The sequence below is a fragment of the Vigna unguiculata genome, chromosome 7, assembly GCF_004118075.2.
Source record: "Vigna unguiculata cultivar IT97K-499-35 chromosome 7, ASM411807v1, whole genome shotgun sequence".
Taxonomy (NCBI): domain Eukaryota; kingdom Viridiplantae; phylum Streptophyta; class Magnoliopsida; order Fabales; family Fabaceae; genus Vigna; species Vigna unguiculata.
In genome coordinates this window covers 36,153,708-36,224,841 of record NC_040285.1, presented here as the reverse complement: position 1 = coordinate 36,224,841, position 71,134 = coordinate 36,153,708, and the positions used below count along the sequence as shown (strand labels likewise).

At 29.1% G+C, this 71,134-nt stretch overlaps 7 protein-coding genes across 7 annotated transcripts; 4 read left to right on the top strand and 3 right to left on the bottom strand.

Moving 5' to 3' along the window:
- Nucleotides 1–2,273: 2,273 nt before the first annotated feature.
- LOC114190212 (thermospermine synthase ACAULIS5-like) lies at nt 2,274–5,277 on the bottom strand. Its single transcript, XM_028079010.1, has 10 exons — nt 4,902–5,277; nt 4,163–4,229; nt 3,969–4,063; nt 3,769–3,871; nt 3,582–3,670; nt 3,319–3,475; nt 3,149–3,224; nt 2,982–3,040; nt 2,698–2,834; nt 2,274–2,613 (listed from the first exon to the last, which is right to left on the bottom strand). The coding sequence occupies exons 1-10, from the start codon at nt 5,048–5,050 to the stop codon at nt 2,541–2,543; spliced, it is 1,005 nt and encodes a 334-aa protein (XP_027934811.1). The 5' UTR covers nt 5,051–5,277; the 3' UTR covers nt 2,274–2,540.
- An 8,076-nt stretch (nt 5,278–13,353) lies between these two features.
- On the top strand, nt 13,354–18,925 carry LOC114191415 (primary amine oxidase-like; the record flags this gene model as incomplete). Its single annotated transcript, XM_028080587.1, is given in 6 exon segments — nt 13,354–14,138; nt 17,289–17,586; nt 17,588–17,674; nt 17,755–17,868; nt 18,072–18,610; nt 18,721–18,925. Coding segments are annotated over 6 exon segments (2,028 nt in total), but the record flags the coding sequence as incomplete, so codon positions are not given.
- A 15,193-nt stretch (nt 18,926–34,118) lies between these two features.
- Nucleotides 34,119–40,039, top strand: LOC114192035 (primary amine oxidase-like). The gene is made up of 5 exons (XM_028081584.1): nt 34,119–34,961; nt 38,193–38,577; nt 38,655–38,768; nt 38,974–39,512; nt 39,617–40,039. Exons 1-5 carry the CDS (start codon nt 34,150–34,152, stop codon nt 39,819–39,821), a joined length of 2,055 nt encoding a protein of 684 aa, XP_027937385.1. The 5' UTR covers nt 34,119–34,149; the 3' UTR covers nt 39,822–40,039.
- Nucleotides 40,040–46,082: 6,043 nt separating this feature from the next.
- Nucleotides 46,083–47,600, top strand: LOC114191414 (primary amine oxidase 2-like). The gene is made up of 4 exons (XM_028080586.1): nt 46,083–46,087; nt 46,553–46,937; nt 47,018–47,130; nt 47,330–47,600. Exons 1-4 carry the CDS (start codon nt 46,083–46,085, stop codon nt 47,598–47,600), a joined length of 774 nt encoding a protein of 257 aa, XP_027936387.1.
- A 5,729-nt stretch (nt 47,601–53,329) lies between these two features.
- LOC114190870 (primary amine oxidase-like) lies at nt 53,330–55,953 on the top strand. Its single transcript, XM_028079934.1, has 5 exons — nt 53,330–54,169; nt 54,290–54,674; nt 54,762–54,875; nt 55,003–55,541; nt 55,627–55,953. Exons 1-5 carry the CDS (start codon nt 53,397–53,399, stop codon nt 55,787–55,789), a joined length of 1,974 nt encoding a protein of 657 aa, XP_027935735.1. The 5' UTR covers nt 53,330–53,396; the 3' UTR covers nt 55,790–55,953.
- A 1,057-nt stretch (nt 55,954–57,010) lies between these two features.
- Nucleotides 57,011–59,499, bottom strand: LOC114192143 (primary amine oxidase 1). The gene is made up of 4 exons (XM_028081759.1): nt 58,291–59,499; nt 58,107–58,220; nt 57,455–57,993; nt 57,011–57,310 (listed from the first exon to the last, which is right to left on the bottom strand). Exons 1-4 carry the CDS (start codon nt 59,461–59,463, stop codon nt 57,157–57,159), a joined length of 1,980 nt encoding a protein of 659 aa, XP_027937560.1. The 5' UTR covers nt 59,464–59,499; the 3' UTR covers nt 57,011–57,156.
- Nucleotides 59,500–67,004: 7,505 nt separating this feature from the next.
- Nucleotides 67,005–70,477, bottom strand: LOC114190205. The gene is made up of 7 exons (XM_028079002.1): nt 70,158–70,477; nt 69,923–70,040; nt 69,453–69,541; nt 69,289–69,335; nt 69,064–69,152; nt 68,435–68,568; nt 67,005–67,808 (listed from the first exon to the last, which is right to left on the bottom strand). Exons 1-7 carry the CDS (start codon nt 70,254–70,256, stop codon nt 67,170–67,172), a joined length of 1,215 nt encoding a protein of 404 aa, XP_027934803.1. The 5' UTR covers nt 70,257–70,477; the 3' UTR covers nt 67,005–67,169.
- Nucleotides 70,478–71,134: the final 657 nt, after the last annotated feature.

Below are 71,134 nucleotides of genomic sequence, written 5' to 3'. Positions count from 1 at the left end.
TCAATATAAGCACCCATATTTTATATTTAATATATTAAATATTTCTTTAACTATTAAGGTAAATTAACCGGTTGAGTAGTATGTATGAATCGTTGTAAACAACTTCTCATATTTATGCGCTGGAACTACCATATTAGTTAAAAATGTGTTGATTGATAATATATAAATACAACGACATATAATTTTTTTTTGTTTTAAAGTGAAGTTAAATAAAAGAAAATCAACTTAAGAGACAGTGTGATTAAACTTCAAATTTTTTTATCTTAAAAAAAATTCAAAATAAAATACTGACATTATACTTAACAACTTATATGCTTTTGGAAATAATTGAGGGGAATAATTTTATATTAAAATCAAATATGAAGAAGTTAATCTATTTCTAAATTGTTACTGGCCCATAAAGTTAAATTCAAACAACTTATGAATATACTTATAAGAAACCAGTTAATAAGCAATCATGCCAAGTAATGTGATGAGTAGTGTAGAAAATACATGTATTCGCCGACCTATTGCTACGTTAAAGTATTTCATAGACTACATTTTAACTTCACATTTTCAATAATAAATTAAATTCCATAAATTATACAGCCAGGTACTCATTTAAAAAAAAAAAAAACAACCATAACCATGAGACTAAAAGTAAATTTTAATTAATTTTAGCTTGAAAAAAACACTACCCCACATAAATAAAAAAGTAATATCAAGATTATAACACCCATTCTTAATTAATTCGACAATAAAAATATGAGTTAAATATGTTTTTGTCCTTTATTGAAATTTAAAATTAGTTTCTTATTAAAAATTTTGACTAATATAGTCCTTCATCTTTAGAAATACGTGAATTTAATCATTTTAATCAATTTGTTTTGAAGTTTCAAACGCGTTTTATGATAATATTTGAGTTAACATTTAAATGAAAATGGGTCAAACAATGTAAACAATTCAAATATTATCATTAAATGCGCTTGAAATAAACTTAACAAAATTTGGTTAAAAAGACTAAATCCATACATTTCTAAAAATGAAAGACTAAATTGGTCAAAAATTTCAAAAAGAGACCAATTCCAAATTTCACTTAAACTTGAGGGACCAAAAACATATTTAATCTTAAAAATATCTCAAGTTCTAATCGAAGAGATAATACAAACAAAAGATATCTAAACTTTATAAAAGAAAAAATATGAAAATTTGAAATTATAATTTTCTTAAGTAAAATACTCTAATTCTAAATATTAAATTACTCTCATAAATGAGTAAGTTTTCAATATTTTTTTAAATTTTTCAAACAAAATATTATCATAAAGTATTTTAATTTTCGTATAAAAATGAATTATCTTCTAGAAATTCTCCTTACATTATACTTGTTTAGAGATTAGCTTTAAAGAAGGTTCAAGGGTTTGAGGGCATGTGGTATAGGAATTAAAATAAAAGGAGGCGAGTTAGCAAAAATGCAAGTGTGAAAAATAAAAAGCGTGCCAGGACTTAATATCTTTAATCATAATCTATTTTTGGGCCCATTTTCCTTTTCATATTTCATGCTTGTGGTATTACAAAATTAACCTTTTTTTAGGATACAAAATGCCATACTGGAATAAGCCCAAGTGGGCTTGGGCTACATTATGAAAGGTTGATGTAGCTTCATGGATCAAGAAACGAATAAAGAAAGGCGTGTTAAATTTTGCAATAATCTATTATATATCAACTGTTTGGTAGACATGCATGTAAAATCGAATATCTACTTTATCGGTGGAATAGAAAAACGTAACAGAGAAATTATTATGAAAAGGAATAACTTTATGCCAAAGCCACACTTTTGCAATCATATATGCTTCAGGCTGCCTTATACTTGGGAAACAGAACAAGCAACCTGGTTTTAATCCTCAAATGTCTCTCTTAATGTTAATTCAATCATCATTTTTTAGTTCACTTCAGCCTTTTCTTCTAAAAATACTTTTTTTTTCTTTTGAAATTACTGGTTCCATAATAAAAGCCACTACCATAAAAAAACTAACTAAATGAGTAATAAAGGAGGCTGAATATTCAATTTTTGTAACAGGCTGAATAAATACTAACATATTAATTTTTAATATTTTCAATTTTTTTTACAAATATTTGACAAAATTTGGTAGCTTCATTTTAATCCATCATCCTTTTCTTTAATACAGCATGGCGAGAGATTAATTTTTATTGAATGTCAGTGTATTAAACAAAGAGAGCTAGAACAGTTGACATGAGGAGAAAGGTGAAAAGTAGTAGTAACTTAAGAAGTGATGTTTTTTGGTTTAAGCACTTAAGCACTTGACTAAGAAAGTAATCAGATTCAGAATATTGGCAGACTCATAAAGAAGCACAAAATAGGACCCCCTTGTAGCCCATTCATATATCATGTAAGCCTTTTCAGGTGAACTACACACCAAAAGTAATAAAAGCAAAAACAAAGGGAAATGCATAAAAGATGAAATAAAGTCTTCAAAGCCTTTTTCACTTGCGTTGTGTTGTCTCTTTTTGCGTTACTATTTCATGTTACTTCTCAAGCTTCGTTATGCTTGCTTGCCATGCCCATATATGAACCTAGCATTTTCCTCTGTGTATACGTGAGTTTCATTGTCCAGCCTGTCAATAATGTCATGTCAACAACACTTCACAGGGAAACAATTGCAATTGCAAGAGAGTTATTGAACTAAATGTTCCACTTACGACTTGCGAACAGTTTTGCTCAAAGTTGAAGCGGATGTGAATGTTTTCCCATCAAGATATCTATTTTCCCCCTTAATCCTTTGTCTCATTCTCAGGTCTAGCTCTTCTGCATTCAGGTCTAATGGAGAATCTGAAGCCTGTTACATTCCAAACACAAAACATCTTATGATGTTCTATCCAATATTTGAACAACCTCTTACACTGTGAACCTTTTCTTTGTACACTCTTAACATAGATAACAAAGAGCTAAAAACAACTTGAAATGAATTATCTGCAATATTTACCATGACCCATCCCCAAATATCAGCATAGGATGGAATGTGAGCTGAGTAAGGTACAACATCTGCAGATAAGAGGAAATAACTTTAATTTGATGCAACTGATGATAAAAGAGCATCATATAAAACTGGGAAAACATGTTTAGAAAAATAAATCTATTCTTGTCACTTACACTTGAAAACTTTCCTCAAGGTGTTGTAGATACACGAGAACACTTCTGTGTGACTAAATATTCCAGCAGGTCCTGCCTGAACAAGTAAAAGATTTTAACACTCAAAAGGTTAATGAATTATGCTTCTTTTGTTTATAGGTATTGACACATATATAGTGTCTCATTTGTACCTGTGTCACAAATATGCCACCTTGATTCAGTCTGGGCTTGACAATTAACTCGTAAAAGGATTTGGTATACAGTTTATAACAAGGACCTCCATCGATTGGGTCTGCCAAGTCGCCAATTATCACATCATAGCTCTCATTTCTAGCTTCTAACTCAGCTCTGTAACATGACACACACAATAGGTTTGACTTGGTGGAAAATATAATATAAGTATGTATATTAAAGAATGACACAGCAGTCACAGTACACTATTAGATTATCGAACCTGGCATCATTGATGACGACCTCAAGTCTTTGATCACGGAATGCTTCCTTGTTCACAACTAAGTACGATTTGCAGAAATTCACCACCTCCTGCTCCAGCAAGCACATGGGTTTTAACTAGTCAATAATTAGCTCCATGATATATAAATATACAAGGAAGAGCTAGCTTTATACCAAAGAAATTTTACCTCATCTATGTCACACATTACAACTTTGTCTATGGTCTTATGCCTCAGCAATTCTCTTGCAGTAGACCCTTCTCCTCCTCCCATAATAAAAACATTCTTTGGGCTAAACATGGGATACAAAAGGTAGAGAAATAAATAAATAGACAAATAAAACTGTGTCTATCTCCATATCTTGAATTATTTTAGTGCAAAGTACGTACTTAGGATTGTGAAGCAGAGCGGGATGAACAAGACACTCATGGTAGATAAACTCGTCTGTCTCTGCACTCTGAAGCTTTCCATCAATTACCAAAGCCTGTAAAGGGTACAAGAAAGTGGCACACATAATAAGAGGCTAGTTTAATTTAGGTTCTTGATCAATAAAGGTAACTTAATGTTTTAGGAGCTTGTGAACCTTTCCAAAGGGCTTCGTGTCCAACAAAGCAATGTCTTGGTACTGGCTAGCTCCTGTGTGCAATATACTGCAATCGCAGCAAAGATATAACACATGAATGACACGTAAAACTATTTTTCGAAGTTTTTTCTCTGTAAAAAATAGAGAGAAAGAAAAAAAGGCAGCCACGTTACAAACTGACTCTGATGTGTAACATTAGTGCCGGACTATGAAAAGGTTAAGTTATTTTCATTTGTGTGTTGTCTGCCTTTTTCATGGCCACGAGCAAAAAGAGCTTATGACTTTTAGAATCCCTTTTACTTTTTTCCTAGCATGAGAAGCTGGAATCATAAAAATGTCTGTGATATGCACAGCCAAGAAAACTCTAGACATTAGTAGCAGACAACTTGTACTGTATTTTTGTCTCACTCAAAACCCGAATAAAAAAGCTCTTCCTTCTTTTACGTTCTTGTTTTGTGGATTTATTCCTTTTCATGAATCTTCTTAAATCATCATTAGCAAAAAGAAATAACTAATACTAAAATGAACATGAAAAAGGTCAAAAGAGCTCTCAAAAACCGGATGAGACAGTATATTTTGTTCTAATCGTTCCAAGAAGTATATGCAGAACTTCAATATGCACGATCCTGAACGCTTAAGTAAAATAGTAATTAATGTATCATAAGAAGCTATCTTTTCGGGATGTTCTACTGAGTTACTTAAGAACAAAAATAAAAGGTGGGGATAAGTATATATGTACCTATTGAGAGCAAAACACCATCTTAAGTCCTCTTCGATCTCTTCTTCATACCAGCAACTCTTCCTGTAACCATTGAGAGAATGGGTTTGTCCATTGACTCCATTAATAGTGCCATTGCTAATGCCATTTGGTAAAGCTATCTCGCCCATGGTAGCGTGCAACTGAGAAGCTTAGAAGAGGTATTGAAGGATGTATTGGAAAGAGAGCTAAAGAGAAAAGATAGCTAGAGAAGTGTTGCAGATTGGATAGGAGAATGGGAGGGGAATATAAGGAGGTGAAGATGGTAGCGAAATCAAAAGGAACAATGATTCGGGTTGGGAATGTAAAAACGAAGAAATCTAGCAAAGTGGATGTGCTCAATACATGAAAAGCGCAATATCCTCATGGGGTTTCGTAAAGTAGAATACAAATAAGCTTCGGGGGATTTCTGAAGTTGATTTGATATCATAGTCAGGCCAATATCTTTCTTGCACTTACTCGTACACTGTAGCATGTGCATGCTAATAACAGTAATAACAGAAAGCTTTTGTTCTTTATCATTCAAAATATAACACTGAAAGAAGTAACATAGTAACAAACGTTAATGACTAACATAATTAATGTGACACACACACATGGAATAATGGTACATACCATAAACACTTTCTTGTGAACTTTATGATGGGCAGCTAAGGAATTTCTCCGGAGTACATATACATGGCATGCACAATTATATTTAATGATGTTATTGCTACAAAGTTGTCACATTGGAGATTGTTTTGTTGCGTATTGTCATATACTACAGCTACTGGTATATTTAAAAAGGGTAAAAGGTGATGATTGTGGGAGTGACAATTACCGAAAATTCTGGTAATTCTTTTTCCTTCTGAGATGTGTGCAAAATTCTTGGGTTTGTAGAGGAAGACAGAAAGAGAAGGCAGCGTGCAGTGGTAACAATCATATTTATTCTCTTTGTTGTTTCAAAAAGCTATGGAAGAGAACTGCGCGTGCCTTACCATAAGTACTAATCATCACTGTCACCATCAAAGCAACCCTTCAGACTAATAAATTTATTTTCAACCCCACCATTACAAACAAAAAATTTAGCCACCCCTTGATGTGCAATTGGATATCTCATCTAGCCACAGAGATTCTTAGTTTGTCCTGGACCAAGATATTTGTTTTGCACCGTAAAACATTATTTCTCCCCTCACTGACTATGATATTATAAACATGATTTTAGACACATATAATAACTGATTAACTAAGATGGTGGATATGAAAAATAAGAGACTTCTCTTAGTTCAAAAAAGTATATACTCAAGTATTTATCCCTCGTATGATCCACTTTGCGGGTCCATGAGGTTTATTGGTTGTTTTTCTGTTGATGTAAGGTTGTCATCAGCATGATGTTTCCACACATAGACATTAATGAGGACAAGGAGGGGGCGTAACATAAGATACTGTTGCTCATGCTGGCCAACCATGCATTCAAAGAAATCATCCTTGGTTGGGGGTTATGGGGGAGCTATGATGAACCAGTGTCCTCATGTGTTCAAGTTATTATGCTTCCAAAACTTCAAAAAATATACAAGTAACCCCACTGTTTTCTACTTCTCATACCATCACTAAACAATGTAACTAAATACCTTTTTAAAACGAATAAATTCAAGCATGTGGTGTGCGAGATAAATAAAGTAGATGTAGAAAGAAAAATAGAGAATTCACAAACAGATGAGAACTATATTCTGTTCTGCATCAAAGTACTTTCTGTGTGATATCGTGACTTGTAAAATATACACATCACATTGCAGAAAAATAGAAAGGACAAGACGCACCAATGTACAATTTTATACAAAAGGCCGACAGTTTTCTTATTCTTCTTTTTTCTTGTGCATGAATCTGTTGATCGAAATGGATTTTCTTTTCTTATCATCTTGTCGACAAGCGGGGAAAAAAACTAAACCAAGCATGCATAGCTTTTTCATCAAATACTAATTACTCTGGGACCTTCGATGAGCCTAATTGGTTTGATCCTAATCCAACTACAGCAGATAATAAAGTAATTGATTAAGACCGAATGCTTTCGCTAGACTAAAGTAGAAAACAACCAAAATTTGGAAAGTTTCTTTTTCAAGTTACGTGGTAAATCAAAGAGTTCAGAATTAACGTCCAGGTCTTTGTAATATATTATGTGTTTTCCGCAGTCTATACTTGACAAGTGGTTGAAAACAATCAAAAGTATCCTCTTCAAATTGATAGACTGTATGAAACGATAATTTGAAATCAGAGATCCAAACTATATGGTGGAAATTGAGATTCATAGGAGATTGTTGAGATTCTACAAGCAAATATACGTCGTTTTTTGAGTGGCTTTAGCATTATTATGCTTGGGACGTTATCTCCTTGTCATAACTCGGTTCTTTTACGACATTATTTGCCAAAAAAAAAATTATTGATAGGTATAAATTTAAAGTTGTTCGTAAATTATACATTTCTTAGGACCACCAATGTCCCAAAAATGATGAGGGAACATGCACTCCGATACAGAAATTTTCAAATTTCAAACCATTGATTTAAGAATTGTATTAACAAGTACTTTAAGAATACTGGTTAAGAAATCAATTGATGGTTGATCTGGATGATAGGGTCAATGAGGTCCAATCTCAACCATGTATAAAGTTAGGACATCCCAATAGTTTTGATAGCAATTTCTTTGTAATTTTGGTGTAAGTTGAAAGTTTCAACTTTAACAAGAAAGATAAAGAACGTAAAACGAGAAAACACAACAAATTTATTTTCTCACGTCTCATATTAATATAGAATATTTCCAGAATCATCTTGTCTCGCAAGAATCAATCATTCTCTATCGATTAAAAAATAAAATAATTCAAATCTTATCACTATGGAAAATTATATGTCGACAGCAGTAGGTACCACTTGACAACTAGTGCGATACATTTTTTTAATTGTAAAAGAGCATCGCAATGGTGTTCTCGTTAAACAGAAAGTACCACACCATTTTTTTTTTAATTAAAAAGTTACAATTGTAAAGTGACTTTAAGTGTCGATATATCAACACCAATTTATTTTAAGTGTTGAAATGATTTTTCTCATTCATTTTCAATGTTAAACATATTAGATGGATCTTTTTCGATTACGTAAGAAACACATATTTTTTTTATCCATTTAAAAAAAAAAAAAACTCATCAATCGAATGATATTCATTCATAAATAACAAATGAAACTATATTCAATGCGACAAGTTTTCAATTTTAACTAGTAAAATTGTATTAGTGTCAAATTACTAATGTTTCATGCATGAGACATGTAATATGTAATGTTGTTTGGATAATGAAGATGGATAAATATGGTGGAAAACAACCGATTAACAAAATATTCTGACCAATATAAAGAATGACAACTTCAAGCCTAGTAAGCATAAATATTAGTAAAAGAAATTAAACTCAATCTAAGTAATGACTTTTTTCCTAGACCTAAACATAAATTCAGAAATCATGCGTGTTTACTAAATAAAAAACTAGTAACAGAAATGTTAACACATATACTTATACTCAATACGCAGCTACACTAAATCGTGATGTAATTTCCCATTAGAAAGTTTATGCCTTATGCTAGGGAATGAATAATCTTTTACTCTTATTTATACATTGTATCAATATCTATAATTTATAACTAATTATGTCAAATACTTACTACGTGGGTATTAATTTATTATAGTTTATAACATCTAAAATTGTCAAAACGGACTATTTAGTTTAGCCCATCAGGTGAACTCGGTTTATTTAATTTAAAAAAAAAAATTGTTGATTTTTAATTTAATTTTTCCTTCAATATACTTTTTCTATAATATGAAAATTAAAATTAAATTCCAAATTATTGGAATAATCTTGCAAAAACATTATCATATCGATATACTTATAATGACTAGAGATGTCAAAATGAGTTTCAACCCATGAGCCAATCTGGCTTACCATGGGTTCAAGCCAGGTCGGGTTGAGAAAAATTCATTTTTTCTAAAAGTGGGTTGAATTCAATCCGACCCACTTAACCCACAAATATTTTTTTATTTTTAATTTTTTTAATAATTATTTACTATCCTCAATTATATAGGTTCACAATTTCATATTTTTAAATACTAGAATGTTGTTCAATAATATTTGAATAGTTTGAATGTTTAATTAATTTGATTGTCAAGTTATATAGTTGATACTTTAATCTTTAACTATAATCTTTATATAAATTACTCAAGCAACAGTCTTATAGACTTTTGTTTTTCTAAATTAGCATGATAAAAATGTGTAGTTTTTTATTTATATTTTGTTGAATAGCATGATAAAAAATGTGTAATATTAGTCATATTTTTTTAGACTATGTGGACACTTCCTTGGAAACAATTCATCATATATTGGTGGTGAACATAATGAAAACATTGGTTCTAAATTTTACTTTGATTGTCATGTCATTGGTTGCTTAACAAATTATTTAAATATTTAAATACTTAAAAATAAATACATAAATAATTTTTTTATGTGAGTTGGTGAACCAACCCACTTAACCTACCAACTCATAGTAGATTGAGCTGAGTTGTAAAATTTCGGGCTCACTATAAAGTAAGCCGGGTTGAGTTCACTCATTTTCAACCCGACTTGTGATGAGCCAACCCATGTGACTCAGTTTGACATGTTGACCATGACAAATGTTAATATATATATATATATATATATATATATATATATATATATATATATATATATATATATATATATATATATATATATATATAAATTATATTAATAAGATAATTTCGTGTGTTCAAAAAGCTCTCTTTGAAACGTATTTTATGTACGGATGTTTTTCATAAAACTCATTGCAAAAGAGTTTTTATGAGTTTTAGAAGTCTTTTTCGAAAAGTTTAGTTTTGAACATATTTCATATGTTTTAGAAATTCTGTTCTTAAAATTACATCATACGAAATTCGTTCCAGAAATTTTGTTCTGCACATTTCATTCCAAAATGTTGTTTTGGAAATTCTGAAAAACTTTTGGAATATATAATCTGAAAATCACTTTTTCTGACGGCAAGATTAATTTCAAAAGTTTGAGGGGTTCACAAAGAAATCATAGAGGTGCAGGAAGTAAAAGTCTAATGTTTATTTCTAAATACAGTTGACTTTTTTAAGGAAGGCCCATTTCTAGCAGCAAATGTAGGTACTCCTTTTGCATGAGTGAGGGCCCAATATGTATTGTCAAGGCGTAGCTTCTTCATGTACCTCCGTACATTTCAACTTGCACCCTAAAGTTGTGAAATAATCGGTTTACCCATTGCACCTTCTTTTTCCTCTATCAACACATCCCTCTCGCCATTTTTTGTTCCTTCCAAATGCACCCCTCTCCCCTCTTCTTCATCCTCCACCAGCTCATCTATTTCTGCCACCCTTCAATTTCTTTTTGTTATTAAAAAATATTTTTTAGGTTGTATAACTCAAAATATAATTTTTATTTTATATTTTAGAATGTACACGTTAAACTATAACATCTATATTTTAAATTATACATTCTGACATATAAAATTTGTATTTTAAATTATATATTTTGAAACTCAAAATGAAACTTAAGAGTAAAATTGCAAGAATCAAGCTCAATGTCTCAGATCCACAAATGATAACCCACCATCTATAGACCAATCCAACTCAAGCTTATTCCATGCCAAGTTATGCAGTGGACCACATTTAGTGCATGATGAAATACAAACGTGTACTTGACATTTAGTGGTATATTAAATTTTAAATGATCATTTGAGTTGAAATTATTCAAACTTGGCATATGTGAAAAAAATATGATTTTAATTAGGTAGTTTGATCTTCTTGATTTAAACTATTAAAATAAATTGTTGGTGGGTTTTGAAAATGTTTTGATTTATAGTATATGTGTGCATGAAAAGACAACACTTGAACACTAACTTTATAAATTTCTCTTTATACACTTTGTGAGTAATTAATATAGTTATTTTGTGTGTTAATAATAAATCATGTTTATATTTAATGATATAACTATTAATGCTTATATATTATCATACTATTTATTGTGGTTATAATCATAATAATTAACTTAAAGTTGTATATCATGTTAAAGAAGAGTTTTACCGGCTCATGAAATTCTTTTACTTTTTTAAACTAAAAGGAAACCTTGTATGATGCTTTACGTCTTTAATATTTTAAACAATTAAAAAGGCCCCCCTATGTCGTTTTACAACTAAGTATGAAGCACAGAGTCATATCATGTACTATGTTACAACTTTCATAAAAAGGTAGTTTAAAATAATAGAAAATAAAATAAGTGCATAAATTCACTATTTCAATTCTAAACTCTTATTTCTCATTTAGAACTTATCCTAATTTAAATACTTCATAAAAAAAAATGGTAATCACAACTTTTTGAAGAGTAAAAACATAATTTAGATTAATATCTGGTTGATTTCCACATTAACTCACAATAACAATGATTTTTAATCACTCAAATATTATAAATAATCTATTAGACAGTTATTTTATAAAAATAAGTCGCTTTATCCATTTATTACAAAATTATGTCAATTTATTAATTAAGTATATAGTAGAATCAGATTTGACTAATTTTTTCATAAAATAAATCGTTTTGACCTATTTACTAATTAATTATCTTGCAGAGACAGTTTAGTAACGATTTAATTTATTTTTATTTTTTAACAGTTATAATAATTTCTAAAGTTTATATACTTTATTTAAAAATAAATTTTTAATAATTTGATTAAAAATATTTTAAATAAAATTTTATTTTTGTAAATTTATAATAAAATGTAATAATAAAATTTTAAAATATTAAGTTTTAAAATATCAAAATTTTAATAAAATTTTATTTAAAATATTTTTAATCAAATTTAATTATTGTAAATTTTATAATAAAATTTAATAATATTTTAAAATATTAAGTTTTAAAATATCAAAATTTTAATACAGTTTTATTTAAAATATTTGTAACCAGACTTTATTATTGTAACTTTTATAATAAAATGTAATAATAAATTTTAAAATATTAAGTTTTAAAATATCAAAATTTTAATAAAATTTTATTTAAAATATTTTTGATCAAATTTTATTATTATAAATTCTATAATAAAAATTAAAATATTAAGTTTTAAAATACCAAATTTTAATAAAATTTTATTTAATATGTTTTTAATCAAATTATTAAAAATTTATTTTTAAAAAAGGTATATAAAACTTTATAAATTATATAAAAGTTAAAAATGAATAAAGAGAAGTCAAATCATGTAAACTCACCCAGTCATATAATTAACTAATAAACTGATCCATTTTTGTAATAAAGGGGTTAAAACCATTCAGTTTTGTAAAGAAACCCTATTACACACTCGTAATTTTTTTTATTTCTTATTTATATATTCTTTTTAGTTTGGTATGTTCAATAGAATCATTACAAAAAAATTATCAAATAGTGATTAATTTTATGACAAAAGATAAGTTTAGAAACTAATTTTCTATTTAGAGACTAATTCTTATAATAACCAAAACCTCTAAAATTGGTCATTAATCAAAATTTTTTTTGTAGTAAATGTTCTGATCTCAAATCTGCTGAATAACATCGTTAAGTAGTTGTCTTCCATTTTAGAATCTAAAATTTTGTCATAGTTTTATTTTTAAAATACATCTTAAAAAGTTGAAGAATAAAAAAATATTTAAATTTTTCTTGATCTCGAAACTAAAGAATGAGATTCTGTTATTAAACATACCGGTTAGATAAAAATACTAAACTTTAAACCCGTTGTTTCAAAAAGATGATACCAAACCATTGGTTGGTAACAAATATTCCCCAGCCATGCCAATTGTGTGTTGTCTTTCTTACAACTTGTCTTTTGGAAAATTGTTACCAACTCATCGATTGGCAACAAATTTTCCCTGCCACGCCAATTGCATGTTGTCTTTCTTGTAACATATCTTTTGAAAAAATAAAAATCTTTCTTACTACACCTTAGAAGTCTAACGAGTAAGTTAAAAAAGCAATTAGATTTTCCTTAGCACGAATTTGTTTAACCTAAGAATCAGTCAAACTAAATCATTACTTAAGCAACCACGTGCTTTATCAACACTTGGATTTTATTGAGAATAGTCTTCCGTTAATTATCGGTAATTTTAATCAAAAGGCTTTTCATTTATAAATTTACAGGAAAAATAAACAAATAATGCTATCATTCCTTGATTAAAAAACAAGGTTATTAAATGTAAGTATATTTTTGGTGGTTGATGAGCCAGGGGATTTCTTTACTTTATCCCTTAGATTGAATGTGAAAAGACAAATTGTTTTCTTTTTATTACTTGAACGTAGAGAGAGTGTGACTGGTATATAGTCCCTCTAAGTTGCAAACAGCACAACCAGGGTTTGATTCAATTTTATGAAGAATGAAGCTGCTGGTTTTCTTATTTCTGATAACTCTGTTCATCTCTTGCACTACTTCAGCATCCACCAATAAACACCCCTTAGACCCTTTAACACCATCTGAGTTCAAGTTGGTTAGAAGCACAGTGCAAAAAACATACAAAGCTTCATCCCCCACACTAACCTTTCAATACATTGGGTTGGACGAGCCAGACAAAGCGTTAGTCCTATCATGGGAATCTTCAAAAACCAATAAAACCAAAGCCGCGACACTACCACCTCGTCGTGCTTTAGTCATTGCCCGTTTCAAAAAACAATCCCTTGAGATCACTGTTGACCTGTCCAAAGCCTCCATTGTCTCCACCAAAGTGTACACTGGGCATGGCTTCCCCATGATCACGTTTGACGAGCAAGACTTTGTTGCGGCGCTTCCTTTTAAGTATAAACCCTTCATGGAGTCAGTGCAGAAACGGGGTCTGAATATATCAGATGTTGTGTGTTCAACAGCCTCGGTGGGATGGTATGGGGAGATAAAGAGCAAACGGAGACTGAAGCTTCAGTGCTTTTACATGAAAGGGTCTTCTAACTTGTTTGCAAGACCCTTAGAGGGTATTACAGTGGTTGCTGATCTTGATGAGAGAAAGATAGTTCAATATTTTGACAACTTTAATATTCCTGTGCCCAAGGCTGAGGATACCGAGTACGTAGCTACAAAGCAAAAGCCACCGTTTGGACCAACGTTGATGGGAGCAGCTTTTGTGCAACCAAACGGACCAGGATTCAAGATCGATGGCCACTCTATCAGGTTATATAGTTCATACCATCCCTTTTTTAGCACTGTCACTTGATTTGAGGGTTTTTATTTGCATGGATTTTTAAAGGGTTATTAATCACACTTCTATTTTTCTCTTAGATTCAACTTACATCTCCAAAAGTTATTATTTTAACATAATATTCAGTTTAAATATTTTTTTATGTTACAGTGATATTTTATGCAACCCATTATTATTAAATGGATATAGAAAAAAAAATAAGCAGTGTCAAACAATGCTTTTTCTTTTGTAAATTATATTGATCTATATTTTCTGCGTTGTTTGTAATGCATACACCATGAATTTCTTGTGATATAGATACTATCTATTACTATTCATATTTTTTTGAAGGGTTAGTTTTATAGGTAAATATTATTTGCACATAAAATTTTACAATTTTCTTATATTTTATTTTAATGAGATTTCTAATTATTTAGTATTTTATTTTAATTAAATTTGTTATTATTTATTATTGTTTATTTTGTTCTACTTAGAAATACAACTATCCATGCGAGAAAAACACGATAAACAGACTTATTTGTATAGACGATTTCTCAATATTTTATTTTATATGATCTTTTAAATTATTAGTGTTCACAAAATTTAGAAATATTTTATAAAATTCAGATATTTTTTGTTGGACTCGATCTATCCAACAAGATGTATCTTGGTAGAGATACTATTGTGCTTGTCCGAGCGATTTCAATTCAGACTTTAATTCGTCACTGTTCTTTTATTATTTTCTTTTTACAAAATACGGATCATTTCAAAGTATGCAAAGAAAATAATAATATAATTCTTCCAACTTCATATTATTTCTAATAAGAGTGACCATCGAGATCGGTCTGGCTCATTTAAGTTCATTTCACACTTGACCCACAAAATGTGGGTAGGATTGGCCTGCTTCGCATAAGTTCTGGCTCGTAGGTTTGCGAGCTGGTTCACTTTTTTTTTAATTTTTTATGATAAAGCTTTTAATATTTAACAAATTGAAAAACTTTAACAAGTTTACCAAATTAAGCAAACATTTTACAAAGTTGAATGATAAATTGATAATTAAACATTTTCATTATATTCATATTTGTACTTTGATATACACGATGTATTCTTCAAATTTTAGCAAGCTCAAAAATTCATAACACTCGTCTTTTCCACTCATAGAATAATTTTGGAACGATTATACATAAATCTAGAAGGAAAGTAACCAATATACACAAGTGCAAGTTTTTTTTTTTATGTGGGTCGTGGACCAACTCGCGCAGGTTGCAAGTTATGCAGGACGAGTTTTTGCGGGCTAGCGGACTTAATATCTTGGTCCACCCTACATATTTTTAACAGATCTACGGGCTAGCCTATTGGGTCAAGCCCACATTACTACTTTTGATTCCTAAGGTGATATGTGTTTGACAATCAAACTTTATGTTTTGAAATGAAACTCACTATTAGTGCACTAATTGACATTCATTATTGACCTTATAAAATCAATATTAATAAAATATAATGAAATTTAAACAATATACTATTAAAGAAATATAACATCATAACTTAACAGTACAAAAAATAACATGCTTTTAAAACATTAAAATCAAATATATCATACAATTTAGATTTATGCATCCACAATATATAATAAATATATAATAGTACACTATTATAAATTTTCATATGTTATGGGATTTTAGTTGCAAATTTATTATAAAATTTTACAAAAAATTACTATTTTTCTTATTTTTTTAAGAGTTTTAATTTACAGATGATTTATTTGTGGATAATCATTTCTTACAAAATTATAAAATTTATAAGTATTACAAATTCTTTTGTGAAAAGTGTTTGGTGCAAAATATTTTGTAAAAAAATTAGTAAAAATTTAATACAAAATATTATTCATAACAAAATTTATAAGTATTTTCTAAAATAAAAGTTTGTAAGAGAAAATTGGCAAGAAATTTAAATTTTTTTAGTGGTGTATTTTTTAAAATTATAAGTTTTTTTTTTTGAAAAAAAATACTTTTTACTTTTTCATTTTCAAAGAAGAGAAAACAGAAATAATATTCTAAAAATATTCTTTGTAAAAATCGTCAGCATGCTAGATGAAATTTTAGGTTTATAGCTTTATAAATTTGAGGTTTAATTAATTTTTAATTACCGATAAATATTGATATGTTTAATTAAATTTTTCTTGAGTATTCAAAATTGTTATACTTTTTCAATTGATTTATTTGTTTTTTTTTTAATTAGGAGATGTAATTATTATTTTGTTCCATTATTTTATTTATTTATCTTTAGTTATTAAGACAAACAAAAAGTTATCAAAATGGGTTGGAATTCGCAAGCCAACCTGGCTCACCACGGGTTCGGGTTGGGTTGGGTTGAAACTTTTTTACAAATTTTAATACGGATTGATTTTTGATCCAACTCACCTGGTTTGAACCCGTGGTGAGCCGGGTTGGTAAAGGATCACACAAGTATTTTTTTGTTAAGTTGAGCTTTGTATTTGGGTCATGTTATGTTGTTTTTTTTAGTCAACACACAGATAATTTGTATTTTTGTGATTTTGGTTTGTATTTGAATTGTATTAAAGTTTATTTAGATTTTAATTAGAATTATAATCTAGTTTTGACTAAAAAAATTGTATTTTTTAAATTAAGTGAGCCCGTGAGCTAACCCGTTTAACCCACCAACCCGCGGTGGGCCGGGTCAGGTTAGAATTTTTTTTGGCTCGCTAATAAGTCAGTCGGATTGGATTGACTCACTAAGTGATCAACCTGAGGTGGATCAAGCTGGGTCGGGTTAGGTTACCCGTTTTGACAACTCTAAGCAAAACTTTATGATTAATATAAAATAATACCACGTTAATTGTAATAAAAAAATGTCATGCTTCCTTGTTGCCTTTCATATTATCATCTATAGTAATTAAAATAGTAATTAAATGATTGTTCATGTCACTGTATATTATTAATAAAAACTTAAAATTTAATTAAGTCTACTAATAATAAATGTGATCATTCATATATTTCTTTTAATATACTTACACATATTTATAAAATGAAAATTAATTGGAAATTATCCATAAAAGAAAAATCTGAGAAAAAACTGTGAAATATATCTGAGTGAACTTTTTGTTTCTTTGAATGTACGACCAGTTGGACTAATTGGAAGTTCCATGTGGGATATGATATTCGAGCTGGACCAATGATCTCCTTAGCATCGATTTATGATCTTCAACAAAAAAGGTATCGACGAGTGTTATATAGAGGATATATATCAGAGTTCTTTGTGCCATATATGGACCCAACTGCAAATTGGTACTTCAAGACCTTTCTTGACAGTGGTGAATTCGGGTTTGGCCAATCCATGGTGTCACTTGAGCCTTTCGCTGATTGCCCACCCAATGCTGCATTTTTGGATGCATATTTTGCAAACGAAGATGGTGTGCCAGTAAAAAATACCTAATGCAATTTGTATCTTTGAGAAGTATGCTGGGGATATCATGTGGCGCCACACAGAAACAGAACTCCATGATGAGGAGGTAATATGCCCTGATGTTTATTAAATTTTTAAACTTTTGCTATTAAATGTATTAGGCATTCATAAATTGAACTTTAACAGATAAGGGAAGTTAGGCTTGATGTGAGCCTAATGGTGAGAACCGTTTCAACTGTGGGAAACTATGATTATATCATAGATTGGGAGTTCAAGCCAAGTGGTTCTATAAAAATGGGGGTACGTATGATATACATATTATGAAAATTTCTCATCTTCTCAAACTCTTCGTATAAATAATACATACATATATTAGTATTTATACAATTAGTAGTACATGTATGAACTCTTGAAACAATTAGTAGATACATTATTTATTAAATGCAATGTGTCAATATTTTATGTTTTCTGATGTTAAAAAATTGTGTTCGTGTGTGTGACAGGTTGGTCTGACAGGAATTTTGGGTATCAAAGGAACATCATACACCCATGTGGATCAAATTAAGGACGATGTCTTTGGCACATTGTTGTCGGACAACACCATTGGTGTGCACCATGATCATTATCTCACATATCACCTTGACCTTGACATTGATGGCCAAGCCAACTCTTTTATGAAGACCAATTTGGAGACCGTGACAGTAAGGAATCACAGTTCACCAAGAAAAAGTTATTGGTCTGTGGTGCGTGAAATTGTTAAGACAGAGGCTGATGCTCGAATCAAACTTGGTTTAAAGCCATCTGAACTAGTAATTATAAACCCCAACAAGCAAACAAAGCCTGGAAACAAGATGGGTTATCGTTTATTCCCAAGCACAGTGGCTCACCCACTTTTGCTCACTGATGATTATCCACAAATTAGAGGTGCCTTCACCAATTATAATGTGTTTGTAACACCGTATAACAAGTCTGAGAAATGGGCAGGTGGGCTATATGCTGATGAGAGCAGAGGAGAAGACACTTTAGCTGTTTGGAGTCTGAGGTATATACAATTTATAAATAGTTGAATTGAATATGTATAACAAAGATAGGTATGAGGTGTATTACTGGAAGTGTGATTGTTATTAAATTGAGAGTGTTATTGTAATGCAGGAATCGAAGCATTGAAAATAAGGACATAGTTATATGGCATACAGTTGGGATTCATCATGTGCCATGTCAAGAAGATTATCCTATTATGCCAACACTAAGTGGTGGATTTGAGATAAGGCCAACAAATTTCTTTGAGAGAAATCCGGTTCTTAAAGCCAAAACTCCAAAACTTGTGCTTTTGCCCAAGTGCAACTCTCAACCCTAAATTGTTTTTCTACGTTGTTCACATTTTATAATTTCAATTTTACTTTTTACTGTATAATTATTTGTTAAATTTTTATAAATTAACAGTTACTTTTATATATTTTTTATACGGATAATGATATTTTGATCCACTTTTTTTGACTTACTTTTAACCCATCACTTCAATCATCCTTAGATCATCACATTATACCACTACAAAAAATCAAAATAGATAGTTGAAGGCTGATTGAAGTGATGAGTTAGAATTGGATCAAAAAAAGTGGATCAAAATATCATTATTCTTTCTATAAAATTGTCTTCTATAAATTTGTTCATCTTTTCTTTTATTTTTCCTATTCATCTGTCAACATTTATTTTCTCATATTTTCTCCATTCATTTAACTTTATTTTTAATAAATATAAATTTATTTTATATGTTAACTTAACAACATTATAATATCATCACTTACTAATATAATATCATACATATTTAACAAATACATACGCGATAGAGTTTATGTTTATGTTAATATATAAAAAAAACATTATAGAATAATATAAATTGATTACCCTCATTTTTATATATTAAAATGTAGCAATTTTTAAATATTTATCATATAAAATTTGTTATTACTCTATTAAAATTACAGCATTTTTTATATTTTAAAAAGTTCTAAAATATTTAATGAGATGTATTAAGTATTCCAAAGTATACACATTGCTTTTAGCAAGACTAATGTAAATACTTATTTTATTGGTTAAAACATATCTACCAATTTTTTTTTTTGTCAAATTAGTTATAATTTTGTTTTTGTGCTCAAATAGGTCCTATTTTTTGTTAATTTTGTTCAATTATGCTCAATTAGGTCTTTTTTTTGCCGTTTAAATCATTAACGATAATTAACCGTGATTACCAGGTGTCACTTCGTGGTTTTTTAATTTTTTTTAACTTTATTTAAATGCACATGTGTCAATCCAGCAATGTGTCACATGTCAGAGTCAATGTTTTATATTCAATTTGGTCCCTATATGTATGATTTATGTTAAATTTAGTCTCAATTTTTGTTAACATAAATCAATTTTTGCTCTCTCCAAATTATTAATTTTTATATTAAAATTCACATTTTTAAATAAATATTTTTACATAATATATTAAAATTCACATCATTATAATTTTTATATAAAAATTAAATTTGATCTCATCTTGACAAGAACTTATTTTACAAAACTTAACGAAAATTGAGACCTAAAACATATTTTAACCTATTTTATTTTAATACTCCTTAATTTAATAAATAAATATGATAAATAGGAAAATTGAACTATTATTCGATTAATATAGATATTTGTTGCAGAGAATATAAGTAGAAAGATATATAATAAATAAATAATTTATTAAAGTGACAACCTCTATCATACTTTTGCTAGTACCATGTCTAATAAGACAAACTGACCTATTTTAATTTAACTAATTAAAATTTCAAATGGCTTGTTAAGAGATTTTATCCAGTAAAAATTGTGCGCAATTTCATCGGAAAAAATCAATTGTTTTATATAGAAAATATTAAATATTTAATGATTTGATTAATTTATTTAGTTGTTGAATAGAATAACTTTATTAACAATTTTATGCTTCTGAACTTCTAACATATACATATGCAGGATAAGAGCATTATTATTGTTCAATTGAAATTATGAATTTTTAATCAAAGTTTCTAAATAATTAAAAATGTATAATAAGGTGCATTTAAAATGTCCTAGTATAATCACTTGTACACTTCATGTAAGTAAGTATTTTTATTTTTAATAAATAAAAAAGAAAAATAGGAAAATGTTAAATTATTATTTAATTCATATAAACATGTATTGTAGAGACTATAATTGAAAATGGAAATAAATAAATTATTGAGGTGAATAGTGCTCTTCGTATGCATTGTCCCTAATCTAATCAGGCCGTAGATGTTATTTTTGCTAATAAAATATAAAATTCTTATTATATCAGTGACTATTTGTTATGTCAAAAATAATATTAAAAATTATTTAATAATAACATTCTCTAATTATTATTTTTCTCAGCCACAGTTTTCTGAAAGGTCAAATTTGTGTCCTTATTTAGAATAGTAATATATATTCTCAAAATATACTAATTAATTTGCTATTAATATAATTACTTTAAAAGGTTCATATTAAGCATATTGATTAAGAAGTTAATACCTTTATTTTTTTTTAAACCACCCAAAAGGTGCATTGAAAACATGGGGACTTTATTCAATAAAAAATCCAACTTTTAATTTCTTAATAGTACTTAAGACTCTAGTTAGTATTTTCAATTATTAATTTATACAATTAATGCGTATAAACAATTTTGCATATAAAAAAAAAAAAAAAAAAACACCCATCTGAGTGTCTAAAAGTATTCTGTATTCATGTATACTTTCTGTCGGTTCTTGTTCAAAACTTTGTCCATGAATTTCAAGATTAGAGTATGCACAACATCCTTGCCAAAATGGCTTTGTGTGCAAATTATGTAACCATGTTTTCTCGGTCTTTCATGCATTCATAGTTCATAGAGTGTCTCATTTAGACATTACAACAAAACTCAACTGTGAGAATTATATATAACAAAACTCAACAAATTACTTTTACTCTGGCCCGTTTAGGGTGGTGTCTATATGGGCCAAGCCCAGACCACTCTGCAGGCTAATGTGTTACTCCAATGATTTTTATATGATGAATTTGTGCTCTTAATATTTTTGTTGCAAGTAGGATGACAAAAGACCTTCCAAACTTATTTTGACTCGACTCATTGTTGACCATAAATAAATCGGTTCGATATAAAAAAAAAGAAAAACAAATTGTAACGTGTCTCTATGTAAGTTGGACCGACAGTCTCATCTATTATTTTCTTAGTCTTAATTAGTTGGCTTAATTAGTTGGAACATATCCAGTTTGGTCTCAAAGTTTCGAAATGGTAGTTAGTTTTAAGTTTGTTTCAATTTAGTACTCAAATTTAAAATTGTGCATTAATGTAGAGTACACTCCGTTAATTTTTCGCAAACGCCGTTAACTACGTATTATGTGTCAGTCTCTATTTTTTTTTAATTTAAAAAAAATGCCATGTGTCAAATCATTTGTGTGACACGTGGCATTGTCAATGACACGTGGCATTGTCAATGACACGTGGCATTGTCAATGACACGTGGCAAGGTACCTGTCAAGTGTCATTGTCATGATTTTAATTTAGTCCCCACATGTGTCTATTTCTTTCAATTTAGTACCCATATATATTTATTTGTTTTAATTTAGTCCTCGCTCTATTTGTTTCAATTTTGTCCGAATATTTTCTTACAAAATAGAGAAATATTGTATCTCCCTTAAGACCAAATTTATTATCTATATAAATGTTATATTTATATTTGTTATTAAAAATGACTTATAAAATGAAATATTGAAATTTATATTAAAGTTTAGTAACAAAAGTCATGAATAACAAATTTACCAAAACTTTGTTATTCAGGAGTATAACAAATATCAATATAACAAAACATAAATTTGTTATTTATGACTTTTACCATTAACTTTAATATAAATTTCAATACTTAATTTTATAAGTCATTTTTAGTAACAAATATCAATATAACATTTATATAAATAATAAATTTTGTCTTAAAGAGAGACAATATTTCTCTATTTTGAAAAAAAAAATATTTGAACAAATTCAAACAAATAGAGCTAGGACTAAATTGAAACAAATAAACATATATGAGTACTAAATTAAAACAAATAGACATATGTGTGGACTAAATTGAAATCATGACAATGACACTTGGCAAATACCTTGGCACGTGGCGGTACCTTGCCATGTGGTGGTACCTTGTCACATGTCATTGATAATGCCACGTGTTATACCAAAGATTTGACACGTGACAATTTTATTTTCTTTTAAAAAAAATAAAATAAAATTTAAATTTAAATTTAAAAATTAAAAAACCAAAGGCTGACATGTGGCATGCCGTTAACGGCGTTTGTGAAAAATTAATGGAGTGTACTGCATTGACAATTACGAATTTAGATACTAAATGGAAACAAACTTAAAATTGTGTACCATTTTGAAACTTTGGGACCAAAATAGGTATGTTCAGACTATTAAGACTAAAATATCACCTTTTTATTTATTTTTTATCTTTTTAAAAGTTATTTTAATTTTTTATTTTTAAAACTTTTTTATATATATACTTACAAATAAACATTTAAAACATATTTAATTATATAAATTCTTTTCAACTTTTTTTTATTAATTTATATTTTTAATTGAATAAATTAAAATAATTATTATATTTACATATTAAATTATTTTATTATAATTAATAATTAAAACCTAATTTATAGATATTAATGATTTAAATTATAATAATATTATATATTTAAGTCTTTAAAATAATATAATATAAAAAATTTACTTTTTTTTTAATTTTTAATTTTAATTTTAAAATATAAAAAAATAAACGGATCAATGAGTTAGGGGCGTACACTAACACAAAAAAGGCCTTTAACGTCACTCCAATAACGTCTGCCTAAAAAAAGCCTAACGTTAAAAATGAGCGGTGACATTTTTGTAAATAATGAGACATTTTTAACGTCTGACGTGGAGCGGGCAGACGTTACTTAACGTCTGTTCAAAAATACCCCGACGTCACTCAAAAAAGGACGTCGGCCCCCAGCTCGACAGACGTCAAGGGACGTCGGACCAGCGCGCGCCAGACGTCACTTAACGTCGGCCCCTCCCACCCCCGACGTCACTTAACGTCGGCCCCTCCCACCCCCGACGTCACTTAACGTCGGACATAACACCCCCGACGTTAAGTTTTGCTTTATCTCTGCGCGAAACGCAGAAACCCTCGCGCTGTTCATCGTTTTCGCGAGAGTTCCCGCCGGCGACGCCATTTCCGACCCCCTCCAGGTGAGTTTCGAAAGGTTTTCGCCATCAAACTTGTTGGGGTTTAATTATGGGTTGATTTTACGCGTTTTGAACCGATTATTTTCTGTTTTCATCCCCATTTGCAACGTTTTGAGATTCGTCCCACTTGCTCTTCGTTCCCATTTGGCCAACAGTGTGCGGAGACCCTAGACTTCCTCTCAAAGTTCGTCTTTCAATTAGAGGAGGTTAGTTTTTCATTGTATGTATATATTTGTTCATTGTATGTATAAAATTACTTGTATTAATTTATAAATGTCATTATAGTTTTAGTCTTAGACTATTTTTTTGTTAATTTTTTTGGCCTATTTTTATATTTTATTTAAAATTTTATAATAATATTTGTAAAATTAGTAAATAAAATTATATTTATTATTAGATATATGCATTTTAAATAATTCTCATTGCATTTTATTTTTGAATATTATTGTTGCAGTGTTATTTTATATATGTAGATTTATTATACTTATAGTATACAGTGAGCGAAACTTAGTTCCCGTTTGAGATTTAATACAAATGATTAAATTTTTAATCGTTTGTATTAAATCTTGAATTGTCCGATTGGACAGTTTGAAAAAATTATTTTTCATAATTTGCTACAATGTGTACATTGAGGTTTACGCATAAATTTCATAAAATTTCGATTGAGGCTAATTTGTGTTGTTATCTGGATGCATACTTGATTGTGATCATGATTAATCACTTTCATTTCGTGTACTTCAGAGACCAATGCGAAATGCTGTCGAAATTTTGTGAAATTTATGATGTTTGACTTATTTGTACATGTGTTAGCAAATTATGAAAAATAATTTTTTCGAATGGGTAGGGCCTCACCTTGTGAGAGTTAAAAGTTTGAGACTGATTTTCAGGTGTGTGGATATTGTAAAAACAGTCAAATTTTTTAAAAAAAATGGTGCAGTTTGACGTCTGGTGTGCCCTGACAGACGTAATTTAACGTCAGACTGTACCAGGGCCGACGTAATTTAACGTCTGACTGTTGCAGGGCCGACGTTATTTAACGTCTGACAGTCTCTGACAGACGTTAAATTGCTCAGGTTTTTCCCTCTTTCTGGTGCAAAAATTGACGTCTGCTATTACTGGCCCCGACGTTGAATAACGTCGGACTCTCAAAAGGACCGACGTCAAGTGACGTCTGCTATTTTGCCGACGTTATTTTGACGTCACCCGATACGACGTCGGTGTTTTGACAAACATCAAAGGTCGAAAATGTCGGACGTTAAAAGGCTTTTTTGTATTAGTGGTACTAACCCACCTTTACCCTATCAATTTAACAAGATAGATAAACTAAATCAAAATAATTGACGAATTTAAAATTTCAATCAAGTCCGTCTTATTTTAACGGATTGAACTGCAAACTAAAATCTCTTTTAACATATATATATATATATATATATATATATATATATATATATATATATATATATATATATATATATAAATAAGTATATAGGTATATGACATGTATTTACCGAATGGTAAAATTCATATTCATAACAATATCATAACCCTAGAGTTATGTTGAATAATAAAGAAAACTTTTCAGAAAAATGAAAAATTGACTTCAAAGTGTACAATAATGCACTTTTTTTTTCTCTCTTATCAATAATAAATAATTTTACATTATAATAAGATACTTAAGACATTTCAAACTTTTATTTTTTATATATACAAATTATAAACATTAAACTAATGTGATGTTCGCCAATATAAATAACAATTTTTTATCACAATAAATTTATGTAGATCAATTTATGTATAATCTCCGAAATAGTTATGTACGAGATAATTTAAAAGGCAAATAAATAAAATGGTATTGATTTATTATAAATTATAATATGAGTGGATAAATTTAAGGATTAGCATAGTTAATATGTCAAAGTTTATTCTGATGTCTAAAAGGACTGTATTTAAATTGAATTTTGATATTATAATTAAGGGTCTTGTTAACCAGTGTTTGAATACTAATGTGATGTCCGCCAATATAAATAACAATTTTTTATCACAACAAAATTATGTAGATCAATCTATGTATAATCTCCGAAATAGTAATGTACGAGAGAATTTAAAAGGCAAATAAATAAAATGGTATTAATTTATTATAAATTATAATATGAGTGGATAAATTTAATGATTAGCATAGTTAATATGTCAAAGTTTATAATGATGTCTAAAAGGACTGTATTTAAATTAAATTTTGATATTATAATTAAGGGTCTAATTAACCAGTATTTGAATACTAATGTGATGTTCGCCAATATAAATAACAATTTTTTATTACAACAAAATTATGTAGATCAATCTATGTATAATCTCCAAAATAGTTATATACGAGAGAATTTAAAAGGCAAATAAATAAAATGGTATTGATTTATTATAAATTATAATATGAGTGGATAAATTTAGGGATTAGCATAGTTAATATGTCAAAGTTTATAGTAATATCTAAAAGGACTGTATTTAAATTAAATTTTGATATTATAATTAAGGGTCTTGTTAACCAGTGTTTGAATACTAATGTGATGTTCGCCAATATAAATAACAATTTTTTATCACAATAAAATTATGTAGATCAATCTATGTATAATCTCCGAAATAGTAATGTACGAGAAAATTTAAAAGGCAAATAAATAAAAAGGTATTGATTTATTATAAATTATAATATGAGTGGATAAATTTAAGGATTAGCATAGTTAATGTGTCAAAATTTATAGTGATGTCTAAAAAGACTGTATTTAAATTAAATTTTGATATTATGATTAAGGGTCTTGTTAACCAGTGTTCGAATACTGCTAACCAGTATTCGGACATCGGTTAAAAATAATTAATAAACATTAAATTTTACAAAACTTCATAATTAATTATAATATTAAATGAATTCTAACCATAACATTATTAATGCAATCTTACTTTATTTAGAAAATAAAAATGTGTAAAAGTATTACACAAATGTAGTTAATAATTTATTTGATGCATACAACAACAACAAAAATTAAAAGATTATTAAATAATAAAACAATTATAACAATGTTATACCGTTTTTTTGGTTTTTTTAATTGTTTTTCTTTCATTTTAGTGTTGCTATAAATTAAAATATAATTAAATGTTAAAAGAAAATTAAATTAACATAAAAATCAACAAAAGCCAAAGTAAGCAATCCGGTGTATCAACTATAAGTGATAAATGATTAAACATGTAAATGAAGTAAAACTACATTAGTGAACAAATTTGTCCTCTAAATTAAGCAAAACTACGTTAATAATTATTAAAGTCAGAATTTATTTATTAGAGTCAACTATATAATATTTATGGATTTATATTATTTTAATTAATGAAATTAATTATTCCAAATTTAAAATACATCATTAATTATATATTAAAGAATGACCTTAGTCACAACAGGTTAGCATTCCCTATAATTAAATATTAGATAATTTTTCAAAATGTGAAGACAATAGTAACAAATTTTTTATTCATAGATGTTTTAAAATTGTAAAATGTATTAAATTAAATTAATTAATCTATTAAATATGTTAACATTTAATTAATAATACACTTAAAATATCTATCTTTGTATAGTCTATATGTTAAATATTTATACTAATTACACAATAATTACCATTTTCCATCATCTTTATCTCTTTTATATTTACTAAATAAAATTTTTTTATATTTTAAAGTTATTATATTTAGTTCTAATTTAATATTTTCTATATAAAACTATTGAATATTTAAATATTTTGTATAATTAAGGTCACATTTACTCTTTCTTTTTAAGTTGAGTTAGATTATTACCGGGCATAAAAATATTTTAATTAACTCTGTCTGCATTTATTAATTTACTTGTTAAACTAAATTAATTATTGAGTCGGTCAAGCCTATAAGTTTTGATAAATATTTAAAATAGCTTGATACTTCATTAAATATTTCTTTTGGAACACATTCATTACATAAATTCAATTTAATACCTTTAAAAATAATTTTTAAATAAAATGGTTAAATTTTACCTGCAACATTGCATTATTACATACATAAAGTTTATATAACTTAACGTGCATGATGGTTAACTTAATATAAAACATTGAACATTTAATAATGTAATATAAATATAAAGAGTTATCCAAAGATATGACCTGATTTTTCCCTCATTTTTATATAAAAAAATGTTTTAACTGAAAAATATAGTATTTTTTAATATTTATCATACAAAAATTTATTATTACTCTATTAAAATTACAATATTTGTTTTACTTTTAAATAGTTCTAAAATATTTATTAAGGTTTATTAAATATTTTGTAGTATATACACATATTACTTTTAGCAAGACTCTAAATGTAAATACTTATTTTAATTTATTATTTTTCATTTAATAAATAAAAAGATAAATTGGAAAATATTGAACTGTTATTGAAATAATATAAATGTTTGCTGTAGAGATTAGAAGTAGAAAAATAAGTAACTGAATAAATAATAATTTATTAAAGTGACAAATTATCTAATCCAACATTGATTTTTTTTAATATTAATTAATTAAAATTAGGCCTAATTTTGTAGAAAGATTTTCAATCATTTTATTCTGAAAATATTAATTAAAATAAAAATATAATATTTTAAAAGTATAAGATCAATCAATATATTTTTAATTAATGTTAATATTCAATTAATGTAAGAATTTTTCATAATTATTTAATTAATGTTAATATTTTTGCGTATGAAGTTTGACTGAAAAGACAAAAAAAATCGCGTATGAAAAATATTAAATATTAAATGATTGGATTAATTTAATTTAGTTATTGAATTGATTACTTTATTATGAATTTTATGCCTTTGTAGGTCTTAACATATACGTATGTAGGATAAGAACATTATTATTGTTATATTGAAATTATGAATATTTATTCAAAGTTTCTAAACAATTAATGCTTAATAAGTTGCATTAAAAATTTCCTACGTATAATTACTATTAGTAAGACACTTAGTGTAAGTACATACTTTTATTTAATTATTTTTTTTAATAATAAAAAGACAATTAGAAAATGTTAAATTATTATTTAATTCACATAAATATGTGTTGTAGAGTCTATAATTGAAAATGGAAATAAATAAATTATTGAAGTGATAACACTATATTCTTCACATGCATTGTAGCTGCTGATAAGGCACCGCAAATGTTTTTCTGTTATAATTAAAGATGTCACATAAACTTTTTTTTTTAGTATTGTCTGAATCTGTTCTCGTTTTGATGAGAAATTTTTGCATTTACTGAATATAAGTATGAAGATGAAGAATTTTTTACTTTTTCAATTGCGTATGGAGATGAGTATGTGGATGTACATGAGAACATATATTTTCCTTTCACACGAGAATGTTTAATACTCTCAATTTAAGTATTTAATAGCACAACCATTTCATTTATTAGGTAATATAAAAAAGCAGTTTTTTTCTTATTATTATTAATTTTTGTTTCATTTAAGAACTATTTTGTTTCGCTAAAACAATTTTTTTTTATTTCTCAACCATTGAATATATATGTTGATATTTGAAAAGTTTTATTAGATCTCTGAGGTATTTTTTATCTTATAATATCCTTAATTATACATTTGTTTTCCTTTGTGCAATTTATTTCAATAGTCTTTCAAATTGTTTCTAAACATTTGTTAATTTTTTAATATTTTTATTTGTTGTTTATTTTCATCATGTATAATACTATTTCAATATGTTTTATCTAATTATTTTTTATTTTCTAACTCATTATCAATCATACTGTAATTTTTTCACTATAATTGTATAAATAACTTTTATTCACAACAATATAAATATTTAATGTAATTGTCATGAATATTTTTTTATCACCATCCAACATATATTGAAGTTCAAAAAATATAAGATATATGTTAAAATTTTATTGTTATGTTTATTATTATTTTTTCATCATTTTTTATCAAGTGATGTATTATAAATTTTATTAGTATATAAAAAAAAGATTCATTAGAATTTAAAAATTGAAGTAAACAAACATTTACAATATATTTAATTTGAATATTTGTTTTCCTTTTATATTTTTTAAAAATATTTTTAAATTTTATCAACTAGGTTTCATTAATGTTTGCAAATTTAATAAATATTTTGGTTCTCATGAAATTTTATTTGGTATTCTAATATAAAATGTAAACAATTATAATTTATTTCAAAGTATTTGATAACGAAGAAACAATCATCCTTCTAATATTGAATATTTGATAATATTATGTTTCTTTTACTGTAATTTTTTATTATTTTATAAAAATCAATTAAAATTAATATTGAAGTAGGAAAAAAACAGGTACGGGTATGGGTAAGATATTATACCCGTTATCCGGTGGGAATGAGGATGAGATAAAATTTTGATACTCGTTCAATTTGAGTACGAGGATTAATTTTTTTTGTTACGAAAATGAGTATGGAATAGCGAAATCTGTCCTCCCTCCACCCATTGTCATCCCTAAATATAATAAAGGAAAATTATAATATGACTCTCATTTTTCTTTATTCTCATTATTTACTTTCTCATGTGACTGAGTGTGTGTCATTGATTATTTTAAAGGTAAAAATAGTGATATACGTTCATACTAAATCACGTCAAAAATAAAAGATAAAAACAAAAAAATAAGAGTCATAATATAATAAAATATAAAATTCTACTTATTATATATATTCGTGAGTTGTTTATTTTGACCCTATACAATTAATGTGTTATGTCAAAAATAATATATTTTGTATGTTGACCACTAATTTTTGTTTGGCCAAACGCGTTTCCCTTTCTTGGAAAAGTAATATATATTATATACTGATTAAAATATTATCATTATAATAATCTATTTAAAAAGCTCTTATTAAGCACAATGATTAAGAAATTAATGACTTTAATGTTTTTCAAAACCACACAAGAGCTGCATTGAAAACCATGGGACTGTATTCAATATAAAACAAAACTTCCCATTTCTTTATTTCTTAATAGTACTTAAGAGCTCTAGTTAGTATTTTCAATTATTAATTTATACAATTAATGCGAATAGACAATTTGGCATATAAAAAAAACTCATCTGAGTCTCTAAAAATATTCATGTGTGTTCTTGTCCAAAACCATGTCCATGAATTTGAACAACACGAGCTTTGAGCCTGCTGGTTTCAACTATGGACATCATCCTCACCAAAATGGCATTGCGTGCAAATTATGCAACCATGTTTCCCCAGACTTTCAAGCATTCATAGCCCACACAGAGTCTCATTTTGCTCAGCAAAACTCTACTGTGAGAAGGATGTATTCACCAAACCATGTCAACTCTCAAAGGGAAATCATTCCCAACCCTTTGCGACCAAATTTTCATAGGCCAACGATGATGCAGGAAACAAGAAACTTTAACAACACAGTTTTCCAGACATCACCACTGCAACCTGTGTTGATGCCTAGACCGAGAACAAACTTATTTTCTCATACTAGGCAACCGGTGATTGCTGCTTCACAATCTTTTCATGGTCCACCTTTAGGTGTGTCGTTTGACAGGAACAGTGTTAACAAAATGGCATTGTTTCCTTCTCCGCTGATCCACCAAAGAGAGATGAAGACTTCTCCAATTGATGGAACTAAGCCATATATCAACTTGCTGGATAAACCCATAAATAACAATGGATTTTTCAAGTGTGCTATCGTTAGTGCTAATCCATTGGATCTTTCATTGAGACTTTAGAGCCTTAAGGATTATTTTCTGTGTCATCGATATCAGATATTTTTTAGCTTAAAATAAGGTAGTTTTAATTCTGTCGTGTTGATTTTATTTTAGCTTAAAGATGTTAAAATTGTAGAGAATGAGATGAGAAAAGTTCATATTGAATAGAAATGTCAGTTTGAGATTTTATTAAATGAAAATTTTTTTTTTTTTTACATTATACCGGTTGATAATTTATTTTTAGCGTTTTTTTTTTGTAATTAAAAAGGTTATTTCTTTACTTGTAAAGAAAAAAGAGAGATTGAAAGTAAAATAATAGATGTGAAGTGTATATAAATATTTATTGGGTGTGAAAATAGTAATTTTAAATATTATCATGTTCAATAATTAAATTAAAGTTAGAATCACAATTAACGGGTGGGATTACGTAAGTATAAACAATCTGGCAACGCATTTTTTTTATCCTGACTTTTTACTATTATTTTTGTTGTGAGATTTTTCTTTCCTCTCATTGAGTCTTATTTTTTCCTATATATTCGATGTTTAAAATTGTAATTATAGTGACAACTGAAATGTGACGACAAAAACATACGAGTTTAATTAGGTCTAAAGTTTGAAATTCACGATTCCCATCTTGACTAAAGATATTAATTTCTGTTACTGAAAAGGACTCGTGAACAATAAAAATATCGACCAAGGTTTTTCATTATTGAAATTTTCATGTGACATTTTGTCTTTTCTCTTAAAGAATCTTATGTTTCATTTAAAATTTTCAATTATAAGTACAATCATATATAGCGATTTAACCCCACATACAATAGAAAAATAAAAAATATACCTATTTATTATACTACAAGAAAATCAGAATAACAAAATATAATTAATTATTATTGTGACAAATTTAAATATTGGTTTATAAAATAAAAGTTATTGATAATAAAAAGTTTTAAAAATTATATAATTAATCTTTAAATTAGTAATCAATTAAGATAATTTTTATTATGAATTAATTTCTAAATTGGTCACTAATATTAATTACTAAGATGTTTATTATCTAATAAATTGGTCATTACATTGGTCTTTAAGTCGAAAATGGATCAATAAATATGTTTTTTGTGGTTATTATTATAATTTTTTTTTTGTAGTGTTACGGTTTGACAATTTCCTACTTATATCAAAATTAAATGTTAGCCACTTAAAAATAATAATGAATTATAAATATGTTAGTTTGCTTTATTATATTTAGCCTTTTTCATGTATTATTACGATTTTCTTTTTTCTGGGTAGGTCCCTCCATACTGCACAATAAAATCGCATCTTATTTTTATTTTAATTGTGAATCACTATTTAACATTTTAAGCAAAATTGTTGTATGTCTTATAATATAAAGTGAATAAGAATATTTTATTTTACTTTAATAAAAATAAAATGTATGAAATACTTTATGTTGTTTCGACCAGATTAATAGTTTATAAATGATATTTAAGATATTAAGGTTGAGTTTTGATCCATAAATAGAAATGTCATGGGTTGGTTGAATAATGACTACTTGTAAGTCAATTTTTTATAAAATAAAATCCGCTATCTGTTTTATTATTCGTGCGGATAATTATTTAAAATATATTTATAGATTTTTTGAAATCCACATGGTATCCGCAAATATTTTAAAAAATATATTTTATAAATTTTTAAAATAAAATATATTAAATTTAATATAATAATATATAAATTAAATTTTAATTTTAATTAATTTTAACTTAATAAAATATTAATTAATTTTAATTTTTTATGGATAATGAGTATTTATGAATACGGATAGTATGATATCTACACCTAACCTATTTGTAAACGGATATTAAAATGTCCGTTACTCGCAAATAATAAATACTCACAAATACTAACTATCCGCCATAGATTTTATTTGCGGATATTCACGAATACGAATATTTTTATTATTCTGTAAAAAAGTAATTCTACTTGGTTACTTTAGTTATATTATATATCAAATCACTTACTTAATTAGTTAAATATTAATTTGTAAATATTTAAATTTATATCAGTATATTGCAATTTCAATTCTTTGATAATCAGAATCAAAATTAAATATGAATAAAATGTTTGCAGGCTCACAACATATCATAGCATTAAAAATAATAATATAAATCTGTTAGCGAACTGAAAAATATTATTGATTTTTACATTATTCTTATATTCGTCATGTTTTTGGGTAAGAATAATTAAAAAAAAAGTATGAAGAAAAGTTTGGAAAAGAAGACGAAAATGGAAAGTTTAAAAAATAAAGTAGAGTGACTGGTTGTATAAAAATAGAGACCTAGGTAGGTTCCAAGTAGTTTCGAAAGTATTAAATAATTTTTGAGTTGGAAGTACCAATTATATTGGCACCATATTTTTGAAAAGTATGTACTAATTATTTTATTATTGTTAAGATAATATAAAGAAAAGAAAAAGAAAGATCACTGGAAGGGCTACATATAAACCAATGTTTTGTACCATTTGTATAAAAAATTAGTAAGAATAAAAAGGGGATGTTGATATTGACGAGGAAAGCCATGGATGCAACAACAAAAGTTACACTGCTCAGTGTAATGCTCTTTTGGAGCTGTGTAGAATGCGACCATCCTCACCCACTTGACCCTCTAACCTTTTCTGAGCTCAACCTTGTCCAAACCATAGTCCAAAACGCATACCCAGCCTCAAAAACCACCAACCACAACCTCACCTTCAACTACGTGGGTTTGGACGAACCCAACAAGTCTCAAATCCTCTCATGGATATCCTCAAACCCCAAAACCAAACCATCTTCTCCTCCACCTCGTCGAGCATTCGTCGTAGTTCGGTTCGAAAAACACTCGCACCAGATCACAGTGGACTTGTCCACACGTTCCATCATCTCAAAGGACGTGTACGAAGGAAACGGGTACCCTATGCTGACCTTCGGCGAGCAAACCGTGGCGTCACAGCTTCCATTCAGCTACGAACCGTTTAAGGAGTCTTTGAGGAAGAGGGGTTTGAACGCGTCTCAGGTTCTGTGTGCTTCATTCACTATTGGATGGTTCGGAGAAGCAAAGACCAAACGGAACGTGAAGGTTAAGTGTTACTACACGAATGGCACTGCAAATTTGTACGCCAGGCCTCTGGAAGGGGTGGCTGCAGTGGTTGATCTGGATGACATGAAAATTGTTGGATACAATGATAGATACGTGATTCCAGTGCCCAACGCAGAGGGTACTGAGTACAGAGCTTCAAAGCTGAAACCACCGTTTGGTCCAAAGCTTAAGGGAATTGCAGTCACGCAACACGGTGGACCTGGATTCACCATTGAAGGCCATTCCGTCAGGTACCATTAATTCTTTGAAAAAAAAATTATTTGACACCATTTGATTATTTTAGATTTTATTTTCTTCCTTTCTTTAAGCATTTCTTCCTTCTTCGTGATTCAACTCAAAGTGCATTTTGAAAAAAGAAAATTATGCTTTTAGGGCGTTATGAAACAACTATTTTTTAACCAATAATTAGTATATTTAGTGATTTCACATCATTTTGAAAAAAGTGGGTAGGAAGAAAATATGCGTTATTTTTGTGGATGAGATCCATTAGCGGTGTGATTCAATCATAAACTAATACCGACATCATCTCCTGTGTCTAAAAGAATTATTCCTTGATTTTTTTTGGTGTTTTTCACGCCGGTATTAGTTTAATTTAATTTCATGTGCACTATAAAGTTTCGTGAAGAAAATTATTATATCGATAAATTAGTTAATTTAATTTTTATTTATAAAAAATAATATAAGTGATTTTGTATATTTATTTAATTTTTTTATAAAAAATATAATTTGTTTATGTTTGGTGAAGCATAAATTTTATCATAAACTTGGTGTAATTACTTATAATTTGTATTTTTTTCTAATAAATTTTCATATAATTATAAATAATTGATGGAGGGATATCAAAGCTCCTATAATTTATATTTTTTTAGTGAATTTTCATATAAATAATTGATAGACTGATATAAAAAATAATGATACATGGACTTATTTGAAAAATGGGCCATCGGCAACGCGCAGTCCTCTGGTCCATTGAACAAGGCTGGCTTGCGTATAAAACAGGATCATCGGTCGATCGGTCCCACAGATGAACTATATAGCACCATCAGTCGATCGGCCCCACAAACATATCACATGTTATCCCAAAAGGGACCATCAGTTGATCGGTCCCACAGATGAATTGCATGTTTTCCCACAAGGGACCATCGGTCGATCGACCCTACGTATGAATCACACGATAGTCTTTAAGGGACCATCGGTCGACCGGTCCCAGAGACGAACCACGCGTTAACTCGTAAAGGACCATCGGCCGATCGATCCCACAAACAAACCTCTCGTTACCTCACAAAGAACCATCGGTCGATCGATCGATCCCACAGACGAACCACGCGTTAACTTGTAAAGGACAATCGGTTGATCGGTCCTCAGGCCGATCACGCATCAACCCATGGAGATCCATGGGTCGATCAGTCTTACAGATGATTCGTGTAGCGCCTTACGTATGACTATCGGTCGATCGACCGTATAGATTAATTATTCACTTAAGGTTGTTAAAATCAGAAGATAACCAGCCTAGTCAAGCGACCATCGGTCGATCGGCCAAACAAGGCCAGTCAGCTGGATTAATTAACATTAAACAAGTCAGTAATTTTGATTAGAGGATCATTGGGCCGTGATTAAGGAACCCTAATCACAGGCCCACACCGGAAACTATAAATAGGGCCCAAAGGTAGGTTGGTGAGGATCTTTAATTCGCATTTATTACCGCTGTTATACCTATACACCGATCGGTTCATCAACTGACTTAAGCATCAAAGCCTTTTAGACAGGTACCACGATCGTCTGTTCAACCGATCGAGCAAGGAAGAAGATTTCTTGGTGAAGCTATTGCAGATTGCAAAGAGAAGAGACTTAAAGAGGAAATGAGTGAAATTGAAATGGCTCTTAGTAGGCGCTTGGTCCCTACGTCCGAAACAAAAAAGATATAATAACATTTTACATTATTAATTTATTATATAGGGAACTGTAGACATATTATTAGAATAATGGTGACAAGATTATTTCTTACACGAAAAATTTGACCACTTCAATTGGACGCAATCTGGCTGATTCGTCAGGAGCGCTGTCGTTTTCTTTCCCGTGTTCTTTTAAGTATTGGCCATTGGTAAGCGGTAAAACCAATATATCCGATAAGAATTATTTTGGTTAAAATACTTTTTTGGTCCCAATTTTTGTCAAGTTTTTTTAAACAAGTCCTAATTTTGGTTTTGTGTTCAAATAGGTCCCAATTTTCGTCAATTTTATTCAATTGGGTCCTTTTTTACTAACAGCGTTTAAATCATTAACGGCCATGAACAGTGACTAACACGTGTCACTTCGTGATTTTTTTGAATTTTTTTTATTTTTATTTTTTAAATTTTTTGAATTTTTTTTTTTAAATTTTGTTATTTTTTTTTTAAATGTACACGTGTCAACTTAGGAGTGTGCCACATGTTACTTCGTGATTTTTTTGATTTTTTTTTGAATTTTTTTAAATTTTTTTTAAAATTTTTTTAAAATTTTTTTTAAATGTCCACGTGTCAACCCAGTAGCGTGCCACGTGTCAAAGTCAATGTTCTAAATTCAATTTGGTCCCTATATTTGTTATTTTTGTTCAATTAGGTCCCAATTTTTGTTAACATTAACCAATTTGGTCCCTCTCCAAATTAAAACCAAATTTAATTTTTATATTAAAATTCATATTTTTATTAAATATCTTTATTTAATATATTAAAATTCACATCATTATAACTTTGATATAAAAATTAAATTTGGTCACATCTTCTATAGGGACCAAATTGGTTAATCTTAACAAAAATTAGGACCTAATTGAACAAAAATAACAAATATAGGGACCAAATTGAATATAGAATATTAACTTTGACACGTGGCACACTACTAGATTGACACGTGGACATTTAAAAAATAATTCAAAAAAATTCAAAAAAAATTCAAAAAAATAAAATAAAAAATTCAAAAAAACCACAAAGTGACATGTGGCACACTCATAGGTTGACACGTGTACATTTAAAAAAAATTTAAAAATATTTTTATATTAAAATTTAAAATAAAAATAAAAAAATTCAAAAAAACTACGAAATGACACGTGGCAGTCACTGTTCATGGTCGTTAATGATTTAAACGGTGTTAACAAAAAAGGACCCAATTGAACATAATTGACGAAAATTGGGATCTATTTGAACACAGAACCAAAATTAGGACTTATTTGAAAAAACTTGACGAAAATTGGGACAAAAAGGTATTTTAACCAATTATTTTTTAACAAAGTTTTGTCCACAATTTTTTTACAATGATACATATTGGACGGCATTATAACGGATGAAAAAAAAAATTGATGTGATTTAAAAAAGAAAAAAAATTGATGTAGGTCAAAAAATATTGTCACACTTTATTAAAAAAAAAGTTTATGAAAGTATCATATTCCTGTAACATTGAAGATGATATTAACCATTTTGTGAAATCAGTTGGGCCAATTGGGATTTTCACGTAGGATTTGACATTCAGGCTGGTCCAATCATTTCTCTGGCTTCAATTTATGATCTTGAGAAGCAAAAACGTCGTCGGGTACTATACAGAGGATTCATATCAGAGTTGTTTGTGCCATACCAAGACCCAACTGAGGAATGGTATTACACGACATACTTTGACTGTGGTGAATATGGTTTTGGACAATCAATGTCTTCACTACAACCTTTCACTGATTGCCCTCCCAATGCTGCATTCATAGATGCATACTATGCTGCTTCAGATGGTTCTCCTGTAAAGATACCTAATGCCTTCTGCATATTTGAAAAGTATGCTGGTGATATCATGTGGCGTCACACAGAAATTTCAATCCCAAATGAAGTGGTACATTTTCTTTATTTTTTCCCTTACTTCATTTTGTTTTTCAGTTCATAAATATTCATCTGTGTTCTTTTTTGTAGATAACTGAGGTCAGATCAGATGTAAGCCTAGTGGTGAGAATAGTTTCAACTGTCGGCAACTACGACTATGTTATAGATTGGGAATTTAAGCCAAGTGGAAGCATCAAAATTGGGGTATGATTCAATGCACTCTTGTTTTAAATGTTTTATATGTCATGTCTGAGATTTGAAGTATTCATTTCTGATTCTCTTGTTGTCAATGAATGCGACATTTACGCAGCAGCTAATTCTTGACTGTCTATTTCGAAGAAAAAAACTGTCTTTTTATTTAACAAATCATGATTTACATTTTACATTGAACTTGTGATTGAACACATAGGTTGGACTTACTGGGATATTAGGGCTTAAGGCAGGGACTTACACGCACACAGATGAAATAAAAGAGGACATATACGGCACACTGTTAGCAGATAATACCATTGGTATCTACCATGATCACTTCTTCACCTATTATCTTGACCTCGACATTGATGGCGAAGTGAACTCTTTTGTGAAGTCTAAGTTAGAGACAGTGAAAGTGAAAGATGAAAACATAGGAAGGAAGAGTCGTTGGACAGTTGTAAGTGAAACGGCAAAAACAGAAGCTGATGCGAGAATCAACCTGGGTTTAAAGCCATCAGAGCTACTAGTGGTGAATCCTAATAGAAAGACAAAGCAAGGAAATAAAATTGGGTACCGTTTGCTTCCGGGCCCTGCGGCGCACCCACTTTTGCTTGACGATGATTATCCTCAAATTAGAGGTGCCTTCACGAATTACAATGTCTGGGTCACACCGTACAACAAATCTGAGAAATGGGCAGCAGGGTCATATGTGGACCGTAGCAGAGGTGATGATACTATTGCTGTTTGGAGTACCAGGTGTGTTACGTTACGTTGCTTACCACACTTCAATTTCTTCCCTAAAAGTTAGGTTTTTTTGAATGAAAATGGCACGTGTTTGACTCTGTGAATTGAATGAGCAGGGATAGGGAGATTGAGGAGAAGGATATAGTGTTGTGGTACGTGATGGGATTTCATCATGTTCCTTCCCAAGAAGATTTTCCAGTTATGCCAACACTGAGTGGAGGGTTTGAACTAAGGCCAACGAATTTCTTCGAGAGCAACCCAGTCCTTAAAGCAAGTTCACCCAAGCCTTTGCAATGGCCTAACTGTACTTCCCAACACTAACTATGTTCGTTCGAAAGGTTTCTACTGTTTACGTGTATCAGAGAAGATGGATTTAAAAATATTTTGTGTTCTCATTTAACGATTTAAGTAGAAAAGCGATGGCTGATTTGCGGGTTTATTCTAAAATTCATCCCCTCAACTTTGCAGAAATCTGGGATGATATTCAAACATTTACTTTTTTACCCTCTTCATATATATTACTAAGATGGTGTGTAAAAGTGTGTGAAATAAGGTGGTGAGTGATTGCAGCAGTGGTGTGTGTGAGTGAGAGGGCACCGGTTAACCGGTGCCTAGAAGACCTTAACACCGGTGTCGACACCGGCGCGTATGTGTTTTTTTTTTAACTTTTTTTTAATTTGTTTTAATTTTGTTTAAAAATTAATTGTGTAACTTTATTTAAAAATTTAATTCTATAAATTTCTTTTACATTCATAATTTTTTTTTAAAAAAAGTTTCATATAATTTTAATATTTTTTTAATTCGTATTAATTAATTATAATTATTTTTAGGTTAAAATACCTTTTTGATCCCAATTTTCGTCAAGTTTTTTCAAATAAGTCCTAATTTTGGTTTTGTGTTCAAATAGGTCCCAATTTTTGTTAATTATGTTCAATTGGGTCCTTTTTTGCTAACATCGTTTAAATCATTAACGGCCATGAACAGTGACTGCCACGTGTCATTTCATGGTTTTTTGAATTTTTATTTATTTTAAATTTTTAATTTTTTTTTTAAATTTTTTTAATTTTTTTTAAATGTACACATGTCAACCCAAGAGTGTGTCACGTGTCAGTTTGTGGTTTTTTGAATTTTTTTGAATTATTTTTTAAATGTCCACGTGCCAATCTAGTAGTGTGCCACGTGTCAAAATCAATATTCTATATTCAATTTGGTCCCTATATTTGTTATTTTTGTTCAATTAGGTCCTAATTTTTGTTAAGATTAACCAATTTGGTCCCTATAGAAGATGTGACCAAATTTAATTTTTATATCAAAGTTATAATGATGTGAATTTTAATATATTATATAAAGATATTTAATAAAAAATATGAATTTTAATATAAAAATTAAATTTGGTTTTAATTTTTTGGAGAGGGACCAAATTGGTTAATGTTAACAAAAATTGAGACCTAATTGAACAAAAATAACAAATATAGGGACCAAATTGAATTTAGAATATTGACTTTGACACGTGACACGCTACTGGGTTGACACGTGGACATTTAAAAAAAATTTAAAAAAAATTTAAAATTTTTTTAAAAAAATTCAAAAAAAATTCAAAAAAACCACGAAGTGACACGTGGCACACTCCTAGGTTGACACATGTACATTTAAAAAAAATTAGCATAATTAAAAAAAAAATTAAAAAAATAAAAATAAAAATAAAAAAAATTCAGAAAAACCACGAAGTGACACGTGGCAGTCACTATTCATGACCGTTAATGATTTAAACGGTGTTAGCAAAAAAGGACCCAATTGAACAAAATTGACGAAAATTGGGACTTATTTGACCATAAAACCAAAATTAGGAGTTATTTGAAAAAACTTGACGAAAATTGGGACCAAAAAGGTATTTTAACCTTATTTTTATAACATCAAACTATAAAATCATTCTTTTTTTCCATCAAGGGTATTTTGGTAACTTTCTAATTCTATATATTTTTACAATTTATTTTATTTATCACATCAATCAAATCTTTCACTAACTTTCATAAAATTTATCTCCAAATCCACTCACTTTATCCTCTAAATCCACTCAAAAAAACACAAATATCCATCTTCACACTCTCCCCCATATCCATCTATAAAAAGGAACACACCCTAAATGTGTATTTCGTTTTTATTCAGGAAGCTAAAACTCAACTTTACTTTTATATAAGTTACAATATTCGACAGATTTTTGTTCTTTTTGACTAAGTTCTAAAGATGGATCACTTTTACAATAAAAGATTTAAGCTGTGTTCACTTTTGTGGATAAATTTGATAGATAGGGAGTATATGGATTTGAGTGGATTTGAAAGTGAATTGTGTGTTATTTTTTTTTAAAGATTTAAAGGTGATTGTGAGTATATTTGAAAGTAAAGTTTGTGAAAATTTGTGAGTAATTTGATTGATGTGATATATTAAAAAAATATTTTAATGGAAGTAATAGATAAATTACTATTTTACCCTTTATATAATAAGTGTATAAATTGATAATTTTAGGTGTTATATTTATTTCGATAATCTTTTTACCAATACAATGGTAAAAAAAACCTGCAAACAAGAAAAAACAACCACGTTTAGCCACGAAACAAATCAATTCTAGTGTATGAAGATTGGATCCAGTGCATTAGGGATCAAATCTACAAATAATAGGATCGGATCCCTCCATTTCGAACAATACATAGGATCAGATCTCTTCTCTATTGGATCAGTTCCAACATTATAGGGATTGGATCCCTTGTTGAATGGATTGGTTCCACACTTGATTGATCGGATCCAATTATCTATTTATTTACATGCATGTGAAAAGCAAGTACATGGAGTTAATTGTCTTTTCTCATATAATCCTCTTAAATATGCTCATAATAGGCCAGCTTGTAAAAGTATAACATCCCGCAAATACTCTACTCACTCTCGAATCAAGCCAAACAAACGTGTTTCTTACCTCCTATTCCATCTTATCATTTTCTTTGAAATAGTAAATTATCTCAAACGAACATAGCATTAATTACTCATTTGATTCCTAATTCGTTGATTTGGTTTATTTTAATTTTTTTATTATTTTTTAATTCAATCTGGTTTCTTAATTTTTTAAAAAGGTTTAATTTGGTCATTTTCATCGTTGAGTTGATGTTAACACTATATCTGTATATATCACGTGTCATTTTGTATAATTTTTAAATTTTTTAAATATTTTTAAACTTTTTTTAATTAAAAAATAAATAAATTGTCACGTGTTATGTGATGGTTGTGTCACGTGTCAATTTGAGATTATTTTTAAATTATTGTTTATAGAAAAAGAAATTGCCACGTATAAATGATAAAAAATTATTTTAACATTAATATATAAGTTGTAATTAAGCTTAATTATTAATTTGGTCTCATATTAGAAAGGACAAAATTGAATCATTTAAAAAAAATAGAGAACTAAATTGAATTAAAAATAAGTAGAGAGATTAAATTGAATCAAAATTTCAAATAGAGAGACTAAAGAAATAAGTCACTATGTTAGCTTGACATGTGACACAATCATGACATGCACGTGACCGCTTTTTTTAATTAAAAAAGTTTAAAAAATTTTAAAAAAAATCTTAAATTGATACATGACACATGACGTGACACGTCACACGTGGTAGTTTAATTTTTTTTTTAAATTAAAAAATTAAACAAAAATAAAAGTTTCACAAAATGACATGTACCATGTATAGACATGGTATTAACATCAACTTAACGATAATGACCAAATTAAACATTTTTAAATAATTAATGAATTAGATTAAAAATAAAATCAAAATAAACCGAACTAACAAATTAATAAACTAAATAAAGAATTAAGTTAAAGTCAAAATTATAAAGTTCTAGAGTTTCATTCGAGCAAACTTAATTTTTTGAAGTGCAATCCAAACACCTAAGTGCACCGTTTCATTCCACTCAAACAACTCATCTAAATTTTAAACATTCGTGTATTCTCGAATACGTATCTTTTTTCTTCCTTTTCCACAATTCAGCTAATAAAGAAAACATACATACTATCTCCTATCACTCTTTCATTTAATACTTACCAATTTTTGAACACTTTGTTTAAGTTATTTTTTGGTAAATTTTTTAAGATGTATGAATAATTTTTATTTAATTTTTAAATTATTTAAACATTATTGATATAACTAGAATAAGATGGTAACTTATAGTTTTGAATTGTCTTAAAACTTTATCATCGGTTTGTTCTTTCTGTAACTAATATTTGCGATACATTAATTTTACGAAAAGTATAAATTCAAAAATAATATTAATGTAATGATATGATATGTTTAATTATATATTGTAAGAATTTTGAGTTGGTTAAAACGTGAATTAAATGCGTTTCGTTGAATAATGTTATCTAAGATTATTATTATTTCAAAATAATGTATTTGTTATAATTATTATATTAAAATTTAATTAGTAATTTGGTTCTTTGTTTTGTTTTTCATATTTTTTTATTAATTGAATCTTAATATTTATTAAATAAAATGAATTTAAGTTCTTATGTTAAATTAACGGTAAAACATGAATTAAATGTTTGTCGGTATTTCAGAATAAAATTATATAAAATTATTATTATTTCAAAATAATGTATTTGTTATCATTATTATATTAAAACTTAATTAGTAATTTTGTTTTTATTAATTTACTTTGCTCCGTATATGTATTTTTATATTAATCGAATATCAATATTTATTAAACTGAATCGATTTGAGTTTGGGTTCTTCTATCAAGACCTGAATTTTGTTTAACTGAAAGTATTATATGTAAAAATCTGTTTCACATAAACTTTTATATTTTAAAAATTCATATAATTGTAATATATATATATATATATATATATATATATATATATTTTAATTCGTATTAATTATTTATAATTATTTTATAACATCAAATTACAAAATCATTCTCTTTTTTTATTAAGGGTATTTTGATAATTTTCTAATTCTATATATTTTTATAATTTATTTTATCTATCACATCAATCAAATCTGTCATCAACTTTCATAAAACTTATCTTCAAATCCACTCATTTTATCCTCTAAATCAACTCAAAAAAACACACAATAATCCATCTTCACACTCTTTCTCAAATCCATCCATACAAAAGAACACTCCCTTACCCTGTGTTTAGATCCAGGTGCATATTGTCAAAGATGAAAAATTTGGAAAGAAAATTGGAAAAACAATGATTAAAATATTAATAAAACACGAAATAATAATAAAATAAAAATAATTTATAATTTATAATTTTTAAATAATAATAATAAAATTATAATTTTTTATTTAATTAAATTAATTTATAATATTTTTTTTTCATATTTATTATGTCAATTAATTCAATCACATTATTTACAAACTTTCATACACTTTCTTTTTATTTTCCTTCATTTCTCACTATCTTTCCCTCAATCCAAATAACATCATCTTCACCTCTATTTCTTAAATCTTTTTATTTCCACTCCCTCAAATCTATCATCTAATCTAAACACACCCTTATGGTGTGTTCTTATGTGGGTGATGATTTGAAGGAGAGGGAGATGATTGATTTGGGTTGATTTTGAGGTGATATTTATGTTGTTCTTTTTTATGGATTTGGAAGTGATAGTTGAGTGAATTTGAGAGTAATTTTTGTGAAAGTTTGCGAAAGATTTGATTAATGTAACTAAAAAAATAAAATAAATTTAATAGATGAAAATGTAGAATGACCAAATTATCCTTGGTGTTAAAAGTAATATAAAATGATATTTAGATGGGTTATTATTATTTTTGAAAACATTTTTTATGATGAATGAAATTATTAAAAATAATTTATAATTGAAATAAATAAAAATTAAATACATCATACTATTTAGATTTATGGCTCCACAGTATATAAAATTATACTATTAGAATTTTTATATTTTATGAGATTTTACTTGTAAATTTATTATAAAATTTTACAAGAAGAGACTTTTTTCTTATTATTTTTCTTAAGAGTTTTATTTGACAAATAATTCCTTTGTGAAAAATTATTTCTTATAAAATTATAAAATTCACAAGTATTTTCTACAATTTATTTTTGTGAAAAGTGTTTGATGCAAAATATTTTGTAAAAAGAAAAATTAGTAACAATTTCATGCAAAATATTATTCATAGCAAAATTTATAAGTATTTTCTAAAAGTTAAATTGTGAGAGAAAATTTGTAAGAAATTTAAGTTTTTTTAGTAGTATTTTTTAAAAATATATATCTTTTTTTGAAAAAAAAAAATAATTTTTACCTTTTCATTTTCAAAGAAGAGAAATCAGAAATAATATTTTAAAAATATTCTTTATAAAATTTGTCAGCATGCTAGATGAATTTTTTTAGGTTTATAGCTTTTTAAAAAGGACAATGATACTTTAACCCATTTTTAACCCACCACTTCAATCACCATTAGATCATCACATTACATTATTAAAAATAATCAAAATAGATGATCTAATGATGATTAAAGTACTGGGTTAAAAATAGGTCAAAAAAGATGGGTTAAAATATAATTTTCCTTTTAAAAATGAGGTTTAACTAAATTTAAATGACCGATAAATCTTGATATTTTTAATTAAATTTTTATTGAGTATTCAAAATTGTTATACTTTTTTAATTGATTTATTATTGTTTTTTTAATTAAGACATATAATTATTGTTTTGTTTCGTCATTTTATTTATTTGTCTCTAGATATTAAGATAAGCAAAACTTTATGATTAATATAAAATAATACTTCGTTCATTGTAATGAAAAATGTCACCCTTCCTGGTTAAGTTTCACATTATCATCTATAGTAATTAAATGATTGTTCAAGTTATTATTATTAATGAAAACTTAAAATTTAATTAAGTCTACTAATAATAAGAGTGATCATTCATATACTTATAAATATTTATAAAATGAAAATTAACTAGAAATTATCTATTAAAGAAAAAATTGAGAAAATCTTGAAGTATGTATGAGTGAACTTTTTTTTGCTTTGAATGTACGAGCAGTTGGACAAATTGGAAGTTTCATGTGGGATATGATATTCGAGCTGGGCCAATAATTTCCCTAGCATCAATTTATGATCTTCAACAACAAAGGTATCGCAGAGTGTTATACAGAGGATATATATCAGAGTTCTTTGTGCCATATATGGATCCAACTGCAAATTGGTACTTTAAAACCTTTCTTGATAGTGGTGAATTCGGGTTTGGCCAATCCATGGTGTCACTTGAGCCATCGGCTGATTGTCCACCCAATGCTGCATTTTTGGATGCATATTTTGCAGACGAAGATGGTGTACCGGTAAAAATAGCTAATGCAATTTGTATCTTTGAGAAGTATGCTGGGGATATCATGTGGCGCCACACAGAATCAGAACTACATGATGAGGAGGTAATACACCCTGATGTTTATTAAATTTTTAAACTTTTGCTATTAAATGTATTAAGTATTCATAAATTGAATTTTGGCAGATAAGGGAAGTTAGGCTTGATGTGAGCCTAATGGTGAGAATTGTCTCAACTGTGGGCAACTATGATTATATCATAGATTGGGAGTTCAAGCCAAGTGGTTCCATAAAAATGGGGTTACGTATGATACATATATTATGAAAATTTCTCATCTTCTGAAACTCTTCATATAAATAATACATACATATACAAGTATTTATACAATTAGTAGTACATGTATGAACTCTTTAAAGTAGATACAATATTTATTAAATGCAATGTGTCGATGTTTGATGTTTTCTGATGTTAACAAATTTTGTGTGCATGTGTGTGATAGGTTGGTCTGACAGGAATTTTGGGTATCAAAGGAACATCATACACCCACGTGGATCAAATTAAGGAGGATGTCTTTGGCACATTGTTGTCGGAAAATACCATTGGTGTGCACCATGATCATTATCTCACATATCACCTCGATCTTGACATTGATGGCCAGGCCAACTCTTTTATGAAGACCAATTTGGAGACCGTGACAGTAAGGAATCACAGTTCACCAAGGAAAAGTTCAATAAGAGTTGATTTTATTAACAAAAGATTGTTAAGATAATGGTACAAATCTATATTATCATGTAATACGGGTTGATAGATAAATGGTAAGGAATTTAGTATATTTTTGTAAGCTCTAGCGAAGAAATTTAGTCTAAAGGTAACATGCAAATTTTGAATTTAAAGCTCGGAAGAACTTAATTAGCTAGCATATATATATATATATATACTACATATATTTGAGAAAATTTAAAAAAAAATTGGGGGACCATGACTCCTTATAACACTACTAAAATCCATTTTTGTATGTAAGTTAAATGAGCGGAATTCAGTTCAATTCGCTTTTAAAAAGATAAAAAAAATTCAACTTAATGTCATTCAAATCTTTTATGAGCCATATTGACTCACGGGTTAAAACTCATTTTAACATCTCTAAATGGAACGGGACAGAATGGATCTACACCTGTAATAAAACACAAAATAATTATAATGTGTAGTATACCAAAAATACCCCTGGAAAATTAAAGCTTCATTTGTATTCCTTGTACAATGAAATTCAAAATCATTCTTAAATCATAAAATTTCAAAACATAAATGGTACTAGTAAATTGAAAGGGAAATCAACGCCACATTAATTGCTAGAGAATTGCTCATGGTTGAAAAGTCACGTGTTAATATTGCTTTAAAGTCAATTGCCCCGGTTGAAAGAAAGTAAAGTTAAGCATCCACATGTTATCATTTAAGTACTTCTTTTTAATCATAACTGTGACTTTTTAGACATGAACGAATAAATATATTATTTCACACTTTTTACTTTTATTATAGGAGGGAGTGCTCCTGTGGACAGGATTACATTGTCCTCAGTTTTTTTTTTTTTTTTTTTTTCACAATGCATGCATAGAATGAGAATTAAATTATGCCACTTACTTAACATAATTTCTAATTTGTTTTATAATTCTCGTCATTAATTTTAATAAACATTAAAATATGAAATTAAATAGAATTAACAACTATAGAAGGACATTCTAAATGAGAATTAACAACAATAATCCTTCGACGTTACCTAAGACTTTGAGACAAGAAAAAAAAAACTTAAAGTAAAATTACATGTCTCCACCTCTTCTCCATGTTAATCAATTTGGATGAACGTCAAATTCAAAACTGTTCTAAAATTCTACGATTTTAAAAGCAAAAAGTACATTAATTAAAAACTAATGGTCCCAAATTAAGTTAGAAGAGAAATGCCCCCAATTGAAAGTAACAAGCATAATTTTCAAGAACATTATTACTACAATGTGAATTGCCCTCACTTGAAAGGGAATTCAAAAATAAAGTTGGGACTTTCTTTATCACTAGTTGCTCATTACTCTTTTTTTTTTTTTATACACTTAAAGTTGTAAAAACATATTTTTCTAAATTGATTTATTATGAGACTTTCTTTAAAAATAATTGATAGTTACACCTATTTGTATGCCTATGAAAACACGAAATTCACAAACAATTACTAAATACAATTTAAGAATTTGACAAAAAAAAAATACCTTGCATTAAAATAAATATTATATAATAAAGAAACAATTTTCATAATAAAAACGAAGAAGAAAATTTCACATGCACATCTCTTTGTTTCTCTACCCTGTCCAACACTTAATAAAAAAATAATATTTATACTTTTCTAATTAATTCATCCAACTTTTTTTATATTTAAAATAAAAGTGTTATTTGATTGGTGATGAATGAAAAATTAAGTATTTGTATATCATCTCCCTAAAAATAATAGTTACCTAATTGTATGAAGACCGTGTGCCTTGAAAAATGTTATTAAAATCGATCATGTTTGTATATATTAGTATAAATGAATATTTTTTATCGAAAGATTTCACCAACTTCACATGCTAAATGATAAACACATAGAGATGTCAAAATGAGTTTTAATATGTGAGTTAGTCTCATTCATTATGGATTTGAGTCAGGTAGGATTGAGAAAAATTCAGTTTTTTCAAAAGTGGTTTAAATTTAACATGACTCACTTAACCCACCCGTTAAACGAGTTGAAGGTGGGTTGACCCACTTAATCCACCAACATTTTTTTTTATTTTTTTTTAATAATTATTTACTACTCCTAATTATATAAATTCACAATTTCATACTTTTAAATGCTCGGATGTTATTTAATAATATTTGAATAGTTTGAATATTTAATTAATTTGATTGTCAAGTTATATACTTTGATATTTTAATCTTTAACTATAATTTTTATAGTAAATTATTCAAACAACCGTCTTATAAATAAATTTTTCTAATTAGCATGACAAAAATATGTAATTTTTTTATTTATATTTTGTTGAATATCATGATAGAAAATATGTCATATTAGCCATGTTTTCTTAGACTAGGACACTTTCATAGAAACAATTCATCATATATTGGTGGTGAGCATGATGAAGACGTTGGTTCTTGATTTTATTGTGATTATCATCTCATAAGTTGCTTAAATAATTATTTAAATATTTGAATACTTAAAAATAAATATATAAATAATTTTTTTATGTGGATTGGTGAATCAACCCACTTAATCCACCAATCGGTGGTGGATTGAGCCGGGTTGCAAAATTTATGACTCACCATAAAGTGAGTCTGGTTGGATTCACTCATTTTTAATCCGGCTTGTGCTGAGTCAACTTGTGTAAGCTGGGTTAACTCAAATTTTTAATTATATATATATATATATATATTATTTATAAATATTTTTTTATTCATTACGTAAAATTAAAAATTATATTTTTTAATAGTAATTGAAGTTAAATATTTGTAAAAATCAAGATAAAAAAACGAGATATTGAATAACTATAAAGATAAATCTCATTAACTATGAACTTTTTTTAATTCATTAGTTTCTTTATTAACCCTTTAAAGTATATGCAACACTTTTTGACGTGAGCTTTTACAAATAATATATCTTATTTAACATATTATCATTATCATTATGCATTTGATTAGGTTGCCCAATTTTTATACAAAGACCTTTTATTATTTATAAAAGTAATATTACTTATTCACCTTACTTTAAGAACCCATATTTAAGTAAAATCATTTATACAATTTTTTTCATTCATGCGAATTATTTATAAATTTAAAATATAAACAATTCATTTAAATATATATGTATTTAAAATTTTCTAAGTAATTTCTTTTGTGAAAGAAAATTAAGATATCTATATATTTACTTTCCCTATTTTACTTCTAATAATACATAATTCTTAACTGATTTTTTTAGGCCGATACCATACCTATATGTAAAAAAAATACGCATTTTTTGTATACACATCTAATTCTTCTATTTTACCTCTAATAATAGATTTCTTAACTGATTTGTTAATGAAAATATTTATTCATAAATTTGTCAACACTTTCAATCTTACTCTTTTATTCATTCATTCAACTGATTTTGTTTTCTTCATCTTACTTATAAGTTTTAACTTTTATTTACATGTACTTCTTACTTATCTCATTGCATTTATTTTTTTAGATATTTTTTGCTTCCTTTTTATCTAAATTTCATTGTTCACATTGAAAATATGAGAAAAATATTCATAAGTAAAGACGAAGAGAAAACCAAAACTGCAATATACAAATTAAATGACAGTGAAATACATACCAAAATTTACGCCCAATATTTTTTGTTATGAAAGAAATAGGTAAAAGGTAAAAGCAATATTTTTGTTACGAAAATAAATAAGTAGAAGGTAGAGGCAGAAAAAACTAAAACATAGAGAGAGAAATTTTAATTTTTTGTACAATGAAGATATTTAAAAAGATATATAAACACATGCACGTATTAAATGTGATTTAATTTTCATACTGTATTATTTTATATGTACTATGATTCAAACAAAATTTGTATTTATCTTATATTTTTTTAAGATTTAATTATATTTTGAGTTCTTATTAAATTTCAAAATTTTTAATTGAGTTTCTATTCATTTTTTAAAATTTATTGAGTCCTCAAACTTTTAAAATATTTTAATTAAATTTCTCTATTTAATGACAAGAATGTCATTCCTGAGTCGAACGTATTTAATGAAAATTATTTTTAAAATAAATTAAATTTATAAAATTAAAAGATAAAAAATATTTAAAGTTATAAAATATAAAATAAGATTATTGGGTAGTAATAAAATTATTTAGTATAAAATAAAAAATATAATTTTATAATTTTAGTTTCATAACTTTTTAATTATCTAATTTTTCTGGTTAATACTTTTATATTCTATAAGCCCTTATAAATTTATAAAAATATAAAATTATATAATTATATAATTATGAAATTGTAAAATTACAAAAATAATAAAATTATGAAATTATAAGATTAAAAAATAATAAATTTTTAAAATTACGATAGTATTATATTATAAAATTACTAAATTACATAATTGAAAAGTATGAATCGTAAAATTAGATAATTAAAAAATTATGAATTTTTTTTAATATTTTTTAGTTTAATAAGTTTGTTATTATTTAATTTTATATTTCAGAATTTAATATATTTTAATATTTCTATTATTTTTAGTTTAATTTATTTCAAAAATAATTTTCGTTAAATATAATAAATCTTTAAAAGAAAGTCTTTTGGTATTACATATAAACATTTGAGTAAGATGACAATAGAAGGTAACTGACATGTCATATAATTAACATTAAAATATTAGGTTTAATTAATTTATTGGTGTGGTTAATTTTGGTCTCTTTATTATTTTTTTTTCAATTTGGTTCTCTAATTTTTTTAAAAGGTTCGTACATGTCACATTTCATTTTGTGGAATTTAAAATTTTTTTTAAATTTTTTTAATTTCTTTTAAAAAAATTAAACTGCCACATGTCACGTTGTGCCACATGTCAATTTTATAAAAAAATTAATTTTGATTATTTTAATTAAAAAAAAAGTGTCACGTGGCAAGTCACGATTGTGTCACGTGTCAAACTAACATTGGTTGTTTTCAATTTAGTCCCTCTATTTACAATTTTGATTCAATTTAGTCCCCCAATTTTTTAAAATGATTGAATCAATCTAAAAAATTTGGGAACTAAATTGAATCAAAAATTTAAATAGAGGACTAAATTGGAAACAACCAATGATAGCTTGACATGTGACACAATCATGACTTGTCACGTAGCAATATATTTTTGAATAAAAAAATCTTAAATTGACACGTGTCACAACCATAAAGTGACACATGACATTTTAATTTTTTTTAATAAAAGTAAAAAAATTACAGAATTTCACAAAATGACACGTGACATGTACATAGACGTGTTAACGTCAACTTAACGGCAGAGACCAAATTAAATCTTTTTGAAGAATTAGAGGACCAAATTGAAAAAAAAATAATAAGGGAACCAAAATGAACCACACCAACAAATTAGGGGATCAAAATGATAATTAAGCCAAAATATTAAGAGTAAGATCTAATGGCATGAGTTAATTGAAAATTTTTAATATTTTGAGGAGAAAATTTAAACTAAATTGAAAAGTTCTTAAATTTATTTGATTCAAAACATAATTAAGTATTTTTTTAATTATAATATGACGAAGAAGATATTTTTTTCAATTATCATTTAGATATGGATTATGAGGTGGTTAATTGTGGCTTATCAATTATCAAGTGGTTAATTGTGATTATCAAGTGGTTGATGAAATCTCAAATCATCCTTTCTCTTTTATATGTCATTCACAGTAACTACCTACCACCATGAAATTAAATTCTCATTTCATTTGTCAATTGTTACAATCTATACCTTTTCTCCATCATGCATTACACTATATAAGAGCAAACTGTGTCTTAGAGATTGATCACAAGATGAAGGTGACATTGTTATCAATTGTCGTGCTCTTTTGGAGCTTTGCAGAATGCAGCAATCCTCACCCACTTGACCCTCTTACCCCTTCCGAGATCAACCTTGTTCAAACCATAGTCCAAAAGGCATACCCAACCAGCCACAACCTCACCTTCAACTACGTAGGTTTGGACGAACCCGACAAGCTCAAAGTCCTTTCATGGGATTCCTCAAACCCCAAACCCGAACCTAAACCTAAACCCAAACCACCTCCTCCACCACCACGTAGAGCCTTTGTCATAGTCAGATCACAGAAGCAGTCCCACGAAATCACAGTGGACTTGTCCAAACGTTCCATCGTCTCAACCAAAGTCTACCAAGGAAATGGCTACCCTCCACTGACCGCAGGTGAAATAGAGGAGGCAACACAGTTACCACTAAATCACGAACCGTTTAAGGAGTCTTTGAGGAAGAGAGGTCTCAATGACGTGTCTCAGGTGCAGTGTGTTGCCTTTACTCTTGGGTGGTATGGAGAAGCCAAGACCAGAAGGATTGTGAAGATCAAGTGCCATTACAGAAATGGCACTGTTAATTTCTATGCGAGGCCCGTGGAAGGTGTGGAAATGGTCGTTGACATTGACGACATGAAAATTGTAGGTTATAATGATCGATATGTGGTTGCACTGCCCAAGGCAGAGGGCACTGAGTACAGAGCCTCCAAGCTGAAACCACCCTCTGCTCCAAAGCCCAAACAAGATCATGGACCTGGATTCACCATTGATGGCCATTCTGTAAGGTACAATGAATAATAACAAAATCTCTTTTCAATTTGTATTCTTTGTTTTTCTTTGTATGGTTTGTTCTTTGTTTATTTGTTATTTATACATACGTTTGATAGACCATTTCCTGCACACAGTTGGGACAGTTGGGATTTTCATGTAGGATATGACAGTCGAGCTGGCCCAATTATTTCTCTAGCATCGTATTATGATGTCCAAAGGAAAAAACATCGTACAGTACTATACAAAGGATTCATATCAGAGTTGTTTGTGCCATACCAAGACCCAACTGAGGAATGGTATTACAAGACATTCTTTGATGGTGGCGAATATGGCCTTGGACGGTTTATGTCTCCCCTGAAAGCTTCCACAGATTGTCCTTCCGATGCGTCATTCATTAATGCATACTATGCTAGTTCAGATGGAACCCCTGTAGAGATACCTAATGCCTTCTGCATATTTGAAAAATATGCTGGTGGCATAATGTGGCGTCACACAGAAGCTGCAATCCCAAATGAACTGGTACCTTCTTTTAAAACATCTTTTTTGTTCTTCTCCCCTTTTCCTTTAATTTTACTTCATGAACATTCATTCTCTTCTTTCTGGTAGATTACGGAGACTAGATCAGAAAAAACCTTAGTGGTGAGAACAGTTTCAACTGTGGCCAACTACGACTATATCACTGATTGGGAATTTACGCCAAGTGGCAGCATCAAATCTGTGGTATGATTGCCTACAACAAAAAATAGAGACTGAATTAGACTAAATTATATCCATATATTCAAAACCACAATTTATAATTTACATTAAATTTGTGATTGAACAAAGTAGGTGTTATGTTTTAAAATAGGTTGGACTTACCGGGATATTAGCACTCAAGGCAACGAATTATACGAACACAGAGGAAATAAAAAAGGATATATACGGCACATTGGTAGCCGATAATACCATTGGTGTTAACCATGATCACTTCTTCACGTATTCTCTTGACTTTGACGTTGATGGTGTAGCCAACTCCTTTGTGAAGTACAATTTCGAGACAGTGAGAGTGAAAGATCGTAGCATACCCAGAAAAAGTTACTGGACAGTTGTAAGTGAAACGGCCAAAACAGAGGCTGATGCGAGAATCAACCTGGGTTCAAAGCCTACAGAGTTACTTGTGGTAAATCCAAATAAAAAGACGAAACAGGGAAATAAAATCGGGTATCGCTTGATTCCGGGACCAATGGCACACCCACTATTGGTCGGTGATGATTTCCCACAAATTAGAGGTGCTTTCACGGATTATGATGTTTGGGTGACACCGTACAACAAATCTGAGAAATGGGTAGCAGGGTTATATGTTGATCGTAGTCGAGGTGATGATACTTTGGCTGTTTGGAGTCGGAGGTGAGTTCTTTAGTTGTACATAATTTTAGTTTAAGGTTTTGGTATGAGAAATGATGAATGTTTGGTGTGGTGAATTAATGTGCAGGAATAGGAGGATTGAGAACAGGGACATAGTGATGTGGTACACGATGGGATTTCGTCACGTTCCTTGCCAAGAAGAGTTTCCAATTATGCCAACCTTGAGTGGTGGCTTCGAGCTCAGACCAACGAATTTCTTTGAGAGAAATCCAGTCCTCGAAACAAAATAATACCACCCTGCTCACTTTCCTAACTGCACTTCTCAACATTAGCTCCTCTGCAGTTTACTCAATTTACTGAATAAAATGTTACTGTTTTTTTAACTCCAACTGCTTCACTTTCTATGGTGTGTTGTTAGATTGTTTTCACATGAATATCAGTAAATTATCACTAAGTGATCTATTTTAACTTGTATTCAACTTAATTAAGGTAATATGAAAAATCAAGATCAACTAATGAGTTTATTAACCTAACATGTTATGATAAATAAAGGAAGAACACCGACACTTTAACACAGTACTATTTTTTAATATGATTTGATATTATCCCTCATATTTGTAATATATATTTTAAAATAAATATGATACAAAGAGAAAGTGTATCTTATTACCTGGTATAAGTTAAGAAGTTATTTGAAAAATATATTCAGTGGAAAAAACAATGTGTGGCATAGAAGAACATTAGCACATTAAATTAATTCAAGCTAAGTAGTATCAAACAACGCAAACAACATTAGATCGATGAGTAACAGAGAAAGTAAATAATACTTACATAACTCATCAAACCATAATAATTTATCTAAATCTAATGTGAATACCTAAACAATAACTAAGCTAAGATTAAGAGTTATTTGGACCACCTCTATAGATCTCCGTAGGTAAAAATCCATTAAAAATAATGTAAATAAATAGTTACCTAAAAGCATTGACCACTGATATATTACTCATTTATTGTTTTATAATGATATTCAATTTAAGTAAAATTTAAAAAAAAAATGTTTCTAGGATTAAGACAATTATAAAAAGATAATTCTGTTTTACTATAACTATCTGTACAATTATTTAGAACTAAGAAATAAATTATTCCTGTATAAACTCTAAGCTTATTGCGAATATATATAAGATCGAAACACTTCTGCATAACTTGGTTATTGTTGATAATGTTATCAGTTTCGGAGTTTTGTTTCGAAAAAATTAATAAAATCTTAAATTGATTTTTCTCGATATCCCAAACAAAAATGGTGATTTCAGAGTACATAATTATTTTTCGTTATAATAAATAAAAAGCTAAATAGTTTTAAAAATAATTTAAATATAAGTAAAACAAATAAAAGATGTTACATGTATTAAATTTTGAAGTGTATATATTTTTTTAATTCTCACAAAAACTCTTAAGTTTTTAATTATGTGACGTAGTATAGGAAAAGGACAATAAACACGTCTCTTGATTTGAATTAAAATTTATTGAATAACATGCTTGCACGTTACAATATTAAAAGAACAATAACTGCTTAATTTTTACAGAACCTTTCATCTTATTTCTGTTTAGGAGTAATGCATGACTATTAGTTTGGTTAATCAGCTGAACATACTCTTATTCAAAGCAATGGAGTGCTTTCAAAAAAGTTAGCTGGCCTCAGTTCAAATCCACCATGAATTGCTGGCATTGCTGGAAAATCTTCCTGATAAGGAACATGATGGATCCCAATTGTGTGCCATAGCACTATGTCTCTATTTTCAATCTCTCTGTTCCTGTATCAATCATGATCGACAAGGTCAAATAAAAATTTATAACTAGACTTTTTCTTTCTATTTTAAGAAAAAAAGGAAAACTATATTAAAGTACAATTAATTTAAACAACTGAAATACACTAAAACCAATAAACAGATTTTTACCTTTGGCTCCAAACAGCTAAGCCGTCATCTCCACGGCTCCTATCAGCATAGAAGCCTCCAGCCCATCTCTCTGACCTGTTATAGGGAGTGACCCACAGGTCATACTTGGTGTAAGATGCTCTTATTTGAGGGTAATCATCATCAGACAACAGAGAAGTAACCGGTTGTGCGGGGATCAGCCGGTAACCCACTTCATTCCCTAGCTTTGTCCTTCTGTTGGGGTTTACTATTAACAGTTCAGCTGGCTCCGAGCCCAGCCGAATTCTACCCTCGGCTTCCCTCTTGGCAATTTCTCCGACAATCGTCCAGTAACTCTTCCTGGGTGTTCCAAACCCAGTTGCTCTTGCCCTTTGCAACTTAGCATTCATGAAAGAGTTCCTATTATCATCAATGTCAAGGTCTAGATAGTAGGTTATGTGGTGATCATGATAATTGGCTATAGTGTTTTCTGACACCAATGTTCCAAACACCCTTTCTTCTATCTCCTTTTTCTCTTTATAGGCTACTGCTTTCATCTCCATTATTCCTGTCAGATCCACCTATGCATGTAACACACAAATACACAACGTAAGTTCCCTTTTGTTTCACTACAACTAAATAGTGCAATTTTTTTAACTTGTCATATATGTGTGTGTCGGAAGAACAATCTTACCCCAACTTTTATACTGCCACTTCTTAAGAATTCCCAGTCAAGAACATAATCATAGTTACCCACAGTAGCAACCATTCTCACTACCAAACTAATTTCAGCTTCTCCATTTCTTATCTGCACAAAACCAAAACAAAGTGAATTCACATCAAACAGAGGAAATTCCATTTCTAATACAACAATTTACCACTTTTTGGGGGTTGTTGATTTCCATGTGCCTCCAAGCCACATTGCCAGAATTTCTCTCAAAAATGCAAATAGCCCTGGGAACCTGTTGCACCTCTCCGTTAGGCCCTGCCATGTAGCCATCCATGTACACTGCGTTGCTCGGGCAATCTACCCTCGGTTGCAAGGTATCAGCCGCACGTCCAAAGCCAAATTCCCCAGCATCCATGAAAGTCCTGAAATACCATTCTTCTGTAGGATCCATGTAAGGAACAAATGTCTCAGACACATGGCCCCTATATAGAACTCTTCTATACGCGTTTCTTTTGGAATCAAATACAGAAGCAGTTGATATGATCATTCCCGCACGAGCATTGAACCCAACATGAAAAACCCAATTAGCCCATTTCACCTCATGGCCATCCACGTTGAACCCAACATCTGACACATTACATGAAGCAGATGTTTTGGCCCTGCTGTTGCTGCTTGAAGATTGAAAATCTGTACCTTCAGGTTTAGGCAAAGGGGCGACGTACCTGTCATTGTACGCAGTAATCTGCATTGAATCAACATCAACTAGTACCGTGATTCCCTCAATAGGCCTTGCCCACACATTAACCGATCCTCCCCTGTAGAAACATGACACTTTGAGGGCTCTCTTTGTGGTTTGTTCTCCAAACCAACCTACGGTAAATGGTACACAAGAAACTTCAGACAAATTCAAGCCCCTTTTGGTTATGGAGTCTTTGAATTTGGAGTACGTAAGAGGCAATTTGCTGGCTTGGAAAAGCTCATTGAATGTGAAAGGAGGATATCCATGACCAGTGTAGATTTTATCCGATACAATGGAGCTTTTGTTTAAGTCCACTACAAGCTCGTGTGTGTCACCTTCGGCTCGAACCACTACCTTGGCTTGGCGAGGAATGGTAGATATGTCTTTTGTATTTGAAGATAACCACTCTAGGACATGTTCTTTGTCTGGTTCTTCCACATCCACGAAATGATAGGTCAGGTTAGGAATAGCACCAAGGTAAGACCCTTCAACTATGTCCCTTGTTTTGTTGATTTCAACTGGGGAGAGAGGGTCTAAAGGGTGAGGCAAACTATTAATGGAGTTCAATCTCAGAAAAATGAATACAATGAGACTTTGAACAATCATTGGAACTGCTTTATCAAACCTTGATCTCATGATCATGTTGTCCACAGCACAGTTCGTTTGGGTATATAATATATCATACGACAGCCATGTTACATTTATACTACCATATTTTAGGTCCCATGGTAACCATGAATTTTGAAGTATCCTATTTTATTCACGTTGAACTTTCAGAATACCGAGTTCATTTTTTTAGAAAAGCTGTATTCTTTGCATTGAAGTATTGAATTGTTTTATTTAAATTTAAAAGACAATTATTTAATTACAACTATGGTTTTTTATTCAAATTGTATTGTTTTATTCTAATTGAAAAGGTATGTTGCATAAATGACAATTCAGATACGAAAAGTGACTTTCATATTAGCTATCAAAGGAATGGATTGAGATTTTAAAATGTTTGAAAGAATGTATAGATTTATAAGAACAAATCCGTTGACTTTTAGAAAACATGAAAAATGATAAGAGTCAACAAAAAAAAGATACCTGGCTAAATATAAACTTAAATCGTTTTATAACCTTTGTTTAGTAATATTGAAAATAATTTTTTTATTCAAATTTAAGATTCATTACAATAATATTTTTCAAAGAAAATAACCAAGTACTGTACATTAATTTTTACCCCCGATTTCGTATGATAGTAGAAAAAGGAAAGTGGCACAACCAATAGAAAAATAATTGAAAGAAGCCTCAATAGTTTAGATAAAATTGTTTGATGAATACAGTATTGATACATTGTATTAAAAAATCAGATGAAATCCATTAAAAACTTTTTAAGCAGTTGATTCATCGAAACCAATATACACTTTTGAATATTAATGAAAAAATTCAATAATATCTTAATTAAATACTATTAGAATTTGTCGTCCTTAAAAAAAGTATTAATTATCCTAGTTTGTACAAGACTTGTTATATTATTCTTCGGTCTTTATATATTTGTTATGTAGTAGTATTGAAAATGAAGATCCGTTTATTGGTTTAATTTTGAAATATACTATAATGGCATTCTCAGCAAAGAAAATTACCAAGTAAGAAAGCAAATTCATTATAACACATGAATGTTTTTACCACCTTTAACTAAGACATATTAGAAAGAAAAGTCTTTTATATATGGTTTAGGTGAGTATGTTTGATAAATATAGTATTTATACATCTTTACCAAAAAGTTACATTGAATTTATTGAAATTTATATACTTTTGAGTACCAAGAAATTTTTCATAAATTCTAAAAATCCCAATTAAATATAAACAAATTTGACATTCCTGTTTAACAAAAAAAAAAAAGTATTTATTCTAATTGAATAACACAAAACTTAGTGTATCATTTAAAAGTTTTATTGAGCATCATAAAAAAGTATAAGAGAATCATGTAAAATATTTTGAAATTATCATTCAAATGTACACACACACCTGAACGAAAAATGTGGAACTTTCTATTGAAATTTATAATTTATATATATATATATATATATATATATATATAATAAATTTTAGTCAATAATAAAAAATGTATTGTAAAGAATGTGTTTAAGGAATCTCTTTGTTGGCATTTCTCTTGCATAATAAACATTTCAGTAAGTAAGCTTCGCGAATGAAGTCATCGTGTTTAGCTTGATTTAATTTGTATTGCTAAAGAAAAAAGACTTGAGTTTAAAGCAGAGAACATCGCAGTTTGATTTTCAACAAACTGTTATTTCCTTGCGTTCACAGCAAGAATAATTGATTAATTTGATTGCTTTACTTTAACAGTGAAACAAAAGAGTATGATGAGATCCTTTGCGTGCATATCTTTGATGATATGGGTTGGTCTTTCTGAATAAACCCCGTCAAGTTTGAGTTTCAATTTTTTAAGATTATTAATAACTTCCTTTCTTTTTTTTTTACATTTTGTTTTAAAGCTACTAACGACCTATAATTAATTTAGTTATTTTTTTTCTTATTTTTAGCTTATTTTCTACATTTTTTTTTCTTTCTCTCTATTTTCCTCGTCAAAAAAATTGAAAGACACCTTTATTAAAAATCTAAGTGTAAGTCTAAATTTCACATTGATTAGAAATGAAAAAGTAGAGCATTATATAATGATAAAAATTCATAAATCTATTGTCTTAAGATTTTGGATTGACAGTGGTGTCAATGTCTTATATGATTAAGCTCAGGTCTCGATGTTGTATCTCTCCGATAAAATTTTCTCTATAAATCTAACAAATGATATCCGAACTTAAAAACAAAGGACCATAGGGTAAGAATTTGAATAAGTAACCACTTTTGCTTGTGTTGTATATATTATTATTTTAATCCCGGTATCATTCCATGAACTGTTAGTTGAATTGATATCTTACTGGCTCAATTTATAAGACTGAATATTCAATTGACTTTACAAAAATATAACTCACTTCTAAGTTGTTTCTTTCAAACTCTACAAATGAACTATTTTATATCTCTCCATCACCATATAATTATTTTCTCAATTATATTATTGTTATAAAGTTGCTTTACAATAGATCAGTAATATCAGTTATTTACCTTTTCATTGTTTTATTAATCCAGTAGAAGACATGTAACCCAAACAATTGACCTAAATTAAAAAAATTGAATAGAAATTCCTCAGAAGAAGATGATTGTGAAACTGAGAGTAAGAGAACTGTGACGTATGGTTACAGGTGGATATCACATCATGACAGAATGCATAATATCTGAGTTGTAGTCAAGCCGGCTAGAGAAACCTAACTTCAAAATTTAAACTTTGACTTTCAACTTCCCTAAACATTATTAAATTCAAAAATTTCAATTACATCTGTATAAATCCATTTCTTTCTAGTTTCTCAACAAAACAATAAGAGAATAAGTCATCAGAAAAAAAAAAAAAAGGCTTTGATTCTTTCCATTCAATGAATTTTGGTGATGGTCCCTATTATGAAAAAAACAATTTTTTATTTAATCCATTACTCAAGATTATTTAGTACTACTTCTAATGAAATGGTCGTGAAGCCACCATTTATGGTGGACATACAATTAGTCCCAAGAAATAAGTAAGAAAGAATTCTTATATAAGAATTTGAATTTTGAATAAAAAATTCGCTTTCATTACTTTCTCGTATGGCTAATTTATACGATTAGAGTGTTTCTTTAAAGCAAGACATACTAAAAGAGCAAACACTTATTATTTAATACCATATATAGACCGTATTCAAAGATAATCCATTTGCACGTTTGAAATAGTTTTATACATACACTACACCGGATTCACCTTAAAGCAAATGAAAGAGTAGAACTACAAAATCAAACAAAAAGGAAAGACTAATAAAAAAAAAATACCTCTGACATTGTAAATATGGTTATGATCAAGCTATAGTAAAAGTAATTAAACATTAATATATCAAATAAGATTTCAGATTTAGACGGTTTCTCAGTGAGATCACATAAAGGTTGAAAAATAAAAAACCATACATAGTAAATACCAATGTTACATGATTAAAGGTCAAATAAATAATTAAACTACAAAAAAACGACATTGGGCCAATTCGTAGTGGCTGTAGACTCTAGGCCAGCCCAATAAAAATCTAACAGCTTTTTTTGTTAAATTCTATAATTTAAAAAATATATTTTATTTTATTTTATTTTACATCACAGTATAATTCAAAATATAATTTATTATATTTTAAATACACAATATAAAATAAAATAAAAATTATATTTTAAACTGTGCAAATAAAATACAGATATATTTCAAATTGTACGATTTAAAATGTATTTTTATTTTATATTTTGAAATGCATGAACCGAAATATAAAAAATTATATTTTAAATTATATATATCGAAATAAAATATGCACCGGATGCAATAAAAAATTTTGAAGGTGGAGGAAGAAATTATTCTGATAATTTGGGCTTAAAATATGAATTAGGTAATATGAGACGATGTTGGGTTCTACAAGAGCTCATGATCTTAGTTGAGAGTTATATCATTTATTTAATAAGAGAAATATTACTTTTATATATGAAAAGAATACATTCTATTCTGACTTGAAGTATGTTAGAATAATATTATTTAAAATATGAAGTATTATTGATTTTGAATTGAATTGTTAAATAATATACGAGAATGAATAAAGAAAAAGGTAGAAAAAGCAATATAGAAATGGAATAGGGGAGTGGCAGTAGAGAAGGACAGAGACAATGACGCAGAATCTCGGGCTAAACTACAAATAGGAGATTAGGAAGATGTGAAAGGTGAAAGCGTTGTGTTGTGACCAAAAACGCCTCATTTTGCTAACATCATCTCACTTCGAGTAACAGAAACCTTGATACCTAAACGACACTTGCTAACGGACAATCAACTCCAATCCCCAATATACGACACCGTATCTATTCATTTTCCTTCCACTTCTCCCAATACTTACCAACAACCTCTATCACTTTTTTAATTCTTTCATTTTATGCCTCAAAAACAGACAAAATATTTAGTAAACTATTTCTGAGAACAACTATGAGAATCTTAAATACTTTAACATTCTCCAAATGTTACAACAAAATCATTTTTCATATTCTTTTGGCAGAAATAGAAATCACCTGAAAAATTAAATCTAAGTGTACTAGTTTTTGAAGTGTTCATTTTAAAATCAACTTAAACAAAATAATTCAGTTCCAAAAGTATAAATAATTGTTTTGGTCACAGATAATAAATAAATATGTGCATGTGAATATAATTTAAATTTTTATTTACTAGTATGATCCAAAATATAAATGTATATGTAAATAATAAATAACTTTTTTCAGTACAAAACTTTTTTATCTTTATGTTTTATATGAGTTGCACTCATTTTATTTTGTATTCTATTTTAAAATATGTTTAGTTATAAATTTTTATTATTATTTGATGCATTGTTTTTTAAATGTTAATTTTTTTTTTCCTTTTGTTTGATTTTTTTCAAAGTATTTAATAAATATTTTGAGGAACAATTTTTTTAGTGAAGTTCAGAACGAGACATGATTTTAATACAATATAATATATATATATATATATATATATATATATATAAATTTTAATTTCAAATTAAAATGACTATGGTCAAAGTTGCTGTGATAATCTAGATATGATAATCAATTATAAGAGTTATTATCCCATCTGTAATGATTATTATTGAACAAGTTACTTTTAAGACAATTTAATAATAATCCAACACAATAAATAAGTTGAAAAAAAAAAAAGGGTTAAATATGTATTCGTTAGTTTAAGTGAAATTTGAAATTAGTTCATCTTCAAAAATTTTGATCAATTTACTCTTTCATTTTAAAAATGCATGAATTTAGTCTTTTTAACTAAATTTTGTTAAGTTTATGTGATATTTCAAACGTATTTCATTATAGTATTTGAATTATTTACATCGTTTGTCACATTTTCGCTTCAATGTTAACTTAAATATTATCATAAAATACGTTTAAAATGTCAAATAAACTTAATAAAATTGAGTAAGAATGACTAAATTCATGCATTTCTAAAAATGAAAAACTAAATTGGTATAAAATTTTGAAGGGGGACTAATTCCAAAACTCACTGAAACTTGAGGGACTACATACATATTAAACCCTAAGATAAATAAAAGTTAATTGTTTGATTAGCCTGAGTGAAAATAAATGAAAAATATAAAAGTAAAAGTTATGTAATTCAACTTATTACAATAATTAATATATATATATATATATATATATATATATATATATATAATAATAATAATAAAAATGAGTAAAAGTGTAATAAAAACACGTTTTTCTATAGTTATTTTTTGTCTTCTTATTTCTAAAAAAAACACAACATTATTTTTCTCTCGTGAAAAGTACATTATTAAAAATGTAATATATTATTATCATTGACACAAACAATGTATTTTAATTAATTTGTCGATAAATGATTCATACTTTAAAAAGCATATGTCTCATAATTTTATTTATACAGCTATATTTGTAATTGATAATAAATCTAAAAAACATAAGAGTAATATTATCTTTGATTTTTTTTATGCTGAAAATTTTCAATATTTGAATTAGGAAGATAGGATGGTTTTATCTATGTTATGATAAATTTCATCACAAGGTGAATATTGATGGTGTAGTTAGGGATTGTCCTTCTTTAGTTTCATGTGATGGTATATTTAAAAGAAGGGATAAATGTGTAGGTAGTTTTTCAGTTTTTTTTTAGAGTACAAAAACCTTTATTTATGTTAAGTTTATGGGATCATTTATTATTTGGAATGTGTTTGGATGAGAGACTTTTAGAAGCTTTGGTCGGAGAGTGATTATTCCTTAATCAATCATGATTTTTATATAAACGTATTGTTTCTAATGTTGGAAAAGAGGGTGTCAATGCTTACATTATTGTAAAGATATGCAATTCAAAATTTTTCGTGAACAAAATTATTTTTTAATGATAAATTAGCTAATAAATATAATTTTTCATGAATAATAAATATAATTTGTCTATGTTTATGTTTAGTGAAGTATAATTTTTATCATTGGTTGGTTTGATGTAATCCCTTATACTATGTATTTTTTTATTTTATTTTATTTTCTTAATAAATTTGTATATGATAAGAAGTAATTGGTGGACTTTTCTAGTGTCTATATAATTGAAATGTCAATACATATATCTAACGTAACGTTATTTGTTATTATGAATAAGAAAAAGTTGTAAAATATATATTTAAATACGATAAAGTGTTATGTTATGAAAATTAGTTAAAAGGTTTAAACAAAGAAAGTTAATGAAGGAATTAAGTTAAAATACGTTTAGAATGTGTTTGTCCAACGCATGAAGCTACAAATTGATCGTCGACAACCCCACATACACCATCAGTTCTTCCTTTAGCTCTGAAGCAACAGCACCAGCTAGGATGTAACTAGGTCGTAGCCCTTCCCCCCCTCAACACCTGCATGCATTAAATGCTGCATTTTGGTTTTCTCCATCACTCAAACACCACTCATGTGCTGCACCTGGAAATGGAACCTGTGACCAACCTCACTCACTCCTACACTACACTACTCCTTCTAATCAAGTTTTGACTTCTCACTCACACCACCACCAAACCCCACACATATTCCCACCAACTCTCATCCTTCGTACAACCCAACTCAACACATATTATTGCAAACCGCCAACAAAATACAAACTCACCGTACACTGTCATCAAAAACTTTTCAAACTCCTTCCTCCTTTTATTCATTATAAACAAACAAAGTCCAACCCAAGTTTCTACACACAAAATGATTCCCTCAATATTCAATTCTACTAAATAATAAAATACCCTTCATAAGTCTTCTCATTTTCAACGCTTTCCCATTCATTCCATTACCACTACTACCATTACTGTTTCCGACCCACCTGCACTTCAGTGTTCGCCGTTTCGACCACGCTACCTTCTTCCCATGCAAATTAAACATATATCATGCACGCCGTTTCACACCCCGCCTCGCACGTCGTCGTTTTTTATTCTTTTAATTCATCTCTTTAAACGCTGAATTCTAACGTGGTTGGTTAGTAACACCAGGTGCGTAGATTGTTGACGCACGAGGGAACTTGAAAATTGAAATTCAGGATCAAAAATCGAATCAATGTCTACTCAATGGTGGTAATAATACTAATTAATACATTCAAATATACTAATACTATGTACTCGGGTGAAGGGGGAATGGCAGTGGTAAATTAGAGGGGTTGATTGCGGTGTAGTGCTATTTAGATTTTTAGGATTAAAATATTAGAAACGCTGAGAAACGGAAACGTGACGTCTTCTGATGTGAGGGGAAACAATGGAGATCAGGCCACCCAGTGGGGGCCGCATCTTCGACCTGTAAACCATTTCGTCGTACGGTCTTCGGTAGAACTTCACATAGGGCAAGAACGATTCTCGGCACCTCTCTCCCTTCACGCTAACGTGGCTCTCTCGCCGGAAAAACGTCGCCGGCGACTGCAGGAACGAGGTCCGCGGCGGCGCCGTCACGCGCTGCGGCAGCGGGGTGGAGGGGAAGAGGCCCTTCCTTGTAGCCGGGGGGCCGCGGGGGGTCCTGGCGACGGGCGAGGCGAACGAGAGCGAGCGCGCGTTTAGCGGCGAGATCAGCGCGGGCGATGGACTCGTGGGTCCCACTTTCGATGCTGACGTGTCGGTCAGGCTCAGGTACCAGGGCTTCAAGGAGTCCAGGTGGTGAGAGACGGTGAACGAGAAGCGCGACGAGGAGCAGGAGCCTATCTTCGCCGTTGATTTCACGCTGGAGGCATCGAATCGGAGGGACGAGGCTCGCGGGTAGGCCGCGAAGTCGTTGAAGTCCAACGATTCTTCGAAATCCAACGATGACACCACCGTGGTCCACGATGATAGCTCCACGAACGGCCTAACACCCTGCAGTTCAGTGCACCCAACATCAACACAACACACACGATAGTTGCTATTCTGTAATTTAATTATTGATATTAATTTAAATCGATAGGGTACAAAACTAGAAATAAGTGGGATACGTCTTTTTCAATCCTAGCAAAAACCACGTATAGTGTTCCCTCGTACCCTATGAATCTAACGGAGACAACTAAAATAGGTTTGGGTTTTCAATTTGAATAGGATATGACACGTAGCCGAGGTATATGGTATTGTGGTGTATTGTTGCGTTTGAATTTATGATATATAATGGTGAACAGTAACGGGAAAGACGGTACTTTTTGTGCATGGGGTACATTTTTCATTTAGTTAAGGAGTGGGTTTGGATATGGTATGGCATGGGGTAGTGGGTGGACCACCAAAAAATCGGGGGAAGTGGTCCATTCATTGGTGGTGGTCAAAGAAAGTAGAACATGCATGATCTGAGGGTATGATGATGCCAGAAAGGGTGCATTACATACCCAACCAACACACATCAGAAGGAGACTACACTAAAATGTGCTGCAACAGTGTTTGAGTTTAACTGGCACTTGGAAAACAGTACATGGTAGACTACCAAAACTAGGTACGTGAGGATTTTGAATTGTGGTTACCTTCCACAAGTAAGCGAAAAGCGAGGGAGGGTCTATGACAAAGGCTTTGCATAGCCTTCCTGGGTAGTACTCCGCCACAATTTTCAGCGCTGGTAGCAATTGGTTCATGAAAGCAGATGCTGATCTGTAAAAGCCTGCAACAACAAAATAAACAACCCCGTGTTAATTTTATTACATGTTTCCTTGAGGATGTTTAAAAAAATGTGATCACAGTTTATTATAAAATTCTTGGGTTTGGGGTGAGAAAAAAAAAAAAAAGGTAAAGGGGTACTGGCAAAAGCTAAAAAGGAGAATCATGGGTTGTTCCTCTGCTATAGCATAATTTAAGGAAGCATTAAAGATTGAAATGGACCAATTCGGGTAGAGAATATCAATAATGACTCCAATTCCCAATAATACCCTTTCTAACATGGCTACTAATTAATTGTAAGGCTATAGTCTGAGACACCCCAGGGGCACTCCGGACACTTTCTGTGAGCCCCTCAGGCCCTGCCGGTGATCCCAACAGAGTTCCATATCATCCCTGCCCTCTCATTTATTGTTCTGATCCCTCAATCTTTTCTGTTTACTTCTTTTGTTTCTTTATCAATAATTGCTTCAATATGGCTAATGCAACCATCCCCACTTACTTGCGTCAAAAAGCATCACAAATTGCTCTACGTTTTTTGGCATCGTCGAAATAGCCACCTCCATTGTAAAGGCCATCAAACGAGTGAACCTTCAAGATTTAAAAATAAAAAATAAATAACAATAGCATTACTTTATCTATTTCCTTCGGCTATATATAATAATCAATACCACAAATGAAATTGTGAAAGGGTTAAAAAACTCTTATCTCGAGTCTGGTAACTTACATTTTCTGGGAATGCAACTTTTGATAGTCTTGCTTCAAACGAAAAATCTGTTATCACCCCAATTCAAATCACAAGTTTTATTTCAAGCAACCAAATAAAATAATAATATAAAAAATAAGGCAGAAACCCAAAGTCCGAAATGAAGAAAAGGGTAACGAAATTACCATGACAGGTCTGGATTCGTCATCGTGACCAGCCACATAGGCCAACCCATCAGCCAGTTCTGCTGAGAAATCATCCGCTATCAAGTGATCTGTTTTCAAAAGTCCCATCAATGAAAAACAGTATTTACATTCAAAGTTTCAACAAAAATAAATAAGAAAACCAAACGTTTAATTGAATAAAATACAAGTACTAATAGTAATAATTTTTTGTGTGTTATTTGGGGGGTATACGGAGAAGGAAAGAAAAAGAGTGACCTAATGATTACTAGAGTGGGGTGCGTTTCACTTTAACGTCTGTTTGGTTGAATAGAAGGGAAAAGCAAGATTCTTTGGCGAGAGAAAACAAAAAGAGAAGTCGGCTTGTTTTCGCAACGGGAAAAAGCTTTTGCAAGAAAAAGGAATTAAGGAGATGAAGTGGGGAAGGAGAAAGAAGAAAGAAGAAAGAAGAAAAAACTTGTTGTGGAATATACCAGTGATCACACTCTCTCTCCAGGCAAGACAAGCCTTGAGTTGCTTCGAAGCTTTTTTCACACTATCCCCTTTTGCTTTCAAGAACCGTTTCACACAAGCGTAGTTGCAAAACTTCTCCTACACAATAACAACAACAGCAACAAAATAACCACAATTTAAGTCATCCTCGAATCACGTTAAGCAACAAAACCTATGAGTGAGTACCGAAAAAGTTTAAGGAAGAAGAAAAAAAACCTGCTTCACAGTAAGAGGGGTTTGTTTTCTGAGAAGCTCAAGAACAGCTTCGACTTTGGCTGTCTCCTTGTGATCTCCGAGCTCTGTTTTCTTCCCCATTTCGAGAAACACTAAGTTAGAAACGTGACGGGTTTGCAATAATTACCAAATCTCCAAGAAGGTAGCAAGCTAGAGAGTAGAGAACACAACGACTATTATTCCAAACTTCTGCTTCACGCAACCATTAATATAAAAGCAAAGGGCAGGGTTATTGTCGCTGGTCTCAGAGAGAGAAAGAGTGAGAGTGAGAGAGAGAGAGAGAGAGAGAGAGAGAACGTTGAATTGAATGAATGTAATGTGAAGAAGGAAGTTGGAGGCTTTATTTATAGCTAAACGACGGCAAATAACGCCGTTACGCAGGAAGGGGGGAAAACATTAAACACATATACGAGAAAGGCTTTTTGAAAACGTCAACACTTGTGTTTGTTACCCTTGAGAGTCCACAGTGGTTATTTTGAGTCAATGTCCCAAAATGGGTCCCCACTCAACACCACAATGATGCCCCCGACAAGGATTCGTAACGGAAAACGCCGACTTTGCGATCTTAAACTAGTTTCAATTTTTCTTAAGTGTTTTAATATTTTGCCAAGGATGTGCCCAAAAGTTGCAACTGTAATTACACACATGAAAAAGATAAAGGAAACAAACAAGAGTCTACTAGGGAGAAAGGTAAAATATAGGCCAAAGGTCACAAGAAATTATTTTTGGAGGAGATACAAGACAAATAAAGAATTTAAAAATTGATGGTTGTGAGATATCAAATCATTTAACAGAAATCGAATATACGACTTCTAAGTTTGTATAATGCGATGTCACCGACTGACCAAATTTTCGTATTATTTTGTTGGTCTTTTCTCGATAATTATGAAATTATTCTAAAATCATTTTTGTCACAATGCGACACAATTTATCTATCACAATCGATGATTATAGAAGAT

What these genes read in the sequence shown, in the direction of transcription:
- LOC114190212 (XM_028079010.1), bottom strand. Translation starts at nt 5,050, where the DNA reads ATGGGCGAGATAGCTTTACCAAATGGCATTAGCAATGGCACTATTAAT. An exon ending in CTTGAGGAAAGTTTTCAAGT is followed by an intron (nt 3,041 to 3,148) that starts GTAAGTGACAAG and finishes TCTTATCTGCAG; the next exon opens with ATGTTGTACCTTACTCAGCT. An exon ending in AGCAAAACTGTTCGCAAGTC is followed by an intron (nt 2,614 to 2,697) that starts GTAAGTGGAACA and finishes CATTATTGACAG; the next exon opens with GCTGGACAATGAAACTCACG.
- LOC114191414 (XM_028080586.1), top strand. An exon ending in CAGAACTACATGATGAGGAG is followed by an intron (nt 46,938 to 47,017) that starts GTAATACACCCT and finishes GAATTTTGGCAG; the next exon opens with ATAAGGGAAGTTAGGCTTGA. An exon ending in AGTGGTTCCATAAAAATGGG is followed by an intron (nt 47,131 to 47,329) that starts GTTACGTATGAT and finishes ATGTGTGTGATA; the next exon opens with GGTTGGTCTGACAGGAATTT.
- LOC114192143 (XM_028081759.1), bottom strand. Translation starts at nt 59,463, where the DNA reads ATGATCATGAGATCAAGGTTTGATAAAGCAGTTCCAATGATTGTTCAA. An exon ending in TCAACAACCCCCAAAAAGTG is followed by an intron (nt 58,221 to 58,290) that starts GTAAATTGTTGT and finishes GGTTTTGTGCAG; the next exon opens with ATAAGAAATGGAGAAGCTGA. An exon ending in TTAGCTGTTTGGAGCCAAAG is followed by an intron (nt 57,311 to 57,454) that starts GTAAAAATCTGT and finishes TGATTGATACAG; the next exon opens with GAACAGAGAGATTGAAAATA.
- LOC114190870 (XM_028079934.1), top strand. Translation starts at nt 53,397, where the DNA reads ATGAAGGTGACATTGTTATCAATTGTCGTGCTCTTTTGGAGCTTTGCA. An exon ending in ATTGATGGCCATTCTGTAAG is followed by an intron (nt 54,170 to 54,289) that starts GTACAATGAATA and finishes TCCTGCACACAG; the next exon opens with TTGGGACAGTTGGGATTTTC. An exon ending in GTGGCAGCATCAAATCTGTG is followed by an intron (nt 54,876 to 55,002) that starts GTATGATTGCCT and finishes GTTTTAAAATAG; the next exon opens with GTTGGACTTACCGGGATATT.
- LOC114192035 (XM_028081584.1), top strand. Translation starts at nt 34,150, where the DNA reads ATGTTGATATTGACGAGGAAAGCCATGGATGCAACAACAAAAGTTACA. An exon ending in ATTGAAGGCCATTCCGTCAG is followed by an intron (nt 34,962 to 38,192) that starts GTACCATTAATT and finishes TTGTGAAATCAG; the next exon opens with TTGGGCCAATTGGGATTTTC. An exon ending in ATTGCTGTTTGGAGTACCAG is followed by an intron (nt 39,513 to 39,616) that starts GTGTGTTACGTT and finishes TTGAATGAGCAG; the next exon opens with GGATAGGGAGATTGAGGAGA.
- LOC114190205 (XM_028079002.1), bottom strand. Translation starts at nt 70,256, where the DNA reads ATGGGGAAGAAAACAGAGCTCGGAGATCACAAGGAGACAGCCAAAGTC. An exon ending in AAGTTGCATTCCCAGAAAAT is followed by an intron (nt 69,153 to 69,288) that starts GTAAGTTACCAG and finishes TAAATCTTGAAG; the next exon opens with GTTCACTCGTTTGATGGCCT. An exon ending in TGTGATGCTTTTTGACGCAA is followed by an intron (nt 68,569 to 69,063) that starts GTAAGTGGGGAT and finishes TTGTTGTTGCAG; the next exon opens with GCTTTTACAGATCAGCATCT.